This window comes from Rousettus aegyptiacus, unplaced genomic scaffold (genome assembly GCF_014176215.1).
Source record: "Rousettus aegyptiacus isolate mRouAeg1 unplaced genomic scaffold, mRouAeg1.p scaffold_m13_p_1, whole genome shotgun sequence".
Lineage (NCBI taxonomy): Eukaryota > Metazoa > Chordata > Mammalia > Chiroptera > Pteropodidae > Rousettus > Rousettus aegyptiacus.
The window spans coordinates 149,992,436-150,064,524 of record NW_023416284.1 but is presented as its reverse complement, the minus strand read 5'-3'; the positions used below and the strand labels follow the sequence as shown (position 1 = coordinate 150,064,524).

The window sequence follows — 72,089 nt, the reverse complement described above, 5'->3', positions numbered from 1 at the left end:
AGAATATAGCCTTTGAAGTTAAGTGCAGTGCGTATGTGTGTGTGATATTAACCCCTCTAAGACATAGCATTCTCGTTTGGAAAAGGATAGTAGTGCTCACTTTTTAAGACTGTTGAGACAAGTAAATTGAGTAGCATATGTAAAGCACCTCTGCATATAGCATGTGCATATTAAATGAAAGTTCACTGTGAGGGATTACCTCTTGCATTGCAACTCTGGAGATAGACCCAAATAACTGTTGTATGTAAATTAAGAATCTAAATGAATGCTCAGTTTTAGACCAAGGATTGTATTGCCCCTTCTCTAACAGTCCACTCGGTTACATAGGTCACTTCTTTTTCTCAAATAAATAAAGCAGACCTTGTGGGTGGGTGCCAACAGCAACCAATTCACTGTTACCTGCTCACCCAGATTCCATATCCAGGCACCGTCTTAGTAGTGAGGTGGACAGCTAAGGGCACACCAGCCACTAGGTTCGTTTTATTTATTCTGTGATTGGAAAGAAAGCCAGAGTGATGGGAGTGTTGAGGTTGAGGAGGAAGATGGCACATCATGAGGGCAGAGCTACAGGTAAAAGGTCAGGTTTAGGAGCCTTATAGATTAGAGTATGTAGTTTACAATCCTGCCCCCCTGAATCTCATTACAGACTGAGCTGCATCCTGTCCTGTTATCCAGTCAGACTGTGTCTCCAAACACTTCCTGGGGTTGCCACCACTATGATCCCCTAGTCGTGAGTTCCCTAGGTATTGTGATCATTTTGTTCTCATTACAGGTTCCTATAGCCATGAGAGTCAAGGTTCTCCCTGCCAGTCCAAATTTTCTCCAGCATATGAGGTTGAGTCTAGTACCCTGACATCTACCCTCACTGCCTCTGGAGCAGTGGATAGTTCTAGTCCTTGGTCTATGGAAGATGACCCAGCCCTTTATATGCATCTCTGTTTTGAGAGGACACTCAGAAGTCCAGCCCTTAGTGGAAATATAGTAAGAAAATACAGTGTGGAGAAGATTCAAGAATTTTCTCTGGGAGTAGACTAAATAAAAGTATAAAGACTTTTACACTTTTGAAAATCTATAATTTAACACTAATTTACTTTAGCTTTTAAGAAATGAGTGAGATATTCTCATGCGAAGCATATTATAAAACCAATGGTTATGGGTTTTGTTTGTTTTTAACTGCAGCGGTTTCTCAACAGTATCATAATCAGTGTCGGGAATGGGTTTCAGAAATCACAAAACATTTCTCAGAAAAGAAAGCAAAAGAAACTCTTGAAAGGAAGTGCACATTTATACTGTGAATGTGAAAGTTCCTTGCAGTAATTTTCAAGGGAGCTAGTTCTAAAACATTAATTTCTACACCTCTCATGAGAACTCAGAATAATAGTAAGGCCTTGATTGGAATAGGACTGCTAGAAAACCAAAGTGTACACTCTGGCTCCAAGACCCACACATGAGAGTAAAATCAAATTATATATCTTTTAAGTATCTTTATATCTTTAAGTAAGTTCGTATATCTTTTAAGTATCCACCATGCGCAAGGCACAACTTTAGATACTAACATTAACAAGTAAATTTAGAAGGTCTGACATTCTTAAAGAATACCTTTTTTCATGTTATGATTTACAGATATATCATTTATGTTAAGTAATAAATTTGAAAATTTGGAACTTATTGTTATCTTAAGATTTTTGATTGTTTACAAAAGTTCTTCCTATGGAAGTATAAACAGAAAGAAAAATCAGACCTTCTCTTTGACCCAGGAGGAGTGCCATTTACAATGGCATGCCCACAACATTTCAAATGCCAATCTTATGACAACTGCAGCTAAGTCTATCCAGAGAGAAACAGGACAACACCAGGGAGAGGACGGGGGCACGGGCAGGTTTCAGGTACAGCTAAAGGGCCATCTGGACACCTACTGCTACCCACTTTCATCACAGTCACCATGCCACAGTGAGGGATGATGGAACTGCAGGCCTTGGCAAAGCAGGCTCTCCCATGACTTCCTCCCGCCCTCCTTCCTGCCCAGCTCAGCTCATTTCTTCAGCAGACTTGTCTGATATGTAATGTTCATCTTCCCCACTACCTTCTCCAGTTCTCTGCTATCTTCCCATACCCACACATAACTGAATTACTTAAGGGAGGGATTTTCTCTTTGCTTTAGCAGTAGACAGCTACCAAAGGGAAATCATTATTTTCTATATTTTATTATTAGATTTCTTAAAGAGGTTTCACTTTCATTCTTGCAAACAATGACAACTGAATAGGTTTCGTTGACACCCAGATTCAGAGTTTGACTCTCTGTGATTCTTGCTTTGGGATTTGACTTCCTCCAGTTGTGCCAGGCACCTGCAGTACTTACCTTATTAAGTTGATTTAAATTTGGCTATTAATGACAGTCTTCTGGCTCTTCTCCTAACTCTATGACTATTCATCTAAGGCTCCCTTTCAGGTTCCTCCTCTTCCTAACCATTAATATTAGTCATCACTAAAGTTCAATACTTTCCACTACTTCCTAAATAATCTCCTCTTGGTGCCACTGCTGACTAGATGTGTGTGAGTGGGCAAGCTAATTGACTTCTCTGTGCCTCAGTTCTCTCATCTATAAAATGAAAATAGTAATATTTGTTGTGAAGATTAGATGAGTTAATACATGTAACATTCTTAGAATAGTGCCTGGTACATAGTAAATGCTCAAAAAATGTTGTCAATGATCATTATTCTCTTTTCCCATGGCTCTGACAACCAACTGTTTGTTATCATTTCCAAATCTTCATCTCCTAAGTTCTTGAGAGGCATTTCTGATTGCCTAGCCAAGATTTTCACTTGTGTGTCCAGCAGTCACCTGAAACCCAAAATAGAACTCATTTTCCCCTAAAACTTATTTCTCTTTCAGAATTTTTAGGTCAGTGAAGGATATCAGTCTTTCAAGCTAAAAACTCAGGGTAACCTGTGGGTACCACTCCATTTCCTGTGCAGCTCAATTCTGTTCCGAGACTGTCCCTCAGATCAGACATCTCCTCTCCACCCTCAATGAATGTGGGCCAGACCATTAGCACCTTATTCCACTGTGGTTTATGCCATACAGTCCTATCAGAGTTAACTTCCTGAAAAAGGAATTTGAATGTGCTCGAGAAACTGTTAAACACGCACATGTGAACAAGATATATGGTACGCATTTCATAGCAATATACCGTTTGCATTAGGAAAGAACTTGTTTTAAAAAATCAAAGAACAAATATCCAAAAATGGAAGACAAGATAAAGTGTGAAGTAAGCAAACAAGAGAATACTAAACAGCAATGAAAGTAAATATTGCTATAGCAAAATTGGTAACAAAGATGAATTGTAAAAACATAATGTTGAGTAATAGAAATCAAACACAATATATTCAGTATGATTTCATTTAGAAGAAGCTCAGAAACAGCTAAAGTTAAACTTTATTTCCTGAGGATGTAACAAAACTACAAAGAAAACCAAAGTAGTGATTAAGAATCACAAAGACAGTGGGCTTGAATGAGATTATGACTGGGGTAGGGAGGAAGGGAAGGATGTTCACAATGTTATATTTCTATAACAGGATGAGGGTTATACAGAAGTGTTTGCTTTCTAATTATGTTTTGTACAGTATGTTTGTTTTACTAGTTTTCTGGCTATAGGTTATATTTTTTGACTTATAAGGCAGGAAAAGAAAGAAATCCAATTGTATTATTTTCCAGGTAAAAACTTCTAATGCTCCCAACTGTCAGAAGGACAAGTTCCATATTCCCTGTGTTGGCACAGAAGCTTTTCCTAACCTTGCTGCACCCATTGCAGCCCCACTTTAACCCATGCACCCCGATTTGCAACAGCACTGATCCCCACTACAGTACCTTAACTTACATATCATAACCTTCCTCAATTCTGCGCTCTCACTTACTCTTTATTGCTACCTTGAATGACATTTCTCTGTTCTTCATCTGACAAACTATCCTCTTTTAATGCTTAATTCAATGTTATCTCTTCATTGAAGCCATCTTCAAAATCTCCAAGCAGAGTTAGTTGTTCTGTTTTAATGTTCCCACATTAAATAATAATAATAATAATAATAATAATAATAATAATAATAAATAATAATGCTGCAATAGTTCTTAAAGTACCTATTGCAACATTCCTTTCCAGTGTCCCTGCTAATCTGGGAGCTCCCAGAGAGCCAGGACTTCTTTTTATTCATCATTGCACCCCTCACATGTGAAATAGCACTCACCACCTTTTGTATTAGCTTTATCTCCTTACAAAGCTGTCCCAACTGATGTCATTCAATTTTTGTGAGAATTAATGTGAGACTGTGTAAAGAACCCAGCTCAATATTTAGAACATTTTAGTTTCACAGCTACATTTTATAAAATATTTTTTTCACAGGGTGACTAAAAAATATGCTAGAGGGCGCTAATTCACCACCATAATAAGCTACTGTGCTTTATGGGGCATTAACTGTTGACTTGGTCATCTAACCAGGAAACAAAGACTCAGACGTTTAGTAAACAAAATATCAGCCATCTTTGTTCAATGAAATTAATGAATATAGTTTAAACATTTAAGTCTATAACTTACATGAAAATATTTTGGGAAAGAACACTCCAACAGTCAAATCGATGGTACCATAAACTTGTTTTCATCCCTGTTTATTCCCCAACCTAGAGTTATCTAACTAGTAGTGGAAAAGTCAAGCACGGTGTTTCCTTAACTGTAAAGTGGGAGAGTAGACTAGATCATCTTCAAGGTCCCTTTCAGGTCTAACATTCTATAATACACAATTCTAGTTGTAGAAAAGAACAAGCATAATCTCCAAAAATACAAACACTCAATCAAGAAGTGACATAATTCAGTCAAAAGTAAAAAAAAAAAAACGAAGAAGTTTCAAAATCTTCCAAAACAGAGGGGGAAACCCTGCAGTTCTGTTTTTTCCTTTCATATAATGCAGGGGTTTAAAAAGCAATGTGAGTGATAAGTGATTGACTCCCTGAGATGATGCATTGATTATGAAATATTTTCTAGCCTCTTCTATGTCTCCATGCCTGTTAATAATTATTTCAGCCAAATGTTTGTCTTCTTTAGGAGAAAGTGATAAAGTAGGCTTATTTTATATAAATTATTAGCCAGCCAATTGAAAGCATGATAGTTTTACAATTACTTTGTTCATTTTAACCACCTGAAAACCACATTTATGACTATGGGCAAAGTCTGTAGAACAACACTAAATTAAGAGACAGATATGAAGAACTTAGCAAATAATTTTTTTCTGTGTTTATGAAGCTCTTCTAATATTGAGAGAATCAAAGCAACACACAATTTGGGTATAAGATGAGATTAAAAACAGCAAGCAGATATCTGATTTTGCACTGATGATATATCTTATATTCTTTGTAAGCCACACTGCAGGATTCTAAACTATGACAAATAGTTGTAGTAATTTCTAAAGTTTTGGGGTGTCCTTTAATCTAGCATATTTAAAAAACCTACTTTGACAAAAATTTTTTTCTTGTTCCATTTCACAAGTAAAGCATTGGAGTGACTTTAATAGTTTCTATATAATTGTGTTCACCATTCAATTAATAGTTTAGATTATAATGGAGCATTTGAACATTCCAAATAATTGAAAACAAATATTAAAACATATTATTTTTAGCTTCATGCAATAGCCCATAATAAATGCTAGCTGTGTGTTTCTGATCACTTTTCTTAACCTTTCTGTAGCTAGCTTCCTAATTTATGAGAGGGGCTGTAGCTAGTATCATCTTTAAAGAACCGACATGCTGAGGTGTGTTAAGTTCTTGAACTCTATAGGCTTCAGCAAGATAATATTATTATCATTGTTGATCAGCATGCTTTAACACAATAATGGTATAAACATGAACTGAGCACATTTTATAAAATAATCCTAGCAGGTGGGCTCTTTATATCCTATTTTAAAAACAAAACATTTTACAGAATTATCAAATATTTTTTCATTCTCCGCTTCTTCCTCTGGCATCTAAATTGCTTTTTTAGATAAAAAAATGACCTCTCCTCAGCAGCAAATTCACAAAGATTCTCTCATCATAGATGAGGCTCTTAAAACATCCACTAGACAACACAGGAGCTCTATTTAGAACTAGAGAAAAAAATGCAGTAACTTATGTGGAATACCTCCCTTGTCTATGTTTTTTTCAGAAAGTCTGGTGTTCTCTGAGGTACCATGGTGTGACTCTCCGTGTGTGTTGGTGTGCCTACAACGCCAGCTGAATAACCAACCCTCCCAACCATCCACACTGCTCTCCCACATCCTCTGCGCCCACGCCACATTGTCCTATCTTCTCTAGGAAGTCAGCTGTACTGGTGAGGCCTTGCTTGCTGGATTACACAATGCCGTGAACTAAAGAGGCATTCTCATAGGCAATTGTTGAAGCTTAGCAACAGTCTGTTGATGACTGTGGTTTACAACATCCCACACAAATAGTGTGTTATTTTAAGTTGTGCTTTGGCATCTGGGCTTTCTATCCCACTTGGGACCACTGCATGTATAACAGTCATATAATAGCTGCACGTGTACTTATTAACATCTGTGTTTCTGATGTAGCCTGTTGTGGAGATTGAATTTTAGGGTCACCACAGCCCAGAGGTGACAATGTTGAAACAGCTTCAGGATTTAGGTGGGGTGTCTCATAGCTATGTTGGAAGTTAGTGATGTTAGCTCATAAGAGCTGGAACTCTATATATTAAGGACTTTGGAGACCACAGTCTCCTGTACTCCATTCATTCAGTCAATCGTTAAGTATTTTTTGACTACCATGCTTGTGCCAGTCACTGTGTAAGAACCAAGCATACATAATAAGCAAGAGACACACACAATCCCTGCCCTCAATGAGTATAGCTTAGAGGGGGATAAAGACAGAGCAGCAATTTTATGTCACCTAAGTGTGAGCTACCTAAGGGCAGTATTTAGTTAGAGTGATGTTTTAATATATTATTGCAATTTGTATTTCAACTTTGATTATAAAAAGCTCTGTAAATTCATATTTCAGTCCTTTTTGTATCAAGAACAAAGCTTTAAATATATACAGTGCTCCAGGAATTTTTTCTCAGAATTCTAATAAATGACATGGATCCATCTCTTGTCAGTAAAACAAATTTTTTAGAGAGCAGGATAAAAGAGCTAAGAAATCAAGGTTATCTGCGCAGGAAGTCAAATTATTTTATTTTACTGGCTGTCTCTTATTCTAGACAAAATTAAAAAGTGGTAAACTGAAAAGTGGAAAGTAGAGAAAGCTGACAAGATGTTCCCCTCAGAAAAATACCTTCTTATTACTATTTCTTTGAAAGAAAAAGGTACCTAAGCCACTGAAAACTTGTTCAGAAAATAATTCCTAAATATATACTGAAATCATTTTTTTTTTGTTTAATTTGGAAGGTGTTGGGCTGGCTGACTAAAATGCTTTTAGAAGCTGTTGCTTAAAGAAATTCTACTTTAAACCAAAGCCTCAAAGGCCCATCCCAAATCATGAGTGTTTCCTTTGGGACTCACTACTAAAATCATATGATCTTTCCATGACAAAGACTTCCCAAGAGCTAATTTCTAGAGACATGCAGAAAGAGCCTCACTTTTACTTTTCCACTTTAGAAGGTACTCCAACTGCCTCGGTTAATCACAATGCTCACACAATTGGCACTACTTTAAACCATTAAAGGGAGCGGGGACATCCCCTCTGCCTCCCTGTCTACTTTTCCAGTCTTGTTTTCTACCATCCTCCATTACACATCCTGCACTCCGGGTCGCATCCGTCTAGGTGATGTCCCTGAAACAGGCAGGCTGAAAATTGAAGTGGCATGAAGATATGAACAATTTCCTAAGTTTATCAAGGGAAAGACAGGGTAATTGGGGTAGAGACATAGCAGGAAACCATGTTTTTTTATAGTCAATGGGACTCAGAGACACATACGTCCTGAGGGCTCCTTGGGTTATCATTTTTTGACCAATATTCCCACAAAATATGCACTCATTTGGTTGTACATTTCACCTGTGAGCTGGGCCTTAAATATTCCCTCTCTTGACTTAGTTAAGTTGCTGATTATCTCCTACCAGGACTATGGAAATAGCCTCCTGACCTCTTCCTCACTGGGTCCCATCTTCTGTGTGGATGCTAAAGTTGTCCTTCTAAAATGGAAATCTGATTCTGTAAAAATAAAATCCTTCAATGGCTCCTCATTGTTTGCAGTGATTTCCATCTAGAGGGAAACCCTCCTGTAGAGTGAATGTATGGGAAATGAAGGCACATCAGCACAACTTCAAGGATTTTTCAAAACCTCACACACACACACACACACACACACACACACACACACAGAGGTGTGTGACATCATCATCGCCTCCCTCACCCAAGTCCCTTTTGCTTCCCATCTACATATCTCACCACCTGCTTGCTTAGTAATGGGTGTTTGTTGTACACCTCAGTTCTTTCGAGGTATTTAACCTTTAAGAAGATACTGACAGTTATATCTCCTGCTAGAGCCCGCTTCTGAATTCCAGGCTTGCACATCCCCTCTTAGATAGTTTAGAAAGTATACAAGCTCCTGGACTTACCTTCACATACTTGTTCCTCCTGCAGCCCACCACATCTCACTTAATTGAAACTCCATTCATTCAGCTGACTTCCTACCTCAAAATCCAAGTCTTTGCTACAACCTATGAGGGCATGTATTATCAGATCTTGCTTTCCACCATTCTCTTCTCATCCACTCTGCTCCAGCCACACTGGCCTCCTAAAACACGCCAAACACATATTGCCCTCTTGGCTTTGTAACTGCTGCTCTCTCCACCTGGAATTCTCTTCTCATAGATGTCCCGAGGGTTCCTATCATCATTTCTTTTGAGTGCCTGTTCAAATATCATCACATCTGAAAGCACTTTTTACAGAATAGTACCAGCTCACCATCACTTCACATCCCCTCCCCTCGTTTCTTTCCCCATAATACTTATCACTACTAGACATATTGCATTTTTGTTGTTATTTACTTCCCGCTCACACACACTCACATCAGTGCATAAACTACATGGAAACCAGGTTTTGTTATTATTGTTCTCTACCAAATCTCCAGTTCCTAAAACAGTACCTGTTACATAGTACGTGCTCAGTCAACAGGTGTTATTGTCATTCTTTTTTGTCAACTCATCTGAAAAATGATATGGGGATTCCATTTAAACATATTGGATTCAGTATATGAGTTTGCTTCTGTTCCTTCCTATAACCCTACTAAATTGACAGTAAAGGGATTTCAAAAAACAAAAAAAAAAAAAAATGAGAATGGGAGGGCGGATAGTAAAAGTTACCTTGACTACCCTATTTAAAATTAGACCCTCCTTATCCTGCCTTTCCCTTCCTCCCCGTAGCACCTATTATCTTTCAATAGATTATATCATTTACTTATAAATTATGCTAATTTTTCAGACTCATCCCTAGGACTTAAGTGCCAAGAAGGCAGGATCTTAATATTATTCACTAACGTAGTATTCCAAGCACCAGAACAGTGTCTAGTACTTAGTGGGCAATCAAAAAAAAAAAAATTGTATAATAAAGTAATGGAAAATAGAACCAGACCGGGGAAGCTAAAAGAAGATGGTTGTAGGGTAACTAAACAGAAGGCTGAAATCCAAGCCAGCAGGAGAGAATGGGGCTGATGGAGACAGAAACAAGTCAGTCAGCTCAGCAGAACCACGAGGAGGCTTAGGCATTAACAGCAGGTCCCTCTGCAAGTGGAAACACACCTGAGCGGAAAGCGGAACCACAGCAGGCAGAGCGCACTCAGACCCCAGCAGATGAGGCTTTGACTCGCCGGAGACGGAGAAGAGGGATTCTGGATTAAAGACACAACCCAGATAAGTGGAGACGCTGCGCTTAACCAGAAGATGAGTGTCTACTGACCAAACAGAGACCTCTGGCCCCCTTCTCCCTTTGACTTTGAGAATACAAGCAGTTAGTCCTATTAAGCAACTCCCTCCTCCAGCATACCTCCACAAAGCAAACCAGGGAGGAGACTACAGAGTTCCTCTCTGGTTAAAATTGTTCTGTTGGAGAGAAAACTCTGGAACAGACTTCTCAACAGCAGCACCAGGAATTGGAAGATCATGGAGCCTTTCTCGCTACAAACAAATAAATCTGAGAAAAAGTTATTTCCAACCTAGAATTGTTGGCTAATTGAACAATCGAGTGAAGGAGATAATAAAGATATTTACAAAACTGGAAGGTGGCAAAATATTTACTCCCCGTGGAATCTTAGGGAAGATACGTTCCACTGAAATGAGGCATTAATGAAGGAAAAGGAAAGCATGGGATTCAGAAAACAGATTTACACAGAAAAGAGGCATAGAGAACCCTCAGAATGATGTTGAAAGGAGATCTGAGGACAGCCAACATGCAAGGAGGGCTGGCCCTAAGACCAAAAAAAAAAAAAAAAAAAACATCGGATTTCATACATGTGATTACACAGAATGAGGAGATTCAGTTAAATTGGAAAGTTCAGAGGTAAAATGAGATTGCTTGACAACTAAATACATGAAAAAAAGAAATAATCACTCTCTCGGGGGAAGCCAAAGTTATATAGGAAAGGAAGATAGTTCTCTACATGACTGACCTAGGAGTCATATTTACATAGTTGTAACATAAATACTGAATAGTGACTTACCCAAAAATTATGGTGACTCTGTTAGAAGGCTAGGGAGGAATTACACAGGTATGAAGAGAGGGGAAGTGGATAAGAGAACTAAATCATCTCTCCTTCATAGGTAGGAAGTTTCAGACCTTATTATAAACAAGGACATAAAGTATGCAACAGCTAAAATAATCACAATTTGGTTACTTCTGGGAAACTCAAATCAAAGAAGGGAGTGGGCAGATTTTTAAAAATACAAGCCTTCCAGTACTATTTAATTTTTTACTCATATACATCTATAGTTTATACAAAAAAAAAAAAAAGAATGCTACACCGAAACCAAAAAAGAAACCCCAAAAAAGGGAAATTATAGTAAAGAAAAAGAACAGAAGTCATAATACAACTTTGACTTTTATTCTTCACATGGTGACTACATGTCTTGTTTAAAAGTTAGAACCTTCATATTAAAACAGATGACCAAAAAATTTAAATATTTAGACTATGTAGTGGAATGTATGACTTTTCCTTCATTTTTTTCAAAACTGTCAGTACTTCATTGACATTACATAGGATAAAGCAAATGTCTAGCTAAAACATTGCTGGAAAAATATGTCATCTTTGCCAGTAAGCTAACTAAATTGCAGAAACCGACCTCTTCTCAACATGAACATAAAGAGGAGAGAATCAAGCCAATGGGATTCTCCAAAAGCAATAAACTCAGGGCAGAGAGTGGGAGAGGACAGCCCCTTTTGTTCGAGCCTTAGTTTCCTTATCTGCAGATTTTGCAGGCTCGATCAGATGATCTCTTTTTTTCCCTAACTTCAAGTTAGACCTTCACACGCTTCCTTAACCCCTTTTATTTCCTGAATTAATCTCTGACACAGTAACCATATGCCCTAGTTTTCCTAGACCAGTCTTAGTTTATATCTGTTATTCCTCCTTTAACTCTCAAACATGCCCAGTTTGGAAAATAAAATTACATGGCCCTCTTCTCATGACTATATCCATTTTAATCTTGTTTTATATTTCTAAGCAAAAACAGGAACTTACTTTTTAACTTGCAAATGTAACATTTCATAATTTGCTTTTTCTTAAAATTTTAGAGAAATTTTTGATTCCTTTATGGGTGGTTTGTGAATGATTAAAAATTTTTTTAAAAAACAGAGTAAGTGATAATGTGAACTCTCTTTTTAAAATATTTTTCAGTGTGCATAATATTTAAACTTTTCTAGTAATCTTAGAACCTTGGGTATTTCTTTAAAATTATGACTAAAACATTGGAGAATTAATCTAGACAACACAAGAAATTTTAATTATAAAACGGTCCCAGAATAAGGTCTTCTACCTGACTTTATTATCAATTATGACAATAATCTCAAAAGAATGTTCTCTCAGCAGATTATAGGTTTCATCCATCATGATGGCTGTTACCAGCTGGAGAATATGTTCCTTCCACTGCAAAGACAAGCTCTGTATGCTAAATGATTCCCAGATTTTCTTTAAGGCTAGGACTAAAAGTCCTGCCAACCCCCTGAACAACAAACAGTTCACATATTATCCCATGAACTTAAAACACTCCTTTCATAGTGAGCAGCGCTGAAACAGATTCCATAATTGATTACTCAGTTATAAGGGAGATTTCACATTGCTTGGTTTTCTGGAAGAAACAAAGAGCTCCTTAGTTTTAATTAAATATGCACTTCCCCTGATATAAATAAAACATGTCTCTATGAAGAGCAGTGATTTGGTTCAGCTTTTTTTTCCCCCTTAACCACTTAAGTCACTTGCCTGTGGAATTTTCTTTTTTTAAGTAAAATAGATACAAGGTCCACTAGAAAGGGAAAAAAGCCCATTTAATTCATTTTCATGATTACTATATTTTTAAAAATTACTTTTAGAAAAAGGTAATGTATTTGAGTGGATCATGGTATTGTGACTAATTTACATCTGCCCTAACCTAATGAAAACAAAAGGAAAGCTGGACTTGGCACTCCCTTGCACTTTTCATCTCTATTAGAAAGTACGCCTGAGTGTTTGGATCCGAGATCAGGTTTGCTTGGTAGCCTTGAAGGGCAATTTTCCCTTTTTTTTTTCCTTCAAAATTTGCTTTTGATCATTTCAGACAATTCATCTTTCTGAATGAGAAAGAGTAGAAGACAGGAATGTTGAATGAGGTTAAGTAAACGGAGAATCTGTCACATAAAGCAAGTTTAAATCCTAGTAACAGCATCCATGCAGGACAAACGGAAGCATTATTCTTTTGAAAACATTCTTCTTTTAAACAGTGTGTAATGACATCCTCCCTAGAGACTTTTTCCATGAAAGAAAAAAAATACTTCCTCAGAAATCATTTTCTAGATTCTAAGTCTAATGAGTAAAGCACAGTTAAAAGTCAAACTTGTGTTTTCTTTAGGTAAGAAGGTTCAAAATTAGAACTACAAAAAGGTGCTCATAAAGGAATCTGTGTGTCCTGGTTTTCTGTAACATGCTGGCATTTCCACAAACAAAAAGATCACCATTTTGACTTTAGACCTATAAATCAGTGAATGTGTCCCCACCATAAAATTTGAGCCAAACACATTTTCTGTTTTCAAGGGAGAAATATAGAGGACTCAGATATGCTAACTGCATACTTACTTCCTTTTAACTTCCTTTGAAGTATATCACTGTCTTATGCTGAAGTGTGAACTGTGGAATGATTCCAGTACTCTGTGCTGCCCTTCACTCCTGAGGACTCAATTGCAAATAAAGAAGAAAATTTTGTTTTTAAAAGTTTGGTGCTACTCAAATACCAGAAGTTGGCTTTTGTTTTAAATGTTTAAAGTATATCCAAATAACAAAAAGGTAAGTAAGCAGAGAAATTGCTTCTTTCCATTCAAACAATACTTTATAGGTTTAATTAATACATACCCAAATAAACATTTCTCTTCAGAGATTTCAAGTGTTGTATATACATGTTGAATGTAATGAGACAAAGAAGAAAGACACTATAGAAAATCACAATTATGATGTTTATTTAGCAAAATAAATTTAAAGAAAGTTTTCTATTAAAAAACGTAATTCTGGCTTCCCCATCTTCTTTGGTATTAAAATCAATGTGCAGGATATAAAATATTTTATTTTGAAGTTTAGTCATTGGGTCTACAACAGTATTCCATATAAAGAAAATAGAAAGTTAAGTTACCTAAAATTGTTTCATTTGTTGAACAACCAATGGATGCATCAAAAAATCAGTTACATATGTGCAGTCTGACATCATCAAAGAAATATTCATTCATAGATACATGTTTTCTACTGGAAATATATTTTAAGTTTTTAATGATTTTCTGCCACCATTTTACTATGTTATCTGAACAGTAATCCAATATGCAGGTGCTATTATTCACTTAACTACTGAATTACCCTCCAAAGAAGTCGACACCACCATACCAGGACTTAGCAACATTTATTTTCAACATGAATACACTATTTTAAAAAGTCTGTATTTCTCAGAATGTGTGCTTCAGTCTTTTCATAAAATAGTATCTGGAAATTGCTAATAGCATTAAATTAACATGAATAAAATCAATTCTATCTCTTTTTGGTTTCTCTTAAGAAAAAATATTACTTAAAACAAGACTTTTTGTTTCTCCTAAGAGTAGTATTATGTGAACTGCTAAATTAGCCAAGCCACACATTTCCAGAAACACCATGTGACAAATCTTTGATAAAGTCTTTGCCTGTGCCAATGTATGTCCTTGTCTTCTTGTGTGAACGTATCTTTCTCCCCCTTAATTTGTTAAAATAAATCTGAGAAAAAAAAATCCAATGACAAACTAGAGCGATCATTTTTTTGCATAGATTTGTGACCACAAATGATCAAACAATTGATAGCTTCAGTGCTAACACTGTGACTGGGAACAAGAAGAGTACAACCATAATAAAATACAGCTATCGATTAGAAGGACTGCATAAAGACATCTTTGGCCATGTAGGCTCTGGGCCTTCTGGAAATATGTAAGTTGCATTGCCAACATGACAAAGAAAATAGCAATGTTCAGAATCAGGAACAGTCTGGTATATGAAGCAGACAGTGATGAAGCTTTGCTGTGAGTTGTTGTCATCATCCGTTCCTGTCCAAATCGACCTTTTATCAAGCCATTGTTTTTGTGTTTCTCATATGTTACATCTGCAAAATCTAAAAGGTCTTTCATTTCTTCATCTTCATCAATGGGCAGTTCTTTCTGTGCCAAAATCTGAGCTTTCTGCCGAATCTTTTTTTCATTGACTTCAATCTGTGCAAAAATATCAGGGACAGCATCCACAAATTTATAACGTTTGCCTGCCTTTCGGTTTTTCTTTGACTTGCTTTGCTGCTGCTGATGTTGCTGTGATATGGCAAAAATCCTGTCGATGGCCTCCTCAGTCTGTCTCTTATCTGAAAACCTCAGCAGGCGCTCAGCAGTCTTCCTGAAGCTAGCCGTGTTCCGGACCCGGGACAGGATCTGCTTCTCCAGCAGCTGGAACACTGGTTTAAAACGCTGCAAGTTCTGTTCCACGACAGCGGCATAGTCCTTCACCTCAGGGACAATGGTGTTCTTGATGGCTGAGCTCCGGTCAAAGAGAATTTTCTGACGATCTGCAATGACTTGTGCAAAGGCAGACTGTTCTGTGGTCTCACCTGTCCAAAGGTAGATGGCGTAGGCGTGCTTGCTAGTGGCTATGAACACATCCAGTTGTTGAGAGTCTCCGTGGATGCTGAAGCTCTGAACATCTACAGATGGCCCTATGAAGAGGTAAGCTGCCCTGGTGATGGGACTTCGGAGGTGCATTGTGACATTCACATAGTTCGTCCCATTGTAGGGATAGCCCCGAGGGTATGTCACTGAAGCAAAGGTTGCTTTCTTACTGTAGCCTGTATCATCCATCCAGTACATTTTGTAGAGACCATCTCGCTGCCTGATGAAAGCCCCATGGACCCCGTCGACCACTGTCTCCTCGAAAGGAAAATCCACATTGTGGAAGAAGCTTGCTGCTGTCTCCAAGAGACTCTCCTCTCCCAGATGTATTTCATCCACAAGCAGGAGAAGCTGTGGATGCAGGAGGATCAGATTCCTCCGAACATTCTTCAAATTGAGCTGGGGGTTATACGCTCCCACACCTTCTCCTCGGATGAAAACCACCCCATTTTTCTCCACTGCTGCAACCACTCTCCCTTGACAGCTAGCTGCCAGGTCATGCTTATACTTAGACCATTTCGATGAGCAGTCTTCTGTGACCTGACCCTCCCAGGGAGAAAAGCAGCTCTTAGACACGGCTGGGGAAAACATCAAGGCATTGTTGAAGAAGGTGTACTTTGGCCCATAGAGAGCCTCGGTAATGAAAGGCACACCATTGGGAGCAAAAGTAAATGAGTTTTGATCAGGATGTTCATGCCCTGCATTAAAATTTCTCCATCCTTTGATCCAATCTTTGTATTTGTTTCTGTGGACAATGTCATATATTGCACGTCCCCCAAGTTTTCCTGACTTGAAGGAAAGAAAAGATCTATTGATTTCTGCAGGCAGTGCACTTCCATAAGTCACCACACCCCAGTCGTCAAAATAATGCAATGTAGGGGTGCCAAAATCTGGAGGAGGAACAGATTTCAAGCTGGCATCATACCTGAAAGAATTAATTTTAAAAAATTAATTAATTTTCTGAGGAACTGAAATAACACATCAGAACTGTGATGCCACATTTAGTAATGTAGCTGGAGGAAACAATGCCCAAATGCGATTTAGAGCATCAGCTAACTAGACTGTACTAGACAACGTAGACTGTGTTAGAGACATTTCTGAGATGTCTGGATGATCAGCATGTGTAGGGGAACACCTTACGTGAAAGGGAGAGGACACGTGCCTTATAGCATGTGATCCTTCGGTTTGAGTCTGAAATGACTGCTGCTGCTCATCACTACATGAACCTTCCTTGCTTAAGGATGTCAGAGCTGCCATCCAAACGACTGGGGCGCAGAGAATTAAGCACTTCATCTAAATCTGGATGAGGGGCTCCTGTACTAGGGAACCTCGTATTAAGATCTGGACCCTAACAAGCCTTTCGTTGTAATAAAATAATTTTTCTGCAACAAAATGGTATTAGTAAAAGTTTGGGCGAGTACTTTTTACCCTCTAAAAAATGAATTTGAGTTGAACTTCACATATTAGATAAAATTTACTACCGATATTACCTCTAAGAAAATATATGGAGGAAATTCAGAAAACTAACAATGCTGGAGGATTTCGAAATGTGGCTACCACTGCCTAGCCCAGATCCAAAGGTTCTGTTTTAGTCTGCAGATGATGTCACACATTTTGGACAATAAATGGCATCTTATTTTTATAATAAATGTTTTTTATCTAAGTAATACAAAAATTAACAATAAACTTCCACAGTGATTAAGAACACAGATTTTTAATTCAGAAAGGCTACAAAAATAACAATAAACATGATTGTTTGTTTTTGATGATTTGAGATAACAGCCTTGACAGGTTCATAAGATCTCCTGCCCAAGGGAAGAAAAGCAGGTCTGTATTATTAGCTTAGATATTTTTTTCTAATGTAAATAAATCGCCAATGGGAGGGTTAATTTTATTGGTGCTTGAATTTGGCTGTTTTGTCTATTGTTCTAGAGTCTGTTTCAGCATATTAGAAATTGTGTCTCTACTTAGGTCTTGTGTAATAAAGTTGGGTTAATTTTGTGATTTAACGAATCCAGATACAAGCTGAATTTGTCATTCTTCTCTCAGTTTTTGGTTAGTTTAAATATTCCTATAAGGCAAACTTTAAGTCAAGTTAGACTTAGCATTAATCTGACTCCTATAATCAACTTTATAGAACTCTCTTGGTTGCTTATTTATAAGTAAGTGAAAACACTATTACATAACTACGTTATACCCCTAAAAAGAATCAAGAATGGCTGTATATGAATATATTTAGTTCATCTCCAAAGTTTTAAAAAAACACTGGTTAAACTATAGACACCTCTTTTCTATTGTTATTTTCCTCTTAATTGTTTACATTAAAAAAAAATAATAAAGAGAATAAAATGACAGAAGCTTATTTTGGAGTCAAATGTAAATTTTCAAAAACTTGAAAAGACATCAGGGATTAACTAGTTCCCTGTAATTTTTATTTTAATTTATTGGATGCAATATATTTGGCAATATATTTGGCAGTACTTTAAAAAGGAGGCTCTGGCTTCTCTTTCTGGGCTTAAAAGATTAAGGCAAAAAAAATTACACGGTTCTTTTATTATCAAAGTATAACTGTCAAATATTGTCAAACACTTTTAAATAGTTTCAAAAATTTAGTAACAACTTTCCTGTTAGAAGATTATAATGCTCCATTTACTAAAACAAAACAAACCATTTTACTTTTTTTTTTTTTTTTTGGTGTCATTATCAGAATAACCCAGTCTAATTTGTGATTTTCTCTTTATATGATTTCAAAAACGATGTAAATAAAAACACGCATATCTATGATATAGTGTGAGCCTAGGACATCCCTAATAGAAAACCAAAAACTGCAAACAGTAATTAGATCTTAAATGTAAGGAAATGTTTCTAACAGAGTTTCAAATACTGCAATTTGCATTGAAGTTGTTGAAGTTGCAGGTACTTAGCTGGCATAAAGAAAAAGTTTAAAAGTGTTTTAGGATTAGTCTTGTTTTGTTTTGTTTCAAATGCAAAAAAAACTAGCACACTGTATCCCTGGGTACAATTTCTTCTTAAAGCCAGCCCGATGTGTCATACCAGAGAAATTCCGTATGAAGAGTACACCAGCGCTGCCCTTTGGATGGTGTCCCTGGACCTTCCATCACACGGTTCTTTCTGATTTGATCAGCAAGCCAGTTACCGCTGCCATTACGCATGACAAATTTATCCAGGAACACTAATTGGCTTTCTGGACCATAAAACCAGTTGTAATTTGAGTCTGCAATAGCCACAGTCCTTTGAAACCCTGGGGAAAGAAGTTTGACAGAACTAAGATAAGTTTAAAATTGCATTCTCCCTATAAGGTCTAAACAATGATTTTCAATCTTGCCTATAATTAGACTCAATTTTGTTATCTTGGATAAAAGTAACAAACAAAACCTCAAGCCTGTGCTCCACCCAACATCAATTAATCAGAATCCCTCTTGACAGTCTTCCACAAATCTGTGTGTAAGTGTATTTGTTATGTGGCAACTTGTCATTGGTGATGAAAAAGCTGCAACAATTAATGCAAAGATAACTGCCCACCTTTCTCATTTTCCAGTATCCATGCTATATGCAATTATATTGGCACTGATACATACACTATCCTCTTGTGCATGGTGAGTCCCTGAACCTAAAGTGAGCACAAGCTCTCCTACCAACTCATCCCACATCCTACGCCAAGATAATCCAATAAGATGTTTCAATTGGGCCTCCAATAATGTGGAAGTTATAAGGTGTAGGGGAGAAACTGAGTTTCTGTAGGAAGAAAACTTAACAATTCCCACAGAAGATCCTGCCAGTATGGATTGCTGGAAGTTAAAGAAAAGAGAAAATGCAAAGATCATATAGGAACAGGTCAGAAAAATAAAAGCCAGTAACACTGCATATGCTCCAGGCATTCTTTAAAAAGAATGGGGGAAACCTCTGGGTGAGATAATAATCACTACTAGAACAGTCATTGTAGAGAAAAAAAAAAAAAAAGAGAAATGCTGAAAACAGACTGACTTAACACAGAATCCCTTCTAAATGTTCTTAGGGCTCTATTTCTATAATTTACAGCTGAAATTTTTGCTCTTACATGTTTAGTGAATGTTCTTCCAAGTAAATCTTATTATACAATGTGATTTTTTTTTTAATCTTTTACTAATCTGTGAGTTCCTTGAAAACGGATGATGTTTTATTCCTCTTTGAATTTCATGCCTAGTACAGTGACCCACACAGAAATGTTCAATAAAGGTTTGTTGAACAAATCGACATAAATTTTTGAATCCTCCTCTAAGAGGTGTTCATTCTGTCCTTCCTAGCTTAGAAAGTAGCCACTACAGACCCAAGCCCTGCTGTGGTTGGCTGTTAGATCTCAGCTCAAATTACAAAGCACGGCAACCACTTAAAGGTCCCTTGTTCTAGAGGGCCTTTGTTTATCAAGATAAACTACGAAACAGGTCTCTAAGAATGAGGCATGAAACAATAGCGTTCTGAATGTAAGTCTAAACTAAATCTTAATATCGTTCTTTCGCTCTGCAGTATTTTTTGGAAAACTAATCCAATAATGGAGATTCTATCCAATCCATGAGTATACAATGAAGCAAAAAAGATTTAAATACTGAATTCTTTACTGTAAGTCTAGAATTATCATCTTAAAACTGCATTTCACTGGAGTAAAAATACCCACCTTGATGCAAATGTACCTCCTAAACTTTTGCTAACATCTCAGTTCTGTTTAGAAATAAGGTGAATTACAAAAATCTACTAGAAATAAATAAGTTCTTAAATCATATATATCTTTTTCTTTTTTTTTTTTAGAAAGCTAAGGCACACAGCAACAAGAGATTAGTTTTATAACAATTCATTTTTTGGTTAGTTTTCTATATTTAATACTATTTATGTCAATAAGTATATAAAGAAAATAATAAAGCTCCAACTTAAATATGTAGGTTCAATCTTTCATTTCGAATCATGCTCATATAGTTTGGAAGAAAAAATTATTAACTAAAAACCAAAATAGGATTGATAAGAATCACACACAAAGGAAAATTAACATGTAATCATAAATACTTATATTCTGTTTAGACTCATGGAAATGAATTCGTATATGTACCCAAGTTTTACATATACAAAAACAAAAGTCCTGTGGGGACTACAAATTAAATTTGATCCACTATGCTCCAAGTTTTCCCTAAATCACAAATCCTCATGTTAACTCCCGCGATGTTTTGCCTATATAACTCTTGAATTGAATTCTACTTTGCTTTGGGGAAAAAAAAAAAAAAGTCCTTTTAACCACAATTTGACTCAAACCCCACACTTCTCTAGCCCATTTTCATAATCAGGAAAAATTACAGTAGTAAACATTGCTCCCTTGTGATTCCTCACTATACCTGGCAGGATGGTTCTATACATAAATGCAAAGTGTTGTTTAAGCCATGGATGACCAAAGTGGTTGATGTCAAAGTGCCTCTGAACAAGAAACATATACTGGAAGAGTGATCTAGTGGTATAGCTGCCATATGCAACTCCTTCATAGAGGGAGCCATCTGTCACCTCACGGAGCAAGACCAGAGACTTCTCCATGATGGTCAGAACTTGTTTGGTCCATAAGTAGGCTTCCTGAAGATACCCTAAAGGATGAAAACACATGGAAACAATGACTAAGGCTGTAACAAACATAAACAAAACTGTAGCCAAACAAAACCCTCTGAGTTATCTGACTAGTTTTATATTACAAACAGCATTTTGTAAAACTCTCACTAATCTACGTTATAAATAACATCCTGCTAATCCAGGTTTGTGATGGGTCCATGATGTAAATTAAAAGTTCTTGAATGCAAATCATTTATTAACAAAATGAAGATAAACCTTTAAAGGAGTGTCAGTCATTTTCCAATCTTTAATAAACTGAAACCACACATCACGTCTAAGACTGTGAATTGCACATTAGTTTATGTCTACGGAAAAAGATCTATATACTGAGACTTTTAATTCAATTTTTCTAAAAACTACTACTTGAAAATAGTCTTTGAAGTTTATCACCTTATAAAACTTTCAACATTATTTTATAGGATTTATAATTAGCTGCAAATACTAAAAAGGAGAAATGAGCAGTCTGCAACTCGTTCTGTCATTAGAAGACAATTTCTCATTCTTTTTGTGCTTTTAGGTTCCTTAGGATCTGAAAAGGCAGCACAGCAGGGTGAAGAGATCATTGGAGGGGCAATCTAAGGGCAAACAAAATCAACTTGGGGTCCACAACATGCCAAACATAAGCTATGTAATTTTGAGCATTTCTTCAACCTGTCACATTCTTCCATCTTCCCAAATGAAAATTAAAGGTCTAAAAACTTTTTAAAAAATCCTTTCTACTCAGAAATGCTAGCTTTCTACAATATTTTCAATACTATATTTGAGATAACAACTCCTCATATTTCCTTAACATTTGCAGTTTACACAGTACTGAACATAATCTTACTTAATCCTTTTAACAATTCAATTATGCATTATTACTCCAAAATTACAGAGAAGTTGACTTGTTCAAGACCTTTGGTGCATGACTACAAATGAACAGGACTTTGATCTGAACCTAGATTGCAAGATTAAGGTTTTGTTTGCTTGTATTTAAACACACAACCCCGGAGGATAAAATGAAGCTCAGTGCTCTTAATGTGGGTGGAGTCTTATTGCTTCACTCCCACAGACATGTGTGATCTTTGGTGCTGAACAGTCTACCACCGTCTACTAGGTATGGGCACTTCCAGGTACCACAGTTCCCAGCCTAAACCTTAGGTCCCAGGGTAAGTAAGTCCTGGCTCGCATCTCATGTGGGCAACACTGTCCTCGGGTTCAGCTGTGCAGGGAGGTGACTTAATTGTGCCCTGGGTCCACCTTCCATCCAGCTCCACAGCTGACATGCCAGTCTTCTGGATAGTTTTCAATTTCCATTCTCTAATCGTTAGGGTTTAAAATTCCAATCATCTTCACCTTTTTCCACTCTGTGTCTTCCATCTGCAACCAGACACCAATGTGACTGATGCTTAAAATCAGGCCTGTTGCTCCCTGGATATTTTTTCTTACAACAGCCATGTTCAGGAGATATGAGGCAATCTCTGCCAACATACTTTGAAAACTACAAATCTATCAATATGACTTACTGGTGTTGTTATTGATGCCATTTTCCCACTATCCATACAGCTCACCTAGAATGTTCTTCATTATTTTCACTTACCATATCCTATCCAGCCTTCAAATTTCCACGAACCATCTCAAACTCACTTAAAGAACATTGTTCTTTTGAATTCAAACTTAATACGCTCTATCGATATGTAACCATAACTTTGTAATACCTCTTATTTCATTCCCTAGTGCTACTATAACTATTGGGTAATCATTTAAACATTTCATTCACATCTGTCTCCTTTCTAACTGATTCGTAAATTGCTTACATGTGATCCTGTGATCTGTGCACCAAGCCTTAGACGGGGTTAGCAGAACAGACAGAAAATTCTAATTCTCCCACTTTTGAGATTTTATGAGTCCAGTGGGTACTACAGGTATGCTCTATGCTACCTCAGTCAGTATCCATAGTCTGGAGAACATGGAATTAATGAAACAGGCTGGCCAAAGTAGCTCCTAAAGTTAGTTAGAGTGAGTGTGCCAAAAAAGCAGGGACTGTAAGCCTAATTGTGAACTGAGATGTACAGGACCAGAGATTTCACTCCTTTTTCTGCCCAGTCTTTTTATAAATGTGTGCCCTGCTTATGTAGGGGGTCTGAGGAAGTGTATCCCAGAGCCCCCTATAACTTTAATCGGAAAAAAAATGCATCTGAAAACTCCTGTCAGAGGAGAAGTACGAATTTTGATCCACTAGGAACCAGTGTCAGACTTTGGGATTAAATTTTATTTGTTTTTGTGAGAGTAAGGGGCAAAGGGAACTAGGATGAAAATTCACCCTTTTAATTAAGCTTTTCTTAAATTACTATGAATTGAATTTCTATTCTGAGAGAAGCAACAAAATACAGTAGAAAGAGATGGAACTTTTGAATATGGCAGAACTGGGTCCAAATCCCAGCTACCTTATATGGTTGATGTGAGAATTAAATAAAATATGGACAAGGATCAGCATGTGACATATGCTCAATTAATGTTAGTTTCTTTACCTCTAAGGTCTAATTAAAAGTGATGGTTGGTTGACGTAACAAGTGTGAAAGCTAATCTTGAGGAAAATCTGATGCTAGATAATCTACAAAATGCTTTATTCTATGGGGAATATAATCAAGAGTTAAATTCTTTTAGATTTGCCAGCTCCAAGTACCTATTTAATATTCTAATTTTCACTGTGATCTTAGGGGTGCTTTTCTTAAATACAATCTTATTTAGTCACTTATAGACTTCCACAGGAGTTGTAATTAAGTCAGAATTATGAGAGAGAAAATATAATATTAGCAATTACATTATATTTTAAGGTAAAATTGCTATACGATCTACAAAAGTAACTTATAAATTTGACCTAAATGATCTAGATTGGTTGTTTTAATTCTTTAGAGAATAAAAGAGTAGTGGTGTAATGATTACACATCTGCGTGCAAGGAACATTCATTTCAAATAATAAGCCACCTGTTTAGCTTTTAAAAACACCATTTATCTAGGCTGGCTGTCTTTACTGTCAGAATTCTCTGGAAAAAAATGAATATTTGCCACTGATCATGTGCCATAAGAATTTGGCTTGGGACAATCAAAAGACATAATTAAATAACCTGCAGGCATGACACGAGGAAAGAGATGTCTCTCAACTCTCTAAGAGATGACCTTGGTATTACTTATTGCATTGGCTTAGTTAGGATCCAAGTATGAACATGTACTAAGACTGGTTATAAAAACGCTTTGCCAACAACATGGCAATTTTGACTCATGTCAGTTTGGGCATCCCTCAGCTGTGTCCACACGCACCTTGGTTCATCAGAACTAGGCTTCCTGTGAGCAAAGCCATGCAGTTGGTAGGCTGATGATTGTGCAGATATTGAAATCCCCATCCTCTCCTATATGAAGTTTCATACATATATCCAGAGGCATTGGCAATCACTTCAAGAAACCTTTCCTGTTGTGTCTTGCTTAGGTAGCTGTACAAAAAGTCATAGGCAGTGGCGAAACCGACCAGGGAGTGAGCGAGAGGCACTTCATCCCAGGGAGCATCTTTCACCAACCTGTAAAAGAAAGTAAGCCATGCCAATTAGCACAACAAGGCTCACAGCTTTCATCATACTTTTTAAGTGTCTATTGCTCAGAACTAAAGGATACAATCGGAGATATAATCCAAGAGGTTTAGGACACAGAATCGACTTCCTTACTCATTAGACACACACATAAAATTTATCTAATGTGAAAATTAGAGTCAACACTTTTCTCTCTTAGGCTTCTGGTAACATCAAGACGTTGCGAATTTTTATTTTTGATTTTTTTACTCTTGATGACAGTAGCATATATTCAAAAAGATCTAAAGCATATAACATGTAGAAGCAAGGCAAAATTCTCTGGTGTACCCATTTAACTGGTGGTGCTCACTCTCCCCTTTTTACCTACATAAGATATTCTCAGTTCTGTTCTCATGGCTGCCTTGCTAAAAAGATCAAACATGTACATCTCATTTTATTTCCCATAGGCTGGTCAAGGTGAAGGTAGCATGATTGTATAGTTTATGACCTCTCGATTTGGACAGGCCAACTTTGTCGACACCATCATGGGGAAGTTAGCTAAAAAGCTTATATAAGTGAGTGCAATGAGCTGATTCTAACTATTTCTACATCTCATTCTTCTCATAAAATAAACTGCACTGCCGCTAAGGTCCTTTGAGCATCTTTCAGAGAAGTCTAAAACTGGATCTAGATGCATTAAACTGTCATTTTTGAGGAAGCCAAATTTTTGCTTGACTTGCTACATCATTCAGCCAGTATTTTAATAGTGTGTGGTGTCTTAAACAGGAAGCTAAAAAGGATTTTTCATAATCAAAACTCTATAGAATTATCCAGAAAACCCTCCTCATATTTTCAGGATGTATTTGAGCAATCTCTAAGAGAGGGAAACAAATGAAGAGTGTGCTGTTCTGGTCGGAGGTAGAAGAAAGCTCTCAGGGATTAGACTGAAGCTTAACATTTCTACGCCATAAGCCTCTTTTGGCAATCTAGTGAAGTCTTAACCTCTTTCTCAGTATGTTTTAAAAGTCGTAAGATAAAAGATATAGTAATACAAGGAAAGCTATTACTTTGAAATGTAATTATCAATACAGATTATTTTTTTTAATTGTGATATATAGGCTCCTTTATTAAGGTATTAAGTAAGATTTAACAGCATGGATAGTAACGAACATAATTTATAAGGAGTGATGAGAACAAACAATATTTGAAACAATTTTGAAATGTCTACAATAACTGTAATGTGATATGAAAATAACTATGATATCTATCTGTGACGAAGTTACAGGTTCTCCTAATATTACTAAAGTTGATTATCTATATTCGTGATTTGGAAGAAATGGTAAATTTCAGTCAGAGTTAGTTAAAGCAAGATACAGTATTTCCCTCATATGAACCCCACAGACCCCAGGTTAAGAACACTTAAAAATGTTCAGAGAGATTACTTCTTCTAGACTGTGTTCTTCCTTTAGGAGTTAATACTAACGAAGTGATCTTAGTGAGGCCTTCTCTGGTTGCCCTGTTAGAATTGCAACGTCACTCCCCAACCAACAATTTCTCATTTCTTTTCCTTACTTTTTGTCCTCTTAGCATATATGTGTGTACAGTATACTGTATGTATATGTATCCCTTACTGGAATCTAAGTTCTATAAAAGCAGGGTTTTTTTCTTCTATTGTATTCACTATTGGATCCCCAATCCTACAACAGTGTCAGGCACACAGTAGACTCTAAATAAATATTTTTGGAAAGATAGAAAAACATGAAAGAATGTGCTTGTAAAACTAGGCCACACTGTTCACAATGAATATGCAATCATTATGCAGTCAGGAATTTGGAGGACTCTCTTGGTATTTCGTAATGATATGTGTTTGGTAGCTGTTCTAGTGATACAGCCTGGTGCTAAAATGATTATGGTTGATGAGTTTCTTAACCATTTGGTCATAGACAAAGCCGCCTTGCCAGTTGGCTTGCCAGTATGTATTGTTTGTAAACAGAACGTGAAGAGTGTGAATTAATTCCCTACTTCTAGAAAAAAAAAGCAACAACTCATACTGCAAGCTCCTTGTCAGTGAGTGAGGACCAGAGTCTTCACTGACTCATGGCAACTGGTGAGCCAGGCAGAGAAATCAGGTCATCCGTTTCTCGGCTCTGTATCTGCACCATGTCATACTGCATCTATAAATGACAGCATATTCACCTAGTCACAATAAGGTGACGTCAACAACCTGCTTCTACCTACTGAACCCTGACATGTCTGATTAACCAATGAAGTTATTTTTTTAATAGATAAAAGAATATCCTTCAGAAAATATCACTATGCAATTTCTGTGATAATTTCTAAGCTCCCACATAGTTGCTCATTCCGAATAGTTTTTAATTCAACAAAATACTAGCACACTGATAAAAAAAAGTTTATGATACCATCAGGTTCATCACTATATTATGAAATGTGACTTGTAATAGTTATATTTCACAAAGGTTACCTAAATCCTTTACCAACACAATCACACCCAGCCTCAAACACAAAGTGCAATAATGGCAGAGAACATATTTTACTGCCATGAAAAGCAAAGGAAATTGCTTCTAGCTCATGGATGACAGAGAAAATATCTAATATAATATGATTCTGACTAGTGGTTAATCAACTTACTGTAAAGCTGGTTAAGTGGGGAATCGTTAAAAAATATATACAGGTATCCATTTATAAATTTTATTTCAGCTTAAAATAGCCATAGACACACACATTCACTAAACATCTGAAGGTGACCTAAATGCCTTTTCTTTGAATATGGGTCTACAGATTTGAGTTTCATTGTTCCTTCCTGCAGATAACACATCATCACAATTTCTAGTTTCGTTTTCTTTATACTATAGGAAAAAAATTATAGACACCTGTGAAAGACTGGAGAATACTTTCAGATTTTTAAGTTATCCCCTAAAGTTTATAAATCTCACCCACACTAAATTATAACAGAAATATTTTACAATAAGTCGCTCCAAAGCATTAAAGTTGGTTTTAGAAACATCAAATTCTTTTTATTTTTGAACTCACATTTATTCCATTTACATAATAGTATTAAAATTGTATAATTACAGTTATTAGCACAACTGGCATCAACTGGTTTAAGACAAATTCAACTGATATTTGGTAAGCACACAACTCTACTGGTGGGAACAGAAATGAATGAACATGGGAGAGAAAGGCTGACCAGACTTGACATGCCTCCCAGCAGTCTAGGAAAGATGCTGTTTAGTTAACGAGGAGTAGAGGCTAATTTCATTGGCAAGTCAGTTAAGAGGAGGTTAGGAAAACTTTTCCTTTATTCCTGTTTTTATACACTATACTTTCGCCCCTTAGAGAGATGTTCTTAAAGTTAAGGTCCATGAACCCAAGACTTTTTTAGGGGATCCCAAGTAAAAATTATTTTCATAATAATGTAAAGATGCTATATGTTGATATTTGCACTAGTGGTGCAAAAGCACTAACAGCTAAAAATTCTGTCACCTTAGCAAGAATCCAGGCAGGGGAACCAACCTGTGCTAGTAATCCTCGTATGATTCTGTACTGCTGTCATTCACTCTAAGTTACATTTAAAAAGCCAGTTTCACTTAATAATATCCTTTATAAAGCAGTAAAAATGATTAATTTTATAAAATCTCAATCTTTTGTATATATGTCTATTCAATATTCTGTGTGATGACATGGGAAATATGTAAAAAAGCATAATGAATACCAAAGTGCAAAAACAATCACGAGAAAAAGAATTTGTGCATTGAGTGGAGAACTGAGCTGGCTGCTTTTTTTCATGAAACATCATTTTTACATGAGTAAAAGGACCAACCGACAAATTATAGTTATTTAGACTTGGGCATTTAAGTGGAAGTTTTCTTGAAAATGAACAAGGAAACCTGACAGTTCAAGGAAAATGGAAAGTCTTGGTTGCCAATGATAAAATTTGAGCTTTCAAGAAAAAAGAACTTTGGAAAACTTATAACCACTACCATGAGCTTAAGAGCTTTCAAATATATATAGTTATACAAAAACAACACATTTCTATATACCTCATGGGTCAAAGAAAAAATCATAAGCAAAAAGATAAATTATTGCAAATGATAATGGAAATACAATATGTCTGAATTTGTGGGGATACAGCTAATGCAGTCCTTAGAGGAAATTTTATGGCACTTTAAGTTTTATATTAGAAAACAAAAAGGTATAAAATTAATGATCTAAGCTTCCACCTTAAGGAGCTAAAAAAGAGCAAATTAAATCCAATGATAATAGTAAAAAACAAATAATACAGATAAGATAAATATATGAGATATGAAACAGATGAATAATAAGAGAAAATCAACAAAGGCAAAATTGGTTCTCTGAAGATACAAATAATGGTTGAATAGGAATTGAATATGTAAGTAGAAATTAACTACATAATCTTTAACTTCTATGTATCTCTGACATTTTTCAAATTAAAAATTTCAGAAAAAATGATAATTTATAAATGTTATAGTAATTGTGTGTATTTTTACTTGTTTATTTGTTTTCCGAAATTCAATAAATGTTATAACATGAAACGTTAAAAACATGCTATCTATTTCAAACATAACATGATACATTAAAGGTAAGTACTCTATTCTGATATCAAGGGTTTCCCAAGGAAAAGGTTTAGCCAAATTGTTATCAATCTTATAGTGTACTGGACCCCTGCATACTGCCCCCCAAAACACAGAGTGAACAATCAGCTGTTTAGAAGTCATGGTAGGCAAATAACAGTCCCCTCAAATATATCCACATCCTAATTCCTAGAATCTATAAATATATAACTTTTCTTGGCAAAAGGACTTTAAGGATGTGATTAAATTAAGGGCCTTGTGGTATGGGATTATCTTAAATTATCTGGGTGAACTCAATCTTATTTCATGGCTGTGATTAGAGGGAAATGTAACTACAGTGGAAAAATGAGAGAGACGTAATGTTGCTGGCCTTAAAGATAGAAGGAGACAAGAGCAAAGGAATTTATATGGCCTGTAGAAGCTCAAAAAGGTCAAGAAAACAAACTCTCCTCTGGAGCTTCCAGAAAGGAAGGCAGTCCTACTAACAGCCTAATTTTAGTCTAGTAAAACCCACATTGGACTTCTAATGTACGGAAATGTAAAATAAGTCTGCTAAGTCGCTAAGTTTGTGGTAATTTGTTATAGCAACAATAGAAAACTAATATATAAACCCCATTCTTATATATGAGTAAGCAATCAATGACTACCAGAAATTTAAGGAAATCCCATAATAGAAAAAAAGCTGTCCAAATAAACAAAATGATAAATGCAGCAAATTAACTAAATGATCAAACTAAACCATGCAGGTAGAAAAAAATTTCAAAACAAAAAAGAGCTCTTGAAAATGAAAAATGAAATAGCTGAAAGACAAGTTCAATAGGAGGGCTGAAGGAAAGTTGAAGAAATATCAAGAGAGTGGGTAAATGAACCAAAGAAAACAGGGGAAAAAATTAGAGGATTGGTCAAGAAGATAAATATCTGAAAAAGAAGGGGACAAAAAAGAAAACAAAGAAAAACAAAGGCGAAGAAATCAAATATGTCAAGAAAATTTCGCAGAACTACAGAGCATGAGTTTCAAGACTGAAATAGTCCATCAAGTGCATAGGACATAAATGAAAACAGACCCATCCCAAACCAAGGCACATAATCTCACAATTTCATAACACTGGTGCCACAGAAAAGACTCTAAAAGCTACAGGGAGAAAAATCAAGAATCGCAGTGGGATCAGACATTTCAATAGCACATCAGAAGCTAGAAGACAACGCAACGATGCCTCCAAAACTCAAGAGGCAATTTTCAGAGTACATTTCCACATCCAGACAAGCTATCATTTAAGCACCAGGGTAGAATAAACACATGTAGGCATCCAAGGTTGCAAAATTTACTTCTCTTGAATACTGACTGTGGAAACCAGTGGAGAATTTGTCCACCCAAATTAAGATACATGTCAAAAGAAGAAGACATGAGATTTAAAATTATGATATTTCTATGTTAAGAGGATGGGGGGGGGAAGAAGAGAATGCATGTGTTGGTGGTAGAGGGCTTATGTGGGAGACAGATGAGTGATGGTACCCACAAGCCACGGAACACCAGGGGTTGCTACGACCACCAAAGCTAGGATAGCGGCATGGGACAGTTCCTCTTTGCAGCCTCCAGAAAGAATCAATCCCGCTGACACCTTGATTTCAGACTTCTAGTTTCCAGGACTGTGAAAGAATCGATTTGTTTGTTTTAAGCCACCCAGTCTGTGGTGGTTGGTTATCGCGACACTGGCGATGAATACATGAACCTTAAACGTCACCTGCCATCACTGCCGTCTTGCTCCCACTGTGTTCCTGCCTGAATACTCCCATTTATTTTAAAGAGTAATCCTCTAATATTCTGACAACACAACATGAAAAATGACAATTACATGTGATATAAAGTTTAAAAAGGGAGAGACTTTAACGATGGCAAAGCTGTGCTCAAATTGCTAAATCTAGTCACTCTAAAGGTAGAAAAATATCAAAACCAAAATGAGGCAGATCTTAAGGTGCTAAGGTACATGATATAGTATTTTACTTTTTCTTATGCTCTCCTCAGTAAGATTGGTATTTACTCAAGATGCCCACTTTCTAATGCTTTATCAAAATTTTCCTCTTATAATATGCTTTTTAAAGGTTTTGCTGAAGTTGCCTTTTTAAAACAGTGAATGAACTGTGTAGCTGATTTTCTTCTGGGTACCAATAAGAAATAATATTCCATGGAGCCCTGGAAACCTGAAACATAATCTTCAATCACAGACTTGCACTATTTCCTAATGAAAAAAGATGCTTCGTAATATATTTTAGGAACAAGTACTCTGAATACTAGAAATATGAAATAAAAAGCTGACCTCGACGCATGAAGCAGTCCCCTCTCTGGAGATATTCAATAGGGATACTGAGAAGGAATTCTCTGAAAAGGTATCACGTGTTCGTCAGAAGGTTAGGCAGAGTTTTCAAATTATAAAATCACAAGCTATTAATAGGTTGTGGAATGCATATCATAGGTTATGAGCACCATATTTTTAGTGGAATTTAATGGAATGAAATAGAAAACAGTAGACCAGAAAGCATAACATAAATGCAAGAGCTAATTTGTGCAACTTTTACTTATATATTGACATACATAGAGTTAAAGTTATGTGTACATTGGGCCATGACACCAACTCTGTTCTTACTGTGACACGTCACAGTCACAAAAGGTTTGAAAACCACTGGCTTAAAGGAAAAAGGTGACTCCAACCAAGCAGCCCCTCAGGTGCATCCTGCGGGCAGAGATCCCCGGCCCAGGTTCACTGACTGGTTGAGTCCTGCGCTCCCCAGAGCACTTCCCAGCGGCGGGTCCGGAAGCCAGCACTGAGGGAATATCCCATTGTGAGATCATTAGGAAGGAACCCAGGACACCAGAGAAGTCCAGATTGTTCAAAGCAGAGGGCAGGCAGTGCTGCATGGCAGGGGCAGATGTGAAGCACCAAACGGGCCCCAGCAGTCGATTCGGGAACAAAATATTTATCACCGTGCAGGAAAACAATAAAACATCTCTCATCCCTTAAAACAATTCTGTTTGGCTTTAAAGCCATTTACATTCCAGAGAGATAATGAAACCATGTCTATGAACATTAGGTATTATACCAATACCAATACCAATATTGTTTACTTTGGTGGATACCAAAACAATACCAATGTTGTTTATTAAAGGGTATACCCTATGCTAATATTGTTTATTTTATTTCATGCCCCGGGGACACAGTTTCAAGTAGTTCTTAGAAAATAATTTGGCAAGGAAATGGAAAAAGTCAATTTAGGATTTTTCTTTGTGAATCATGAAAAATTTGAAGATGCACTACCTCATTGTGTTGCCACAAAACAGAATTAATGAGTAAAATAAATTTAAATCAAATTCTAAGTCAAACTTGTGAGCCATCTTCAACGTGCCATGGACATTAAACACTTCCCAGAATTTTAGATCTAAAGTTATCTGTCATATTGAAAATAAAAGCTGACTGCACCCCGAAGGCTGAATGTAGTCACATTCTCTCCATCTCTGACCAAATGACAGGACAGAGCAAAAGAGTCAAACTGGCTTCAGGAATACTTAAAATCTTTCCCAAGTCAACAGGTTCTCCAAAGAAGGGAAAACAGTAAACTCCATGTGATTTTTCAAAATGATGGTCAAAAGTTTAGGGCGGGAAGATATTAAAAAGTTTTAGCAGTATGTGTGGATTTATTCTCACGTCTTCCTTCCCTGTTTTTTTTTTTTTTTATCATAGTGAATTCATTGTAAATGAATCACAGAAATGAACTAAAATTTGCTCACTAAATTGTTACAAGCCAAGTCGCTATCCGCGCTTCATCAATAATCTTTTTCCTATTTCTTTTTATAATTTCAGAAGAAACAGCCCAATTCACTCAAGCTGATGCCTCCCTCTTGGAACACTGCCTGCGCAATGTTTCATTTTGGTTTCAGCTCCAGAAAGTGATGTGAAGACACCCATGCGGCTGGAATACTGTTAGCATGCTGCGTTTTCATTTTTCTGACTGTTTATTCATTTATTTATTTATTGTGGTAGGCCCAGGTTAATTAAATTTAACCTTCTGTGAACTTTCCTTTTACATTTTTTTTAAATCACTGACAGAAACTACGTATGTTGTACTTGACAGCATATTTTATATTGAATAAAATATTTTTTTTTTCTGGTGACAACACTTTATTAAGTCACAATACACTGCTGGCAAACAGAAAGTAGCTAAAAATAATGCTTGAGAGATGTGAACTTGACATCTTCTTAGGTCTACAGGCACTTCAAACTCAGTGTATCCTAAACCAAATGCTTTATTATCATTCCCCAGCAGCTCCAAGTTTTACAATCTCACTGAAAGGCCCCACCATCTTCTTAGCATCCCAGGAAAATACTTCTTCATCCTCTTTGTCCTCAAACACAACTGTCAAGTCTTATACATGCTAATTCTGAAACCTTTCTGGAAATTAGCAATTCTTTCCATTCTCAGAGCCCCTATTCCAGGCTCTCATCTAGATTAACACAAAAGGACTAACTTGTCTTCCCGGTTTGACCTCTGCAATCTACTCTTGACATGTGGTCAGAGATTCTTCCCTCGTAAAACACAAATCTGTCACATGGAGAAACCAGCAGCCATTTTAAGTCTCCTGATGAGACCACAGCCACCACCTATGTCAAAGTGATCAACACTGAACTGGATCAAGCCTCAGCATCCAGTGGTCAGTTTGCAGGAAATAGCAAGAGTGGAGGAACTCACAGAGCTACGCCTCCAGCATACAGTGGAAAGTTGTGCAGGTCGAAGGCCCCAGGTTCTTCCATAGATATATTGTAACAAAAATAAAGGAATGGAGGGGCAATTGCATATAAAAAAGACTTTTTTCCCCCCTTTTTCCTCCTTTTTTTTCCCCCTAGATGTTCCCATGCCCTCGGCACAGTTATCCGTGCGAAGAACAACCCTGTTTCCTAAGCTGTGGTTTACTATCAGCTCACCACTGAATTGCACCAGCCAACAGAGAAAAAGACTTGTAAAAGACATTTTTAAAAATGAGCAAAAAGATTAAATCTGTGCCTAGTGATGCACACTTGAATGAACTACAAAGAAACCCAGGGATGTGATGACTGTAGAAGTCAAGGTCATCTCTGTGAGGATGGAGGGAGCTGTGATTGGGGTGGGGCCCACGACAGAGCTTCTCTGGGTGGCTGGCAAAGTTCTGTTTTCTGATCTGAGCTGTGGTTACCAGGACACTTGCTTTAGTTGCTTTAGTAAGCTACGCATTTGTCTGTATAGTGTTCTATTTTATTTTGCAATGAAAAGGTTAAAAAAAAAAAAACTACACACAAATCTGTTAAAACCCTTCAATGGCCTCATAGTGCTTGTTGTAAGGAAAAGTTCAAGCTGTTTCACATGGTGGACAAGGCTTTACAACATCTGCTTTTCTACTCAAAGCCTCAAAGCATGCTGACTATATTAAATTTTCAGTTCCTAAAAAGCACTCTGCTTTATGTCACGGTCTCTATCAGTCACTCCTATGTGGAACAATCAAACTTGCTCTCTTCTCCCTTCACTTGGCTAATTCCTATTTGTCTTTCAGGCCCCATTAGGAAAGCCTTCCTCGATGCTCCAGTGTTGAGTGAAGTCTTCCCATTACAAACTGTACTTTCCCTATCACAACAGGCAGTCTGCATTGATATTGTCTATTAGTTTATATCTTCCAGAGATCAACAACTTAAGGCAAGATGGGTATAACTTGTTCTCAAATTTTTGTATCTCCAATAACTAGCACAATGCCTAGAACAGAATAAACACACAATAAACTTACATAAAATCAATGTGTGCATATATTTATTAAGTGAAAATTGCCTTTGTTGGCATCAGTTTGTAACAGAAAATATTTTTAAAAAGTAATAGCTAAAGCCAACATATTATTACAAGTTCTGCTTTCATTAACTCATTTAATCCTCTTAACAATGCTATGAGGTATTATATTTATCACCAATTTACAGGTGACAAAACTGAGCCATAGAGAAGGCAGGTAACATGCTCTAAATCACACAGGTCATAAACGGGATTAGGATATAGGTGGTCTCGCTCCACAGTCCTCGCCCTTAATTTCAATAAAATGTTACCTCACATCACCTAATGTCACTACCATCCATTTCAAAGAATGAAGGCAGGTGGCTTTAAGGTAAAAAACCCAAAATTTTATTGAGGTTATCCGAAAGGAAACATTCATGAATATTATAGACATGTTTAGATGCTGGATGCCGATGCTTAAGGGATTAGGGAGGAGAGAACACCAGGTGCAGGAGGAGCACTTCAAAGAGCAGGTAATCCGAGTTTCTGGTCAACCAGGCACCAAGATGTCAAATCCTGACGTACCTCCTACTGGCCTCCAAGTGGGCCAAAGGTATAATGCCTCTGATTACAGGCTGACAGCAGGAAGGTATTCAGAATAAAAGTGAGGCCAGACAAATATGAGCACCCACAGGGCACAAGGTGCTAAATCAGATTCAAAGCTGTATATAAAGGCAGGACCTTCTGCTCTTGTTAAGCTTAGACTTTCAATGAAAATTAGATCATTGATCCATTTGTTCAATATAACTGATTAGTGTCTGTGTGGCAGGTATGACATAGTTGGCTCTCAAGACTCAACAGGAAAACATGATGATGGTGCCACCCTCAATAAGCTTATGTGGGTGAGGGAGCCAAACAAATAAACTCAAGAAGCCAGTGGGAAAGGCAAATGAATAAACCAAGAATTATAGTGCAGGTGAAACAGCCTATAAGAGTTTCGCATGGGTTGCTTGGAATATCTGAATGACGTTGGCCAAGGTATGAGTAGGACTCCAGGTGGTTTCTAGAAATAAGTTTCTTTGGGGCTGCATCTCAAAGACATAGTCCTGACCAAAGAACCAGATAAGTAACTCAGTTATTATTGCAAACCAACGAGTCACATGAAAAATGCCTATAGGAATTGAGAGGTGTAAGACGTAGAGAAAACATTATGGAAGAAGGAAAAGTTAAACTGGATGCTGAAGTCGAGGCAGGGTTAGAGGGAAAAGAAGAAGAGATGGAAAAATCTGGGATGCAGGTAGGCAGACAGGCCAGCTCAGGGCTGGTCTGTAAACATCCTGCCACTAGACTCAGGGCAGAGCTGAAAATGCCTCTGCCGTAAAAAAGAATGAAATCTTACCATTTGCAACAACACGGATGGACCTAGAGGGTATTATGCTAAGTGAAATAAGTTGCAGAAAGATAAATACCATATAATTCCATTTATATGTGGAATCTAAACAAAACAAACAAACTCACAGATACAGAGATGGCTGCCAGGTGAGAAGGGGAGACTGGGTGAAAAAGGTAAAGGGATTAAGAAGTACAAATTGGCAGTTATAAAACAGTCACAGAGATGTAAAGTACAGCATAGAGAATAGTCAAAATATTATAATGGCAATGTATGTTGTCAGGTGGGTACTAGACTTATCAGGGGTCACTTTCTAAATCACATAAATGTCTAACCACTATGCTGTATACCTGAAACTAATAAAATACAGAAACTGTAATTAAAAATTTTTTTTAATTGAAACAAAAGAAAATGCCAGTGCACGTGTTCCAAGTAGACCACCAGAGAGATGTACGTCAGTGTCTGCCAATGAAAAGCCTAGACTACTAAAATTACAAAATTCTAGGGAAAAAAGCTCCTAAAAATCTGTAACTTCTGAATGTGGGCATGTTTCATGGTGATGGTGATGACAGGCTAATCCTTTTTTACCGCCTAAAGTTAATTCTTTCCGAAGAGTTCATCCACATTCAATAATGACGTAAACAGCAAGTGCATTCACCAAGTAGCAAGCGTAAAGAATAGAATAACGGGGAGGAGAAAGAAGGGAGAATAAAGCAGACAGACGGTGACATGAAAAGAACGTTTAAAAAGTGAGCTATCTTTCCTTTCCCACAAACCTACTCTCTCCTCTATTCTCTGTCTCATCTGTGGCATCACCGTCAGCCATTCCGCCAAGACAAAAACCAAGCACCATTGTGCACACCTCCCTTCTTTACTATTGAAATCTCAGTGTGCCTCAGAATCACACGAGGGACTTCGTTAAAAGGGCAGGTTCTTTGGCATACTCCACGAGATGGTGATTCACTGACTTATGTGGGATAAGCAATGATCTGGCTCTTGACTGTGTCTCCTCCTGCTGTCCTATGCCAGCATGTTGACACTGGGAAAGAAAGGAAAGATGGATAAGAGTCATAAGCATGGCTAAAACATGTTCCCTTATTGGATATGCCAGAAGGAGATGAAGTAAAAACCATTCTGAAGATAATGAAAGTTAAATGAACTACCTGGCTTTATTAGACTCCGTGGGCATACTCACATCACTATTACTCTCTAGCAGTTATAAATGTCTATCCAGCATTAGTGAGAACTTAATGTATGTAAGACCCTATTCTCAAGTGGTATTAAAACCGAATAATTATTTTACTTCATAGGTAGAGCCAACTTTCAAAAAATGATTATGAAACATTATTGAAATAGAATACAGATATATATGCAGCACTTGCTAGCTAACATTTTCCCTCAAGAGGTGGGGCAAGAAATGCACAAAATTTAAACATCATGCTTGGCAAGATTTTAATATTAGAAAAATTTAAGAGCCAAACTGTAAAGACCATGTGGAACTTTATACATTCATGTCTGTATATACGGGTGAAGGGCACTGCCTTAGAACCTCACCAAAAGGGGGAGGAGGAGTCCTCTGGCCTTAAGCACAGCTCCCTCAGGCAACTCTGAAAGCTCCTGTTGCGACTTAAAAGGCAACAAATGACCCCAAAAGGGCAGGAAGTAGGAGAGAGTGAGTCACTCATGGAGATGAGTTGAAGATCCTACCGATACTGAATCTTAGAGTCAAACAACAAACAGATCCCACAAAGAAAATTAACTTTGGATTTCTTTTCAATTGCGTATTATTACAGCTTTTGTAAAATACCTTCAATTTGTTGTTAGAAAGATTATTAAAACTTTATCCTGACTTGCATTGGAAAAGGATGAAGCAGTTTGCTTAATATGTACTGAACGATCACACTCTGAGTGCTCAGCTAACCCGCACAGCTGACTTAACCTCTCCCTTAGCAACTCTGCCACAGGTCACCTGACCTCGATCGTTGCCCCATGTCTTCATTTGGAATCATGCCGGCCAGCAACCTGCTTATTAAATGGCATTCGAGAAGGGAATCCCCAATGGCTAGATTCCTAAAACACGTGTTTCTGTAAATTTTAAAGAATCTGGTCATCATAAAAAGCTTTGTCGTCATCAGTTTTAGCTTTCCATTCCAAAGGATCTGAAACAGGGAAAAAGGGGATAATTTTCTTTAGATCACAGAATGAAAGGAACAGAGAAAAAGAGAGGAAGAAAGAGAGGGAGGGGGAAAGGCCAAAAGGAAAGAAAAATACAAATAGGAATAAGCTGGGGTGCTAGGTTTTCTGAGAGCCCAGCATTCGTTTCCAAGAGCCCACTAGATTTGTTTCCCTGAAGTCAATGGATTCCAGGTGCATTCTGGAATAAGCCTCCTAGTCTCTGCCACTGTAGGTTACGAGAGGAAACTATGATCTTTTCACTCACAGAGCGGTAGCTCCACACTTTGGGGCCCAGCTACATCCTCCCCTGCTTTGATTCCCAGCCTTAATGCGCAATTCAGAAAAGTAAAAAGCCTGCAAAAGAGCTATAGGGAACTGCGTTTAGAGCTCTACAGACCATGCTGAGAAAGACAGGCACGCTCTTCATTTTGGAATGTGCAAGAATGAAATTGATAGGTTCATTTCAATATGCCAGAGGCTTTGCTTTCTTCCTCTTTTTCTTTTTTTACTATATTTTTTTTATTATATTTTGCAAATACATCCTCAGGTGTCACTCTCCAGAAGTTTGGAATTCACAGGTAAGGATTTAATATTCTGTCTGTTGAGAATAAAAATATAATTACTTCTCTGTCTGAAAGTTCAACTTTCTTTGTTTCCTTCACCAGCTCTGATTTCCTGTAGCTCACTGGCTCCAGTGCAAGAGTGAAGTAATTTCTTTCCTCTCTGATTTATTTTCTGACGATAAGTAAGCAAAAATACCATAAAGAAAGGGGGAAAGAATGATTCACAATGAATACTTCTCAAAAATATAACTCCAGAATGACGGAGTAGGTAAAATGGAGTACTGTGTATCAAGAAATTTAGTAAGAATAAAGCTGCATGTTCATACGTATTGCTGTGTAATAACAGTGAACTTTTTAGTAAAATTATGTGCCAGGCACGTAATGCTAAGAGCTTTACATATGTTATCTTGTTTAATCTTTGGAATAACCTTACATGGAAAGAACCACCCACATTTTATAGATGAAGAAACTGAGGTTTACAGAAGTTAAGGACTTGCTACAGGACGCCTTGCTAATCAAATGGCAGGGTCAAGATGAAGTGCACCTCTTGCCTCCAAAGACCACTATGCTAGATCTGTTGCCCAGGGATTTCAATACCAAAAGCCTGCTGCTTGGAAATGCACATGGGATAACTATACACTACCAATTAGAGCTTGAACAACAAATCCTTCGTTATAACCCTATCTTAAATCTTTTTCAAAATGTATTCATCTCTTCATATTATTAACTAAAATGTGGTCAACTTAACTCTACCTTTCTTAAGTGAGTCAGGATCTGCAGTGTTTTCCAATAATCATTTGAGTGAGTTTTGTTTGTTTTGTTTGTTTTTAGCTGTAGAAGATCACTGTAAGAACTTGCCGAAGAGTGTAATGTCGAGATCACTACAACTCATCTACCAGGAACTAGGCTGAGACACACAGTGTACCCCAGGCTGCCAGATAGATATGCACTCATTTCCTTTTTCTACTCGTGCGAAATTCTACTGAAGGCATAAGCTAGACAAGAAAATAAAAACTGGCCTGGGGCTAAACCATAAGCTCGTCCCCTCCACTTCCACCCTGGTTTTAGGAAACTTTACCTCGGAGAGCCTCCATCCAAGGATACTACAGTATTCATTTACTCGACAGAAATATACATGGCGTGGGGGATAGACACGAGCAAAACAGACATGATCTTGTCCTTAGTCTAGCCTGGTGTAAAAAGAACTGTATCACGCAACTCATCCTATGTTACAAAAATTTCAGGAAAGTGAGTAATATGTGCTGACTCTGAAAACTCATCCTAGAAATCGACTTTATGGAAATCCCTTTTAAATCTCTACTAAGAACTGCTTTTTATTATTTTGCTACCTTAAAAGTTTAAGCTCATCATAGGGAAAAAAAACTGACGAAGGTTTTTAATTATCTGAAGGTCCGATTGTGCTCTTTTTCTTAGCTATGTAAGAATTGAATATACAAAGCCACCATTTATAAATGAGAATGCCCCCATGTGCCAACTGGCACACACAGAACTTGTTCTAGTGACTAGGTGATAGTATATAAAAAACAAATTTACTTTAAGTGCAGAAAATGCATTTTCTATGCTTACCAGCCCTAGATTTATGATTTCAGCTCATTAAGCATTCTTAAAGTTGCTGCATATTAAATTCTAATCAAGCTTTTACATAGCACAGAGCCAACTGCAACCCAAATCTTAGCTCTTATTTGGAAGATGAAATCTATAGGGAAAAGGGCTAATTCAAATGTCAAAGACATTATTTGTTATGCTAAACATTTTATACATGAGGTTAAAATAATACCTTTTAAAAATTATTTTTTAGACCTAAGTTAAGAACAAGCTTAAATTACTCTGCTACTTTTATTGTTATGAAGAATGTATGAACATTTGTAGAAAGAAGAACAAAGGAGAGAGAGCTTCTGAGACAGGATGTGGGCCTCTCTACAGAGACAGATTCTTCACACATAGACATGTCTCATCTTTCATGATGCCAAAAACCATCATAATTATCAATCTATTTGAGAGATTTCCTCTCAACTTTGTAGTACATCATATCAGATGGACACATGACAAGATTAGTACAATTATATATTTTTCATTTAACTTTTCCTTTACAATGGCTCAAGATTCTTAAGTAAGGGAATCTATAGGTGTGAACTTTCAGCTCTTTATTTACAAAATACTCAAATGAACCACATTAATAAATCTGTATTTGTGTATATCGCAGATATACTTCTCTCTAATACCAGACAAAAGACACATCACTGTTACTTCCCCTAAGCCTTCTTTATTGGTGTTACGATCAGATTCTCAGAAGCACAATAAAAGGGCCCAGGGGGAGCATCACTGAAGGTTTTAATGGAACAAATCCAAAAGGAAAATTTTATGAATTAAACAGATGTTCTAGTTTTGGGAGCAATTTGAACAAAAATGAGTAAAATCTCCAAATATATATCAAACAGATACTATTTCCTTAGAGCCTACATACAACAAATTATAAAGCAAATAGGGTCTAAGTGCTAAGTAAATAACAGTAACAATAATTATTATTATTGTCATTATTCTTATTTATTGAAGGCTTGCTATGTGACAGAAACTGTGCTAAGTCGTTTTCATTATTGCCTTTAATCCTAACAATGCTATGAGGTGAACACTGCTGTTATTATCACTTTATACATTGGGATGCGAAAGTTCAGACAAATTAAGTAAATTCGTCCAAAGTTACACAGTTGAAGAGTGGGGAGCTGGAATTCAAATCCAGGCACAGCGACTCTAGAGCTGGCACTTCTCTGCTGTACTAGAGTGAAGCGTGACACAAACCTTCAAGTAAGTCATGAACAAAAACGAATAAAACCCCTTATGAAGTGATCCTTACTTATACTCATTTCTGAGAAGATGATACAGCCCTAGCTTAGGTTTCAAATACCCAATGTTTGTGTCCCTTACCCTAGGCACAAATTATAAAAAATCATTGGGCTACATCTTCATTTTTGAATCTCCATCACCTAGGACAGTGTGTGACATACAACAGATGCTCAATAAATGTTTGTCGATTGAATGAGTCAATGAACACAATTTAAGTCATTGGTTTTCAAAAGAGTAGACATGTTCTTCTAGGAAACTGCAAATGTATTGAGTCTGATGGGACCATTGTGGGAAGCTCTTTTTAAATTCCAAAGTATTAATTATTGATTAATTATCGGCCTTTTTATAAATAAGAGCTAGCTTTTTTATTTTTTTCTCTGAAACCAAATATTGTTTAACTATCCCAAGACCATGACAACACCCACAATCATCTTCTTTGTGCATAGTGGGGACATGATTTAGTTCATTTAAACAGAGATAGGTGAACTATAAAAGCATTTAACAGCGTTCTAAGTTGTCAAAAAATGATTATGCTCAACTACAAACTTAAATGAAAATTTAAGAGTCTAGGGATTAGGTGTGGTAGCTTTTAGAAAGTTAAAATTTCCATAAAATCATTAAAAAGCACAGCCTAGTAATAGTACTTGCCAAGATGAAAGTTTCCAGTAGCTCAAATTTTTGTATCAGGATCACTTCTGGAACTAGAAACTAGATATAAAGGTAAATTCTCAATTTTGGAACTTCAGCTTCTAGGAAGTCAAGTGAAAGAAGTTAACCATTTAGCTCTACTAAGTCAGAGACTGGCTTTTGGATTATTGAAGAATGGCATACCGTTATATCTATTTTTATCAATACTGTCGTGAATAAAGTACTAGTCCACTAGTAAATTTCTACGCATTCACAATAACCAGTAAATCTAAACCTGCAGAAACTAAGTGAAAATTACCATTTTTATTTGAAGTTATTTATTCTCCTTTTATTAATCCTTTCTAATAGCATTCATTCAGTTGATATTTATATGCCTGAATGTTTTATATCATAGTAATAAAACTGTGCTAGTCTTGTGCAAGTATCTTAATGTTATCATATTTGTGCTAAAACAAACAAACAAACAAACAAACAAAAAACCTCCATTAAAAATAGTACTTCACAGTCAGCTACTCTTTTATAAACTCAAATAGATGGCTTTTTACTGTAACTGTCTCTCCCTGGAACATTTTTATCAGTATCTGTCAAATTTCGCTATGTATCTTAAAATGAAAAAAAGGACTTTAAAAGAAAAAGTACCCTTAAAAGAAGGTATTTTCTTTCATACATCTTGTATTGTCAAGAATAGAATAAGATCAGTTAATTAGCATCAAAGTCAGAAACTATTATATATACAGTTCAGCTATGAAACAAAATAAAAAGGTTCTTTTCAACCTAAAATATTGTAAGCTTCAAAATGGCTTTAAATACCTAACTAATCAGCCATAAAGTCAGCTCTGATATGAATTTAATGCCAACTCTTCCATAATCGTTTTCATTGAGAAATTCTAGAAAATCCTTCACACTCTGTAAGCAAACAACAGCCTTTACCATATTGGTAGAAATTTAGAAAGAATTAAATTTCTTTACCATATTGGTAGAATTTAGGAAGCTTGCTAACTATCATTCTTCATCCCTATATGTAAAGTGTAATTAATCACAGCATTAAATTAATTCGCTGATTTTTCTAAGCATTTAAAAATGAGCTCTCTCCAGTCCTATGGAAAGTAGCAGCTTATGTAATTTTAAAAGGGTATTTTATATAGTTTGTAATTTTTTAGTGCAACTGAACCACGAATATATGTATTAAAACAAAGTTTAAGTAAGAATACCCACTAAATCTCTAACTTAATCAATTCATCTATATATTTTTGGAAACACAGGCAGACACATTAATTATAAACAAATAAAATAAAGTTAAACTCTTCAAAAAGAGACAGGAAGTTTGTTCTCTTCTTGAACTCCTGAAAGTAAATTATTACATAATAAGAATTCCTCATATGATTAAACTACACTAGTTTTCCTATAGGTTTAGACAATTTGCTGGTCATTGAATAAGATCTTGTTTATATACTGCAAGTTAATCCCATCACATTTACTCTTAGCTCCTAGACAAAAGGTTTTAACCACATGAAGGCTGACCGGAACCTAAGGCCAGAAGATGGTCATATATATTTGTTAAACAAGGTGGAAGGAATTCTCAACAACCAAAATGGTACTATTTACTCAATTCACAAATTATTTTTCCTTTGGTTAAGTTACATCTAAATATTTTCTTTCTAACTTTAAACATGGGAGTTACTAGATCTTTTCAAACTATGAACCATTCATAAGCTACTGGCAACAGAAATAACAAGTAACCCCTCCCTTTCACACACACTCTCTCTCTCTCTCTCTCATTCTCTCTCTCTCTCTCTCTCTCTCCTCTCTCTCTCTCTCTCTCTCCCCTCTCTCTCTCTCTCTCTCTCTCTCTCTCTCTCTCTCTCTCTCTCTCTCTTTCTCTCTCTCTCACACACACACACACACATACAAAGATAAACAAGTATGCGAAAATCTGGCCTCTGACAGTTCATCTGAATATATGTGTCCTTAAATTGCAGAGTTAATACAGTAAGAAGAAAAAGACAAAAATCTACCAACTAGGCTGAGCTGCCATCCTCTCCATGTAATCTTTGGCCATGTCTCGGGCTTCGATGTTCTCAGGATACAGCACACAGAACATTGCCAAGGCACCCAAATTGTTGCCATAAATTTCATTCCAGCGGGCGCTGTAGTCTTTGGGATCCCAGGGAGGGAGGTACTCCAAGGGGCTGGACAGCATGGTGTGCACAGCCTCGGTCAGCCGGGCGGCAATGTGCTCATGTGAGCTCGCAGCCCTGAGCTGGAGTTCTGTCACCTCAGCCCTGGAGAAGTACAGCATTGGGTGGCTGTCATAGTTGGCATTGGTGAAGGGAATCATGACTTCAGGGCTGTCGTCAGTGATGTAGGCTGACACAAAGCAAAATAAACATATGAAAAACACACTGGGAGCCCCCCGTGTGTGAGTCCTCATCGTGACATCAGATCTCCAAATCTCCAAGGCAGCCAAACCATCTTTGAAAGATCCTATGAGAAGAAAGAAAGAAGAGGATATGTCAGCCACAGGAACATGGCAAAGTAGAAACATATGATAAGGAGTGACCTTGCTTACTAGCAAAAGGTCTACTGAAAAATAAAGCATATCAATTTAGATTTTTTTTAATACAACAAAATTTGAACTAGAAAGAAACTTATTGAAACCTAATACTTTAAAAGTAATTAATTAGTTAATTAAGCATGATATATAAGACATGCATTCATTGTGGAAAACAGATCTTTGGAATTGGGGAAACCCTAATATGTATCTAAGTAGGCAAGACAAACACTTCTTGGCATTCTTGTATTTTACCACACAAAGAAGTTTAGGTTTTATGGTATTTTTTAGATATTAATGTGAAAACTACAGTAACCAACGACTAGTGGTAAAATGTCTGGGAATCTGAATGAACATTAGCAGAAAATTTTTTAAAAAATCCTGCCTTTCTTAAGACAGCCTCCATCACTCTAACTTCTCCCCGCTTCCTAACATTCTACACCGAGAACGAGGGATTAAGATCAATACATCTATAAGAATGTAAACAGACAAAATATTATGAGTAAGGCTAACTATCCTCTTTGTGTCAACAGAAGGTAGGGACCGAGAAGACAAAAGGAGGGTAAACATCTGCCAGGCCCATGCATTCCCTGGACTGACATCATCGAGCATGCAGTGAAAGACCAGACACGGGGCTGCTGGAACTGGAAATTGACACGCCTTCATTCAGAAAATAAAATTCCAGAATCAAAAGGCTAAAATAACACGTGTGCATTTTCCCCTTAATATTTGAAACTTCTGTCTACTTCTTCATTTTGCATATGGGATGTTGGTGTCATTCAGTAAATCAGACATTTAAACCAAGCTCACATATTTTTCTTAACTTTCTTAAAAGCCCTTTTTTTTTTTTTTTTTTTTTTAAGTGGCAGCTTTGCTCACAGGTTAAAAGAACGTCTTTCAAAAGTTGTAACACTAAAAAAAAAAAACAAACAAAAAAACCCTCAGCCTATTCCTAGTCTATGTCTCACATCTGGGATAAAGCAAGCATAAAATCCCCTAGAGGAAAGTCAGGGAATTCTTAAAATTCTTCAGAGGGGAAAGGTTATAGAAAGCAGACCAGAAAAAGACATTTTTATGTAAATAATGAACAGTAGTTTTCAATTATTAAACGGAGAAACTGATGGAGAAAAATCAACCTCCCCAGCTGAACACAAACTACTTTTCCAAGGAAAATCTGCCTCATCATACTCAGAAAAAAGAAAACTAATGATTTAACATATATTAAAGATCAAACCAGATTCTCAACTTGTCCTATCTCCAAGAGAAAGGCAATATGGCATCATTTGTGGATGCTGTCATAAATTCTACTGTTATTTATATTTCTGAATGTGCACTGGACTATATATATATAGCGTATTGAATCAAAGGCAGTGGTTTTGTAAAGCATTTTAGATTTACTTCAAGAGTAGAACCTATAGTGAATGAAAAAATTAGTATAGCCATGCTAAATAAAATATATAAAATAGAAATAACTCTTGAACTCTGTCCATATTATGTCTAGCACCCAAAGCTTCAAGGCGGCTGGCAGGATCCTTCAAGGTCAGAGACATGGCCAAAAGAAATAATATTTTGTGGTTATGTCTGTGGAGGGGTGTGGTCTCTTGCAATACAGAGACGTGGCTGAGTCTGAAGTAATGCTCAGGCCCACTGCCCCTCCCCCCAGGGGTTTGTTTCTTGCTCTTTTCAGAGAACAATTATGGTAACAATTTTTTGTATATATTAAGTCCCCAAAAGTCTAGATAGGATGCATCTATTTATACAATTAACATCATGGAGGTTTTAGGTACCCAGGGTGAGGATGAGTTGGAAGTTTCTCCTTTAACTGACCCTTACACGCATACAACTGAAGATTTCTCCACTAATGACTGGTTCCTGAATACGTAGCTCAAGTCCAAGGGGTGTGTAGGGGGTGGCTTGAGTTATTGGGGGGTGGGTAAGAAGCTATGTGGAGACCAGAAATTCTTTATTTCAAATTCTGTACAAACAAAGGTGTTTAAAGCTGGTGAGTTTATATTCTCTTTCTCCTCCCTTACGCCTACCATCCCCCTACCCAGGTCCAGAGTCACTAAGACAGTTAGGGGTGTTCTAGAGAGTCCTTCACAATTCAAGACTCATACTATGAGCCTAGCCACTTCTGCCACATTGCTTTCCGTTATGTAGAACATGCCTAAGCATATTTAAACAAGAAGAGTTGCTCCTGAAGCACAGAACCTCATTAAGACGTTGTTTTGGGAAAGATGCCATCTCAATATGCCAATTGTTATTGAAAGTTCCCTAGTTATTACTTCAAATTCATGAGAGGGTATCAGGGAAGCAAGGTTGTGAGTTACTGCACATGTAAAACATTAATTCTGATAGGAATATCATGTAGGCCATTGCAGGACCCACAGAAATTCTGTAGAACGATCATCTCCGAAGACTGCCTGGGGAGAAAAAAGCCACAGCATTTATGGTGGCACAAATTATGAGTTGCCTCCCTTATATCATACTCAATATGCCCAGTCGCTACTGCTCTCCCAGCTATTAAGGCCTTTGTTGATCTACCCAAAGAGTTCATTTCTCTTGTATCTGGCACATACCTGTATTATGTCGGACTGTTCAGGCTGTTTACATGCCATGCCTCACAGAAGATGGAACTATAGCTTCCTCTTTGCATCACAGGGCTTAGCACTGGGGCTTACATATAAAGGCAGCTCATGGATGCTGGCTGAACTGAACTAACTCTTGAGCTCAGGAGGTAGTAGATAAAATGAGCAAAGAGAAACCTTATTCTCCCTTACTTGAAGCCAAAGCAATTTTAGAAGTCTTCAGAAAAAAAAAAAAAAATCTGCTAGAAAATGGATGAAGAAAAATGCTCACAAGGCCTAGAAACTCCTATAGCCTCAAAACTATTCAGTAGTTTTTCCCTAAAAGGAAACTTAATTCCCATCTACCATCTTACATCTATCTCGAAAATTCCACTGAAAAGCCCACATTTCTTTGGGATTCCCCTTTAACATCTACCCTTAGCATTCTGTAGACCCACTCTGTAAAGAGAATGGCTAAAATCAGACGAAAGGAACATTTCTCAAGACAATTTTAGGTGGACCACAGATGGACAGATTTTATGCTAATTTTACGTACTTATTTCAATGTACATTAGGAAATACTATAACTAGCACATCAAATCTGAGATTTCGACAGATATATAAAGTACTTATTTAAAGTACATTTCAGTTTGAAAGTTTAACAGAAAAAGTAAATGGATAAGGCAAAATTGGTTGAAGAAGGTGGAACCTGAATAATTAAACTTTGGGAGATGCCGAAAATGCTGAGTGAAACGATGGCCGTTAAAGGCTAATGAGTTTACCAGAATAGCTAACTCTGACACCCCCTACCATGAAACAAATACACACACACCTTGGAAAAATAATTCTGTATTTTCAGACATCTGAGGATAATCTCTCAAGGCATTCTCCCCTCGTTCTTTGTGTTGCAGACAAAGGAGAGAACTGTTGACTCACTTAAATCTTTAAATTGCACTTGTCCCAGTTCAAGAACATGGCATTTTCAATATGGCAAAATCACAGGCTACGCTTAGCAGCTGCCTCTAATAATACAGTAGTTTACCCATAATTCAATTCTCAGGATGTTTCTGAAAGACTCCATTGGGCCTCATTTCCCCAAAGTCTTTCTCTTCTCCTCCACTGTGATACACTAGCTTTCCTAATCCAGTTATCCACCCATTTTTTTTTTTTTTTTGCCTCATTCAACACAGATCAGAGAGCAAAACATTCCCAGATTTTGACCTAATCAATGAATACAGTGCAATCCTTTAAGAATTAAGCTGTCACTACAAGATAATTCAGAGAGCAATTTGATCATCTCTCTGCCAGTATGCCCTAAATATATCTACAACAGCTCTAGTTTGATGTTTTGCTTAGGCGAAGCCAAAGGATATAAAAATTACTTAACAAGATGCCCAAATTCGAATTACCTTAAGTAGGTCCTTACATAGCAACAATAAGCCTAAAATCATTTTGCTATAATTCTGATCCCAACAATCCACTGCAGCTATTATGACTGCTGACACATAGAGAAATTTTGTGTGTAATGCTTTTCACATATTTGTCTTTTATTTACGATAACCTGATGTAGCAAAATAATACTCAAAGTTACTGGTACTCTAACATTTTAACTTCAGGCAGAATTAGAACTCAAATCTCCTAAACCAAAGTTCTTCTTTTTAACCAAATTTTTTTTAACAACATTCAACATTAAGGGTTCCGATTCTGCCATCCTTATACCAAGAAAGCAGAAAAAGAATAATTGTCAATGATAAGAACTGAAAACTAGTACATTGAGTTTACAAAATGAAGTGGGTTTCCAAATGGTCTGAGACTGTTTATAAATGAAACACATGGTAGTACAAAAGTTATTTCAATTCTTCTGGCTTTGGAAAAATAAAGTAGTTTAAAAATAAAAACAAAATAAATATAGAAAGTATAAGGATCGAAGAGAGAAAACACACTGTAGATTGTAAAACATATCCCAAATCAAGATGAACTAAAAACCCTCTTATAATAATGTGTGTAGAGCTGGGAAAAGATGAGTATAATCCCAGCTCCACTGTGTACTAGTTTTGATCAACTGACTTCTGCTCTCAAAACCTCCATTCTCTCATCAGTAAAATGGTCTCAACTTCATGGGACAATTAAATATTATATGATGCATTTAGCATAGAACCTGACATAAAGTAAGAGCTCAATAAGTATTTGTCATTTTTAATAAAAGGAATGAAGTTTCAAACATACAAGATTATATTAACCTATCCAAAAAAATATTTTATTTGAAAGAAACTAAATATTATAAGCAAAAGAATGAGAACCAGAGATATTAACTGACTAGGGCACGGTCGTGCCACCTACAAGGGACTTCTGAAACTTGATCACATGCTCCTATTTAATACATTGTTCATAGTGAGCTCAAGACTCACTAGAAAAGAAAGTATATGACCTTTGAAAATTTGAGTATTTGTTGGGGATTTTGCCCCCAAAGCAAAGAAAAGCAACTAAACAAACCATTATCTGAGTTTGATTGTTTCCTGAGACCAGTAACTCTTGGCGTATAAAAGGTGACTGCCTCTTACTGTATTCTTTCAAAAGAAAGGCCAAGTGATATAATAGGGGCTGGAAAATACTACAATCTCTGGCTGGAGAAGCTGTTTACTAGCAACAGATTTATATTATGGAAAGGGTATAAGAGTACTTGGAGGACATTTCCTGCCACTGCCAGAGTTAGTGAGCTAACCTCACTCCAGCATCTGGTCTTGGCTCAGTCAATGTCATCAGTATTTCAGCTGATCACCCTAGGAGATGCTCTCTGATGTTAATAAAACTAAAACTCTCCTCCTCCAACATATATGAAACCAGAATGTCTGCGTTCCTTTATAAGAAATACAATGATCAAACAGAATGGGAACTATTTCTGGCTTCATCAGAAAACTAGATAGGAAATAAAATTATTAGATAATTGCCTGTCGAACAAGGAATCAGAACCAAGGCTGTGGGAAGGGCCTTGGGCTTGAGGCAACTCAACCAGTCAAGATCACTGCCATAACTGCACTTGAAAGGAGGCTATAATGTCAGTATCTGAGATATCATTAAAAATAAATTTTTAAAAACTGAACTGTAAAGAAATTTAGGAAAGAAGAGCAAATTGTATATCCCTCACACCTCCTGCCACCACCCCCACCAAGCTCGGCCCAAGAATAGCTGTTCCAGTTTGCCCAAACTAATGCATAGTTAGTTGCAGGATTAGGATAGTCAAATACCTCCCACACTAGGACTGGATGTACCCATATCCATAAAGGGCTAAAACAATCTAGCAGAATAGACAACTGAATGCCCCTGACATCAATCATCTCCCCTGGAAAATGTGTAGACTCACAGAAGTTAGCATCTATGACTCTTCCTTATTCATGCAAACATTTAAATCCAAGTTTCCTCCCTCTTTAGGACTCTGATCTGGTTTTAGGCAAACTCTAGCGGCCTGAGAGCACTAATATATCCTAAAAGAGGGGCACATTTTCTTCTCTGATCTATTTTAGGATTTAACTCTCAGAGAAATCTATTTCCAAGTGTTTAAGAAACATCTTGCCGTAGTCTTTATCCTCACTGTTTCCACACATTTTAACTAATGGAATGAACACATTTTTAAAGTTCTTCACCTGGTGCAAAGTTCTTACTTTTCTATTTCAATTTTATTAAATGTATAATTAGGATAATTTTTCAAAAATAATTTTTTTTGAATAGAAAAATGTTCTTGGTAAATTTTTGTAGTGAAATAAATCTAACATTATTCTTAAATATGTCGAATCCTAAGAAAACATATGGTTTGGGTACTATACAATCTTTCTCTAAAATTATATTCCCTGATGTGTAAAATCTGCAGACTCAGCCAAAAAAGAAAAATTTAAAAACCAAGGGCTCTTAATCAAAATGAAAGTTCCTTTCACTGAGGCCTTATTGTTTCTTTATTTAAGGGTGAAATAAAATATATCTCCCTAAGAAGTCATTTTCAAACAAAAATCCACAATATGAAATTATACCATATGGAACCCTCAAGAATTTACACACACTACTGAAGGAGTAATTATAACCCTGAACCCACACAGCAAAACCACACCGTGTATAATAATGGTGTCTACCACCTCCACACTCAACACTGGAGAAACTTTAGGTTAGGTTTGTAAGTTAAGTACAGCTCTGTGCAGTCAAAGAACATCTCTACATTGTCCCCAGGAAAAGTTTTTGTGAAGACACCACATTTTCTCATAATATAATCTGAATCTCACTTCTTCCCTACACCAAACAATGTTAATTCTTATGACTTCCTTAAGTGAGAAGAATAATTAATCTAAATTATGTTCAAAATGGGCATACATATTTTCCGGTGTCAAGTCTGAAGGCTCCATCTCCATTCACTGGAGACTACTTGTATGAGTAATTTAGTGGCTATCCAACCGAAGATATAAATTAGCAGTAGAGTTTTGCCTGGTGAACATTACTACATAACTAAGAACCATTATAATCCTGTTTTTGAGAAACAGACTATCTTACAGATTATACAAAGGAAGTAAAATCTGCATAATTTTCATGGAGGCAAAGAGAAAGCAGGCTGGAGTGGGCATCTACAACGTCACTGATGCAACTACTGAGGTTTCGCTCTACAAAAAGGCTAAAAGAGAAAGTGAAATGATTAGACTTTCTAAGGTAAGTAAAATCTAGTTTACCTAGCAGTCTAATGATTGGACATCTTCTGATTAGCACTTCTTTATTTTAATTTTAATTAGTTTTCTTTTTATTTTCATATTCTTTATATTTATTTTTATAAATAGTTTTAATATTTTTAATTGATTTCCTTAAGGATGGTGTTGGAATACAAAATCTTAAAATATTTTCAGGATTTTTTATTCTGATATTATTTTCACAATAATTTAATGTTGAGTATAATCAAGTGTATTTCTTTTTGGTATTCTGAATCTTTTAAATAGTAATTTATGCATATATATTAAGCTTTCCAGTGCACTGTTTTCTAGAATAGGAATATCAATACCCTATCCCTGTTGGGAGTAAGAATTTCTTGTAAATATTAATTAATTAATTATTAATCTATGTATTAAGCAGATATTAAATTCAGAAACTATGCTAGACATGAGGATATAAAGTAAACAAGAAAAATATGCTCTGCCCTAAATAAATATAGGTTAAAAAAATATATAAGGAACTGGCGTTTCCAAGGATTTTTTTTTTAAATGCAGTGCTTGTATTACTGTCTGACATTAAAGTTAAATAGGAATTTCTCTCTTAGTCCAAAGCAATTTATTTACCTTACTGTAACTGGCCTCAAATGAAAATTAACAATCTTTATTTTCAAAATTTTTCTAAATAGTAAGTAACCAAAGATTTTCTGGAAAGGTCTGAAAAACTACTGATAGCTTTCTCAGCAATCGCTTTAAGCATGAAAATACTCTTTTCTGGCATTACTGGCTAAACAAAATAATAAAGCATAGAAAAGAAGATGAATAGAGATAAGGAAGCCAATAGCTAAATATAACATCATACAGTTTCAAATAACAGTTAAACTAAACTATGAAATGCTCATGAAAACTAAGGTAAAATTTTTCTTCCTGCAATTAATTCACAAGGGCAGACGGCTGAGGTGGTTAAAAGGGCTGGCGCAGGGGGCAGAGTGGCTTTTTTCACCACTGTATGACTCTGGACAAGCTAATTATCGAAACCAAGTCCCTCATTTAAAATGAAGATGAAAATGGTATTTGTCTGAAAGACTGGTTGGAAGATTAGATCACACCTATAAAGCACTTACCACTTTCTGTTAAATTTCTGTTCCCCCCAAAAAACTAATTATCATCATTCACCTCAAAACATGATTAGTGGTTGAGGGCACAAGCGGAAGACAGACTTGTAGGGTTTGAATCCCCAGAGCCACCAACCATGTCATTAGCTATGTCCCTGTTTTGGATACAATAATAATACCTTCCTCGCAAGGTTTCTGTGATCTTAAATGAGCTGATATGCTTGAAGCAATAAAAGGGTGCCTAGGATTTACAAAGTGTCCGATAAATGCTAGCAGTCATCATCATCTTTTCAATGAGAACACTGAGGTTGTTCGAACTGAAAGGAACTATGCCATGACACTAGGAGAAAGTGCTCATAAAAAACAATGTATTGTGTATTCATGATTTTGCAGACTCTTCAAGAGCCTAAAAATAGCAAATATTTTGACAAATATAAAGTATTTGATGCCAAGAGGTTTCTCCTTCTTCCTGCTCAACTGCACAATTTTAACTTTTAGGGTACATATTCCAAGTGACTGAACACATCTAAGGAGAAAAGAAGTGTTCACATCTAATATTACTACTTTATCAACCAAATTTATATAAATAGATAAAGCTTACTGACATACCACACGTGTGTGTGTTTACACAGTAAAACATTCCTCCCTCTCCCCCCCCCCCCCCGCCACCACCTGTTCCCCACCTCCCTCCCCACACTATCGGTCTTCTGCCTTTGGATTGGAACTTACGCCACCAGCTTTCCTGGACTCCAGCTTGCAGACAGCAGATCACGGGACTTCTCAGCCTTCACAGTCACATGAGCCAACTCCTCTGCCTTAGTATCATCTTCCACGCTACCTTTCCTCTTTTTCACTTCCTTCCTGATTCCAATCGCTACCACATATTCCTCCATTAGCCCAGTATCTGCAAACTTTGGTGGGGTGAGTCATAACATTAACTTATTGATTTTTAGGTGAAGTACCACAAAACACATTTTACCACTTGTATGTAATCTACTCTGGTTCGCTAATTTATGAATTTAGCCAAAACAATGTATATTTTGGGTATATCCTTATATCATCTCCTCCAGGATCGGGTCCTGTAAGTTCACCTTAATGATAATGCCTTTAAGAAGCACTAATACCATGTTCCAGGCCCTACCATGCTCTGCAGGAAAAAATTGACTCAGCAGGCCTATTGCTCAAACACTACACATTTCAGAGAAAGGCCTGTCTACAGGACTGGCCCTTGTGTAGCTCAGGGGAGATGAGCTGGGAGCCCTTGTAATATTCTACCTGATTAGAGATTTTGCAAGTCTGAGGCCTTGGGCCATGTGGTACCAGTTTGATTAGGCAGTTTATACTAACAGTGTGATTTGTGATAAACTCCTGTCTTTGCTCTGGGGGGCTAGAGTCTGAATAGCTGAAATCAGTCATGAAGGCGTTGTGTGTCTACATGACTGAAGCCAGTAAAAGCCCTGGACACTAGGCTGGGGTGTGCTTCCCTGGCTGGCAACACTTTGTATGTGTTGTGGCATATTGTTGCTGGGAGTGCGAATCCACTAGGAAAAAGACACCTGGAAGCCTGTGCTCGGTTTCTTCTGAACTTTGCTACGTGCGCCTTTTCCCCTCGCTGATTTTAATAAGTATTCTTTGGCTATATTAAACCATAACCATGATTATAGCAGCTTTTTGTGAGTCCTCGTGACTCACTGAACCCAACAGGGATCTTAGGGACCCCAACATTCATGTTCAGTCTATTTAAATTCCTGTTAGAATTATGAGAGTCTTGCCATAATATTTTGCCCCATTAGAATAGAAAATGTTGTGATACTTTCACCAAATCTTTCTCTTTACTCAACTTTTGTTATTGTTCTCTGACTCATACCCAGAAAAAAGGATTCAGTCTGAGGATGCTACTATGGAAGCTAAGGCCACAGCAGAATATACTGGACTTACAGATTGTTTAACAGCTTTAGATATTGTCTAAAAATGAAGTACACTGATGTTAGGCAAAAGGTTTAAAAGAATTTCATGGGAAAGTAATTTGCTGGCATTAAACCTACATTTCCAGTTCGTCTGATTTAAAATAAAAATTTCATTTATCGGATGAGTGTATATGTGATGCTTTTAGCACTATACAGGAAGCTCTTTTTTATTTTTTCCTTATATTCAAGTATTTTTCCATTTTTTAATCTTCAAATATTCACCAATGATAAATTTACTTTTTTGCTGCTTTTTTTACATTTGCAAACATTTTGTATGTACATTATTTGATCATTTTTGTCTCACAGATCACAGTTCTTTGGCATTAAAATTTCTGAGTAACTTCCAAATGTCCCATTATGAATCATAACGAAAACTTAGAATACCACAGATTTGGTTTGTAAAACAATGAGACACAAATGAATTAACCCAAGGATGCAGGCACTGCCTTTCCATACTTCCCCATTTCGGTTACTGGCAGTCAATCCTGCCAGCAATTCAGACCCAAACTCCCGTCACCCCCCGCCCACCTTCCCTTCCCATCTCTGTCTCCACATGCAAACTATCAGCAAATTCTGTTGACCTCATCCTCAAAATAGGTCCAGAATCCAAACCCTTTTGCCACCCCATAACTGCCTAAGCCACACCACATCTTACCACAAAGGCCTCCAAACCAGCCCCTACTGCTTTTCACTCTTACCCCCCAACGGTCACTCTCAACATTGGAACCAGAGCCATCCTCGTTAAATTGTAATCCAGAATATGTCACCGCCGTGTTGAAAATCCTCCAATGGCTTCCCATTTTATTCAAAGTTCAGAATCAAAGTGCTGACAACAGCTCTCAAGGCACTAAGTATATAGTCTGGCCCTGTTACCTCTCTGCCTTTACATCCTACAGCTCTTGTACCACTTTACCCCTTCTCGTGTTGTGGCCTCCTGGCTATTCTTGTAAATACGGGAGTCTCCCCCCTCAGAGCCTGCGTGCTTGTTCTTCCAGCCTAGAATGCTTCCCCCAGGCATCCACGTGGCTGGCTCCCTCCTTAAATATTTGCTCAGATGTCATTTTCTCAGTGAGGCTGGCCCTGACCATCACCATCTTATTTAAGTTACAACCACCACCATTCCCTAACTCCCTTCAAGGTTTTATTTTTCTTCATTGTACTTACAACCTTCTGATCTACTTGATAATTTACTTATTTCTTTTGTGTGCCTGGCTCCTGTTCAGAATGTAAGTTCCATGAGGGCACTTAGCTTTCTGCTATATCCCTAACACCAAAAAGAGTGCCTATCACTTAAACACCCAGAGATCTTTTATCGAATGAATTAACTAATTTGTGAAGATGTGAACCTTTAAAAACTCAAAAATAACTATACATATATTATATAGCTATATATACAACTACGTAAAAAGAAGCCATAAAAATCTCTGTGTACCAAGACAAACCATTTAGAGGTAAAATGTACTACAATGCTTGAACCTTTCAAGGTTACTCAGGGCAATGATTACAGGGTTTACTGAGAGTTGCCACCATATCCAGAACTCTCCCTACTCTCTCTTAGGCACATAGCTTTCACTATGTCCACCCCAGGTTGCAGCTGGCTTGCTGTACCCCCAAGTCTTGCCACACCCTTGTTAATGTGTATGGCCCACCTCAGATCGCAGTTCTTTGTTGTTTTCCAACATTCCATGGATGGTTTTCATCGGTTTCTTGGGGTCTTTTTCTAAATGCCATCTCCAAACTTTCAGCCCATTTTGCACGGGATTAGACATCCCAGTACTCTCCCATCTATGCAGCCCAGACTAGCCATGCCTCTCTCGCCTGCATGGTTGTTTGGGTGCTTTTATTGAGGTTGTTCTGTTTTGAAATTGAAAGTAATTCCCTCCATGTCCCCTATTTAACCATATTTCTAAGGATTATTATTATTATTTAATGGTTTGGTATAAGGGCTTTAGTAGTGCTATTATTTGCAAATTTAAGAAAAAAGCTTTCTGTATTGCTAACATTTCTTTTATCTAGAATAAGAGTGGTTTCTAATGAATTATTACTTTTATACCAATATCACTGCTATTATTTGTGCTAAAAAAAAAAACTTATCATGCTGAGTTTTTTATATCTATATAGTGTTGCCACTAGTTAGGAAACAACTTCTGAGAAAGTTTTACTGTACTGATGGAGACTACACGCACAGTGCAGAACAAAAGAATAATCTCTGAGTTTCTGACCACAGATCCACAGGCCAAAAAGCATGCTCCTGCCAGAAATATCCCAACTCAGAGCCTGAAATAAGACTGGGTATTTAATGTTTGTATCTGTGCGTATGTTCAAAATCATGTTAATTCAGTGTCTATATCGTTGTCTTGATGAATCAACTGTCTATATTTTGCTGTCTCTTTAACATTGTACTCTGGGAGTATTAGCCCCATGCTTTGCATCTCCTTATCTAGGCATCTTCCTTTCATATCCATCCACCCTGCCCATTTCACCCTATGTCTACTGATAGCCAGATTCCACTTAGCTACTTCTTTAAGCAAACCTGATGAACTTCTCTTAATCTATGGTGGAGAAAATGCCTTCTGTACTAATTTTAAATTTTTAAAACTTTTTTCATGTCTTGTTGTAAATAGATGTGGAGATTATATGGCCATCTGTCAGGTAATTCCTGAGTTAAATGGGGCAGAGGAGGGAATAAGATGCCACTTAAGATATTCCGAATTAAAGATTTCATGAAGTAACTTTGACTCTTTCAGTGACACCTTATCCTCTGCTGTGCTTTCCCACAGGAGCCGACCCTCATTCTCCCCAATCTATAAGAAAGATGGAACCAGCCTCTTCATTCCTGAGGCCACCTTAGTTCTCTTAGTGACTCTCTGGTAGTGACTCTCCTGGCGCTTTCATCACTTAAAATCATCATTTGTCTATGTACTTTTTAAAATCTTCTATTGTTTGGGGATACTTCCAACTTCCTCTGTGATTTAGGAACCTCGATCATATTTTTCCATTCTACCTTAATCCCTACTAAGTACTTGAGAAGCATTAACTTCAATCTTATCTCACAGCTACAGACCCACCCACTTATTCATCTCCAATTGATTCCTCAATAAAATCTTTACCATTGATACTTTAGGTTTGTGACTCTTTCCAAAAGTATTCAATTCTTCCTTTATCACTTATACTCTGAGACACTAATATATCATCAAAATTTACAGAAAAGACTGAAATTATCCAAGGCAAATATAATGACCCTAAACTTATCCTACTATCTTTATAACTCCAATTCCAAAAGGAAAGAAGTTACCTAGATTACCATGCTGGAAAGAAGAAGAAAGGCAAAAGATCCTTTTAGGAGACAGGCAACAACACATCGCTGTCCCAAGGCTCTCAGTCACATGTCCACTGCTGAGGCTGTTTAGGAAATGGTTCAGGTTTAGGCAAATAAAATATGGAAGAGCCAAGGAAAACTCATTCACTGTCTCTCATATAAACCTACACATCCCTCCTCTTTTATACAATTCTTTCGGCACGCCATGGTCATAGTGCGATAGGCTCCAAAGATCTGACCTGGAATCTCTTATGGGTTGAATTGAATCCTGCAAAAATGCAAATGCTGGAGTCCTAATCGGTGATATCTCATCCTGTGACCTTATTTGGAAACAGTGTCATTGAAGATATAGTGAAGATGGGGTCATATTGGAGTAGAATGGGCCTCTGACCCAATATGACCGGCATCTTTATTGGGGAAATTTAGAGACACACACACACACACACACACACACACACACACACACACACACACACAGAAGAAGAATGCCATGTGAAGATAAAGGTAGAGATCAGAGTGAAGGATCTACAAGCCCAAGAACTTCAGGAAAAATTAACAGAAAAAAAAGGGAGAAGAATGGAAAGGATTCTCTTTCATGGCATCAGAAGGAACCAACCCTGCTGACACCTTAATTTTGGATTTCTACCCTCCAGAACTGTGCGGCAATAAATCTGTGGTGTTTAAACCACATAGTTGGAGGTACTTTGTTACAAAAGCCGTAGCAAACAGTAGAATCCTAGCTCTACATTTTTCTCATTTCCAAAGTAGGGACTATAATTCTTATTATATCTACACCAAAAGTTGCTATAAAAAAACCATTCTAAGTACCTCACATGGATTAACTCATCTAATCTTCACCACAGCCCCACAGCTGAGGAAACTGAGGAACAGATAGATTAAGGTAGTTCCCTAAGACCACACAGAGAGCGAAGGAGCCAAGATATACCCAGGTAGTGTGCCAATTCTACTCATGAAATACTAACTTTGTAAACTATAAAGTTTCTCAAAAATTAAATAAATCATCATCATATCACTTTCCTATGCAAGAGCCTCTATTTCCCACAGCAAAAGGAACAACTTTCTCCATCAAGAGCTTCCACAACTAAGCTCTGGCCTACCATTTTAATATTATCACTCATTTCTTCTCTACACGGACTCTCCCTTCACACTTCCCTGCTCATCCTTGCTTGAGCACCACTCACATTTTTGTTCTATATTCCTATTGTTACTCCCTCTACTGCTTCACACTCAACCTCCAACCTTTCTCAGAGAACACAATGTTCTTTATGAAGGCTTCCCTAGCAATTCCATCCATAAGTGCTCTCCACTGAGGCCCCATATACGCATTGTTCAATATTCTTTGGGAATTCAGGGATGAGGCCAGCGAAGAAGGTGCTTATATCATCTTATAAGATGGCAGAAGAAATAATGTTTATACAAACCACTAAAATAAAAGGAGGTATGCATGAGAGTGACAAAGTACTATTGAAATTTAAAGGTGCTAAATTAACACTTCTGGCTGGGGGAAAGGAAGGATGCACTGAGAATGTGGTATCTGAACTAGGCTTTAAAACGGGGTCAATAAGAATATTTATAGCTCTGTCTCCACTAATTTATGCATTTAGTACTAGTTACAGGCATAACAAGCTATTTGAAGATACATATTATCTTCCTTTCTCACACTTATCGTTTCAGTCCTCTCTGAACTCAAAAGGAATTTGAAGGTAGATGTCACCTACTCAGGCATAAGCTGCTAGGAGGCAGGGATCTTACTCTTGTCTTTCCTTTATTATCAAGCACCACTGATTACACACAATACAGGCCTTCAAAAAATGTTTGTGGAAAATGATGAAAGAATACATGAGGAAGGGAAGGAAGAAAAGAAAGAGAATGTCATAAAAGGTGATAATTGAATTTTCATGATTTTCCCAAGAAGTTCTCCTCTACCTGGCAGCCACTCCATTTCGTTGCTCACTCATCTTCCTGTGCTTTCACCCTCCTTGCAATGCTTCTTCCCCTCCCCTTTTAGGCTTAAAATCCTGAGACCCAGTTCATTCTCCCTTCCTGGGTGAGTATTCTCTGCCCATGTAACCCTTACAGATCTCCTCCTTCGTGCAGTCCTATTGCAGGCATTTGTCTCTGTTCAGCATTTAATTGTTCTCACAAAGTTTCATACTCAGTTATCCTTCTCCATCCAGATTTTATAGCACCCCAAGGCTGGAAACTATGTCATATTTATTTTGCATGCCTCCCCTCTTAGCTTCTACCCAGATGTCCCCTCAAACACAGAAGTATCTGGCAAATACTTGCTGAATGACTAAATCCTTTTAGTATGTCTAGTGCTAAAGTATAGCATTCTTTCATCTGACTCTCCAGGTTCAAAAGTACATTGGAAAAAGTTATATATCAAAGCATTCATTCCCAAGTAACATAGACTTATCTTTTCTAAAATTTGCAATCACTCAACCAAACTTCACTGGCTTCATCAAGAAAAAAAGGTATAAGCACACAAAGAAGGATCTGTTATATAACCACCCTAACATTGCTTGCTCAATTCAACTTGTTTAGGCACGGGGCTTATCATTTTATGGCAGTTTAGTAGTATAAATACTGCAATACATTTCTTCCCCAAGAAAAAGATATTGGAAGCGTTCCAACTTAACCTAAAACTTGCAAGATGAAATTTAACGAGTAGAGGCAAAATTGGATTTTTAAAGTTCCCAAGCTCCCACAATAGATATTCAAATACCATTTGTAAATTTGAATTTTATATAGAATTCTATGCAAGTCACATAAAGGGAAAAATCTCATGAACTTTATCATAGCACATGGTAACAGGATAAATCCAAACTGAACAATTTTGGTTTCCTTTAAAAAAAAAAATATGGATCTTAAAATTCCATACCAGTGTTTAGGAAAGGATAAATTGAACTACTGAATAAAAGCAACAGATTCTTAGTTCGCTCTCTACTTCTCCTGGGTTCTCATTAGAACCAATAGGGTCTAATTTATATGTGTGTAGTAAAGACAGAGAAAGAAAAGAAGAAATTAACCTCACAACTCAAGAGGCCAGCAAAAGACACTATTTTTTTTTTCAATTATACTTGACACTTAATATTATTTTACAACAAAAGACATTCTTACCTAAGATAATTGCATGTTTTTCAGTGCTTTGAATCAGTTGCCTTTGAAAAACGCATTTCAAAATTGCTTTAAAACTATGGATTATAAAACTAAATTGAAACACTTAAATCCAACTGCTTAAGACATTGACTTTGCTGGGCTCAACTTTTTGGCTTCTCCCAAACCCACTGACTCAATATTGGCTGAGAGTGCATTTTCCAACACCTTTTGCTGCATCAAAATGAACCTGCTTTTATGATAATTACATCCTAAGTACTATCTAATTTTAATATTGAGAGAAAAAAAAACAGAAACCACTAGTCTGAAACCACAGAATTAATTCTATTAGAGTCATCTTCCTAACAAAAATGAAACAAAGTTCATATTGTTTCTAGGAATACATTATTTTTAACCATAATTACTGTTACAAAAAGTCTAGTATATGAGAGAAGTTTCCAGACTCTTTCTGACATGGGCAACCTCCATATTTTATGGCCACTGTTGCCAGTATAGTTCTATTATAAAAAATGGAGCAGAGAAATATAAAATATATTACTGAAAGTCCAAAAGGAACACAATAGTCTGGTGTCAGGATCTTTTTTCTTTTTTTAAGATTTTTCTAGAATAAAAAAGGAACGTGGAGGAAAGTGACCTGTTTGAGGTGAAAACAGATTAAGTATAGAGAAATTTTCAGATATGGCAATGTGTACCTGAATGGAAAGTTAAAGGACTCTTATGTACAATCAATATTTAACCAGTTAGCAAATAGTTTGTACTAACAAATAAAAATAATAAGTAGAATCTATAAAAGCAACTTATATTTCAGACACTAAAACTGACCATTTCTCCTACATTCACTTACAGTTAACCCTTGAACAACATGGCAGTAGGGGTGCCGACCTCCCATGCAGTAGAAAATATGAGTTTAAGTTTGGACTCTCCAAAAACCTAACAACTAACAGTCGACTGTTGACTGGAAGCCTTACCAATAACACAGTCGATTAACACATATATTGTATATCATATGTATTATACACTGTATTCTTATGATAAAGTAAGCTAGAGAAAAGAAAATGTTATTAAGAAAATCATGAGAAAATATTTACAGTTCTGTACATATTTATTGAAAAAAATCCACATATAAGTGGACCCATGCAATTCAAACTCATGTTGTTCAGGAGTCAACTGCAATTAAAGCATTTTTAGTTTTTCAGATTTTCAAATCCTGATGAGCAGAAATCATAAAATTAGACCCCCAGAAGACAAATGCAAACATTCCCTCAGGACAACCTCACTTAAACCTTTCTAAACAGAGAATAACTCAAAAGCCTCCTTTAGAAATCTATTCTGAAGGTTAAAACTTTCAGAAAAACTTCCCTGTATTTAGCATAAATCCCTCTTGATGCTTGCTGTAAGTCGATTTCCTCTTCTTTTTCTTCAGGGAAGATGGAAAACAGCTGTTCAACATGCCCTTTCAGGTTACTCTTTTTTTCTTGCCAGGCTCATTCTCCCCATGGGAGAAGTATAAACACTACAGGTGATTCCAAAATCCGGCTGGCCCAAACCAGATTATCCAGGGTTGGTGAGCCTGGCCCCACTCATGCCTCTTGGAATGACATCATTAAACTGCCAAGGCCCCGAGGTAAGTTCTTTACCAGAATTTGTGGAATTCTAGAAATCCATGGCTTATAGTCTGTCCTCAGATATATTCAAACAACAAAAATAGCACAGTTTCAAGAAAAGTTTACAGTCAGAACTGTAGAGACGGTAAGAAGTGTTGTCCTACAGCCAGGTCGTGTTGGTCTTTGCTACTACTCTATTTCATATGTTAGGGTGGTTCAGCGCTTCTTGGTATGAAACATGTTTAAACTACTTAGAGCTTCTTATCATGCAATTCTTGAGTTTCTTGTCACTGACGCAACTTTCTGGATGTAAGCTAACTTTAGAAATGCAGTAACTCTTTCAATATTTGCATCAATCTAAAGTACTACTCTAAATGAAAGTGTCAATTTGTAGTCTTATTCCTTCAGGTAAGTAATCTCTACTACTACAATGGTAACATAACCTTCAGATTACTACACTCTACACCTAAATTTATATAACCAATCTAATGTTGTTATCTCTCACTGCAGGAATTGCTAACAAATATCCTCGTTCTTCTTGCAATAGCTATCAGACTCCAAACAAAAGTCTGTATTGCCTGACTACTTCATCAATAAAAATATTATAGACCCACAAGTTTGTTGAGCCCATTTCCCTTTTAAGAGTTATGAAATGCTGATTCAACTTTGTTGTGGTACAACATCTGCATGCACTAAATGCCTATTGCTTAGTAGCTAAGTTTGTTACTCATGAGAAAAATGCAAAAGCCTAGATTTAATCAACAAATATGCATTCACAATGCTATAGTATCTGTGTGTGCAATGAATATTTCAAATGGAAAGGTTTAAATGGCAGCTTTTTAACTGACTGTGAACCTATTCAAATTCTACTAAAAGAGCATGTAAACTAAACATACACAGGGAATTTTACTATGATTGTCCTGCTATTTTTCACATTAATTGGGGAGAAGACAGCTACGATAAATTCTATAAATAATACCAAAAACATTTTTTTTTGGCATGCAGACACGCACACTCACTTGCAAACTCACTCTGACCCTGTCTAGGAAAAGCACATGGACATAAATAACCTACAATGGACATGTCACGTATGCATAATTGGGAGTTAACTGCATCTTTGTCTTTTGTTATATTTTTAAAAACAAGACCACACTTCCCTAATAGTTATAATAACTATTCCCAAATATACAATGTCAAAATAAGTCATGCTTGTTATCACTATGCTTATAGCTTCTACATATTACTGAAGAGGCAAATTCTGTTCTTTCAGGACCTGTTTATTAAAATTTGATGACAATGCTCACCAAGATCACGATTATGAAATATCTCGAGAGTTAAAACAAATACAAAAAAATCCAGCAGTAATTTTTATGCACATTAAAATTCATAGTGTAATTATGAATTAAAGATTGAACAAATTATTGCATTCAAAAAATAAACACATGGCCTCAATAACTTTTTCTTCTCTTTCCAAATTAAAAGCATTCCCTTTTCTTCTTTGTGGTCTCCAACCATCTCTTTGAAGACTCTGCCTCCTGCAGGTTTATATTCTTTTGGGCATTTGAAAGAGGATCTAGAATCCACACCCTCAACAGGCTGGAGCTTGCCTAGATAGGCAGAAATAAGCAACACAACTGGTAAAGCACCCAAAGACCTGAGTGAGACCAGCTAACAAGAACTGATCCAAGGGCTCTGCAGAATCTAGATGTGGCCCCACAGTAGAATCCTTATATTATACGGCATGAGAAGAGATATAGAGGAGTGGAAGAGGAGGGAGCTGTGGGAAGGAGGTCCGCTACGTAGCCAGTTTACAGAAGCCTGTCAATTCTAGGAAGCTGACAGTTCATAGACAATATAGCAAGTAGTAAAAGAGATAATAACTGGATCTGTAAGAAAATGAGTCTTTAATAACATGAATTTGGAGTCATAAAGGAGAAAGGTTGAATTAAATGTGCAATTTAGGTTAATCCTACGTTTGAGAGAGGCCACTGATTACTTGTATGATAAAACAAACTGCTTACCTTCAGAGTATTTTCACTTCCCTGCCCCTAAAAAGACGGGGCAGGGAAGTGAAAATACTCTGCTCTACATCACTCTCCATTTCCACTAGACTAAAATATGAAAATATTAGATTTGAAAAAAATTAAAAAGTACTAGGCAATTTTAAAATGCAAGCATGTGCGCAGCTCTATGGTTTATGAGGGACTTTACCTTTCCTTCAATTGTCTAAACGTATATGAACTTGTAAGGAAGAGTTTATTAATCCTAATGATCCCTCTTTAATAAACCCATCCACAAAACTTTGCATTTCTCTTTCTAGTTTGATTCTTTTCTGTAAAACTTCTCCACCATCAGCTAACAAAACCACTCTTGAATACATAACTAGGAATTGCGAAACACTAAATTTATATAGGTCAGAACCTGGGTCTACATTTATTAACTAACATATAGAGAAAGATTTTCTTTAAAAAAAAAAAACAACAATTATTTCAATTAAAATAGTGTCTACTTAATGCAAAATTTAACTTTTTAAAGGGTATTCCCTACTAGAATTGAGCATTAGAGTTGGCAAGACTTTTTGAAACGCAACCATTTCTAATTATTGCTATCACCAAATGGAAGCATGGATCAGTGCCTCAGGAATCTGCAATGTTAATCTCTACTTCCCTTTCTGCCAGTAATTTACTATATGAATTTCATGGTAAAATAATTTCTCTTTTCAGTACTCTGGGTTTATACACTTGCCTAATTTCCATGTTGGGCACTGACTCTAGGTTTAGAGAATTTTATTGTGTCATTTGCTGGTAATTTGGTGACCTCTCCCCCAAAAGACTTTTATTCTAGAGATCACTACAGGGGAAGACAACGTAATTCCAAGATGAGAAAACCTTAAAGCATGAGTAATAAAAACTGTCATGTCCTCTGCTTGGACACATTCTTTCAGAAGGTTGCTGGTCATCAAATCTCATCATGTCCCTTACTCCCTTTTTCAGAAAAGTAAAGATCCAGCCCTTCTCAGTAAATGGAATGACAATATCCACTACAATGTTGGTGTTCCCTCTATCACAGGTTCTAGATCTCCTCAAAGAACTGCCACATACACATTATGTGATAATAACAGTATTTCTCTTTTTTTATTGGAGTGCTGAAAGATGATAAGAATATTTACTATATTTAGGACTCAAACATGCCAATGGTTAAGTAATATTCAATATATGCTGCAACTATAGAATGCTAGTCTTTCTATTATTAGTTTCTTTATCCCTTTTAAAAACAAAGATCACTGTTTTATTAAAACCCAAATTTAAATATTTTATCTTCCTTCGTACCTCTCCAATTATTTGTTGAAATCATAATTCTGAATGAGAATTATGTAATTTCTTTCATGCAACACAGTGTGATCCAAGGCAAAAGAAATAGATACCAAAAAATCTATTACAAAGAACATTAAGAAATGTATAATTAAATATTTTGTTTAACTGCAGAATGCACTTTCACCTATGATTTTAAAACACTTTTTTGGAGATGAAAAAATCTTTATAATACGGAATCAGAAAAGGCAGGACAGTATCTGTAAAGTTAAGAAATTCACCTTGTGGAAGCCACCAGGTCCTCTCCATGCAGCAATGTTGGATACTGAACTGGAAAGACCCAAATTTCACTGAAAACCCATATTAATTAATATGTTGACTCATTTTACAAGTATTAAAGTAGATGCACATTCAAATGTTAGTCACTATGATGGTCCTGACCTCAAGTGGCCAACCTAGCAGACTTCGTATTGGGTGTTTTCTCACAACCAGGCCCCAACTTCAAAGAGGGGAATTTTAAAAGGCCTCTACCCAGCAGGACTGGGAAGGTCCTAATAATCCCCTCAGTGAAAGGTCTATAGTGTTCTGTTGCAAATTTCTCTTTGTCCAAGTTCTCTTTTTTGTTGAGAATCCCTTCTACTTGGTGACTGTTACTACTGATATTTTTTAACCTGAATGTAAAAATGTATTTAACCAAAACTTAATAAACACTGATACTGACATATACCGATCAATGCAAAAGTGATGCTTCCCAAGCTCAAATTTTCAGATGTTTAGTTTGGTTCCTCCCCCTCTTCCCCCTCCCTGCAATTTCTACATTAGCAGCCCCAGGAGAGCTAGGGCAGTTTCTCATATACTTCTATGTAGCTTCTAAGTGACCAGCACTATCTTGTACTTTTTGCCCAAGCCACACAGATGGTGACTAGATGATGGAGGTATCAAATTCAATCCTTTCTTTATTTTAACTAGAACACATCTTACCTACAGGCTTCATAAAAGGACATATCTGTTTGGTGACCTTAAAAAAAATAGTAACACAAAATAGGCAAATACTCAAATAATCCTATATTTTATTTGTTCCATGTGAACAACATACATTTTGTGATCCGATTTTAGTAGTACTATCTAAATATTCTACAAAAATATTGCACATCACATTTCATTTCAGAGGTCATCTTTTATTGAGAGATCCAAAAAACTGAGGAAAAGGTAATTCACGAAAGATTAATTTCTATAATGTGGAAAATACCGGGAAAAAAACTTTTTTGAAACTATTTCTAAGTGAAAACATCCATTCTCAATTTAATATAACATTAAGTAAACCTCTATTTTGTAATCCATGATAACGGGAAAAAATTTTAAAAGATTTTTATTACATGAAGATCCATAGAAACTAAAAGCTGTCATTTCCTGATCTAAAGGATTCCAGGTAAATGCGGATCACCTCTGCTTTTAAGCAATGGATTTGGTTTCAACCTTCCATGCCAGCCGGCCCAAGCAGAGGCTACAACCTCAATCAAATGAGCGATGAAAATGAGGAAGTTCTCGGGTCACAAACTTAGCTCAGATTCCAGCCACGACAGTTCTTGGGCCCATGTGGCATTGCTTACAGAACTTCCCAGCCAATGAGTTAAGCGTCCCACCAGCACCAGCACCAGCACCAGCACCAGCACCATCAGAGGCTACCTCGGAGGGAGGCTCACCAACAATTTTCCGAGCGTCGGCCGAGCCTAGCGGCGCTGGAATCCAACGACTGATGGAGGCTTGGGACGTGCTTCCTGGGCTTCTGCAGCAGCACGGGCGGGCTGCCAGCGCCAGGATGGGCACACACGACCACCACCAGCCCCATTACCAGGGGGCGCAGGCTAAGGAGGGCGCGAGTCGGTGCCAGCCAACCCGGCAGAAAGAAGCGGAGCTCCGGGGGCCGTCCGGGAAATCGCGGCTGGGCGGGCAGGACCTGACGCCCAGAGAGCGATTCGGGGATTTTACGGTGCGCCGGGCTCGGCGCCGGGCGCGCGGATAGTGGAAAGGGACGAAAGGCTGGCCCCGAGGTTGCCCTGCCGCCGGGGAAGCCGCGGCTCGGGCTTCACGCCTCGCGCGCCCCGAGAAACCGCGCCGAGCCGCGCCCGGGCGCCGGGCGGGGGACGTGGCTCCCCGCCTCCGCTTGCGACCCGCCCGGGACTCCGGAAGAAAGTGGCCCCGCGCCGGGCCCAGAGCGGCGCCCGCCGCGCGCCCCTCCCGCCCCTCGCGCGCCCCTCCCGCCCCTCGCGCGCCCCTCCGCTCACCGCTCCGCGCCGCAGCCTCGTCTTCTCGGGCGTCGCCTCCCCAGCCTGGGCCCAGGCCCCGGGGCCCCTCCGCGGCCCCCCTCACTCCAGGGCGCCCGGCGCCCTCGGGGTCAAGCCCTCAGCGCGCCCGCCGCGCCATCGGTGCCGGTGGGCGCCGCGCCCCGGGACGCGCCGCTGCAGCTTCGGGCGGCGCTACTGCGAGCGGGGCCGGCGCGGGCGGGTGGGGTGTGGGCGAACCGGGGGGAGGGCGGGACGGGACGCGGCGGGCGCCGAGGCTCAGCCGGAGGGAGGAGGAAACCACAACGTCACCAAAGCCCAAGAAGGCGAGGATGGGGAGGAGGAAAAAGGGGACCCCCTCCCTCTACCGGACCCCGATCTCTGGCCCGCCCCGCTTTCCCCACCCCCACCTCCCTCTCCGGGGAATGGCAGCTTGCAAGTTGCGCTTGGCCTTCCCTTCCACCCCGGCCTCGACTCCACGGAACCCAGACCTGCCAGGCCTTTTGGGCTCTGACTTGCTCTAGTAGGTTCTAGTGACCCATGCGTCTCGGGTTCGACTCTAGAATCGCCCCCAACCGAAAGATACTCTTAGAGGCCCATAGGGAGAAGCCTATGCTTCCGTACAGTCTGGGGAAAGAAATCGAGGAAAACGTGGAGAACCTTACAACTGGGGGCTGTTGCCTGCTCCACTCACCTTCTCCAAAATAGTTACTCCTTTTCTCCTGCATTTAGTTTTACTTTCTTCTCAGAAAGAAGGGAGAAAATCACCTATTTAGAAGCAGTTCTCTCCTTAACTGTACTAACAAAATACAGTAAGTCCCAAACCAATGAACCCTGCAGACAGAATAGATTTTAATCATCAAAGGTAAGAGTCAGGAACAGAGCATTCGATGTATGCAGTTCACGAGGATATTCCATTTACCCTATCTCCTAGGCCTGTGTGGGTGGTTGGAGAGGGAGAGGGAAGCCCCTTATCCGTCCGACTTCTGCAGGGGGAGGATTTGCAACCTTAGTAGTCACAGCCCCCTTGGAGAAGTTTCTTTCGTTCTCTTAAAGCAGCCACTGCACCAACCTGGCTTCAGGGGGGTGTCAGATACGAAAGGGACATCACCTCAGGGCTAACTTTGCCTTCCTCACTGTTAGCCTGTGATTAACCTACCAGAGTTAAGAGTACAGAAGTGACCGATGTTTACCCATTCCTTAGAACTGGAGATGTTTTACCTGAGAGCAGTGCTTTTTTCCCATTCGCTTCAAAGTGCTTTGTTTGCGTTCTAAAGGGCCACCTCCATCATTTTCCCTGTTCTCAAGACCTACGGAAGATTTTCTATTAGGCTACATTAGTAAAAAAAAAAAAAAAAAAAAAAAAAAAATGTGGATGTCTACTTTTATGCTTCCCTCTCTCAGAAACTGCATTTGAAGAGATTCCATACAAGTAGGTCAAGGGGAACTGGTTTTGTTAAAATTTTGTTATGTTCACTCAGGTAAACCACTGATTTGCATAAACTTTCCAATGTTTTAGAGATGGCCTGTGGAAACTGAACAAGGTACTATAGAACTTCAGAACTAGTTTTAATCTGGCTTTAAATTCTTATTTTGCAATTTACTACAAGGTATCTTGGAAAAGTAACTTTAGAGCCTGATTCCTCCTCTGTAATGTAGAGCTATAATACTTTCATTGAACAATTATAAAGAGAATACAATACAAATAGCTAATATTTGAGTAATTTCATGCTAGAAACTGTGTTTAGGGACTTATATGTATTAATTATTAGAAATAATTAATCGTGAGAGTGCCTAGCTATAGTACATAACCCATAGTTGTTAATTTCCATTTAGCATCTCACATTTAGAAGAGACCTTTAAAAAAGCATCCGCTTTGATTTATTTAGCCTCTCAACAGGTAACCTTCTAGCTCAGTGATTCTCCAACCTAGAACATCAAACCCTCAGGAGAGCCTTGATAAAATGCTTTTTGATAAGGGCCCCACACCAGACCAATAAATTGGAATCCTAGAGCTAGAGTTTTAGCATCAGCAATTTAAACTATCTTTCCAGGTGATCATAATATGCAACACGCACTGAGAACTCTTCAAAGGAGGCAGTACCCACTGCATAGCTCCCCTTCACCCCATTTTGCCTTCAGTGGACCTGGAAATCTGCTGCTGAATAACATCACCTCTTGCAAAGGATCCCCTAAACAATAAGCCTCAAAGGTCTGCAATTCTGCCCTCTGGAGTCTTTCGGAGTGCATCTAGTCTAGTTCCACAGGAGAATGTATCAGCTTTTCTTCATCCTTTCTGAAAGCCTTTGGAAGGTGGTTTATTTTGCCATCATCCCTCTCAAAATTTGATTCTAAGAAATGAATTCAAGGTTTCATCCAAATAACACACAGTAAAAATGTAATTTATGGCTTTGTTCCGATTACTGTATTTCTGCAAGTAAATCCTGGGAGCTATTATGGAAGCAATATTACCCTATTGACTCCTATATTACAATTTACTAAAACTCTCAAGTAGTAAAGTCTTTTTCACAACTGCTACAAAACACACCTCCTCAACCTACACTCATAACAATTTGTGTTTAGCACTTAACATGCTAGTCTATTACATTCTAGTGTGCTAACTCAGGTCTCATCTTTTAGCTTGCTGATATGTTGAATATTGTTGATGTAACTGAGTAGTTCTACCTCTCAATTTCACATCTTCTGTGAATTTGGTCTGTATACCATGTCACCATTCAAGTTCTCATTCTCGGAAACTTTCCTTGCCAACTGACACTGAATTAGCATGCTGTCGATTAATGATCTCATCAATCGAGCACCCATGTGTTACTGAGTCATATTTTCATTCCTTGCCCCAGGGTACATGGCATCTTTACAGAAATTAGAAGAGAGTGTACTACCCTTACCTAGGCTGAGGGATTAGGAAAAAGCAATCTCTTTCAGAAAGATCGCTAAACAGCAGATGT

General features: G+C 37.4%; 1 protein-coding gene across 5 annotated transcripts; it reads right to left on the bottom strand.

The window, feature by feature from the left end:
- Positions 1–13,653: 13,653 nt before the first annotated feature.
- On the bottom strand, positions 13,654–69,907 carry DSE (dermatan sulfate epimerase). Of its 5 annotated transcripts, none has more exons than XM_036221130.1 (6): positions 69,818–69,907; positions 44,606–45,074; positions 24,320–24,573; positions 20,758–20,997; positions 18,434–18,641; positions 13,654–16,304 (listed from the first exon to the last, which is right to left on the bottom strand). In XM_036221130.1, exons 1-6 carry the CDS (start codon positions 69,849–69,851, stop codon positions 14,543–14,545), a joined length of 2,967 nt encoding a protein of 988 aa, XP_036077023.1. In that variant the 5' UTR covers positions 69,852–69,907; the 3' UTR covers positions 13,654–14,542. The 5 variants fall into 5 exon arrangements, with proteins under 5 accessions (XP_036077023.1, XP_016019129.2, XP_036077037.1 ...); XM_016163642.2 differs by lacking the exon at positions 69,818–69,907 and adding an exon at positions 69,127–69,326 and having other exon boundaries at positions 13,659–16,304; XM_036221138.1 differs by lacking the exon at positions 69,818–69,907 and adding an exon at positions 54,229–54,697 and having other exon boundaries at positions 13,659–16,304.
- Positions 69,908–72,089: the final 2,182 nt, after the last annotated feature.

Bases quoted from the DNA above. Each gene is read 5' to 3' on its own strand.
- DSE (XM_036221130.1), bottom strand. From the start codon at position 69,851: ATGCAGGAGAAAAGGAGTAACTATTTTGGAGAAG. The intron at 24,574-44,605 runs GTAGATTTTTGT...TTTCTTTTACAG, and splicing joins ATGGCAGCTCAGCCTAGTTG to GTTGGTGAAAGATGCTCCCT. The intron at 16,305-18,433 runs GTATGACACATC...TAATTCTTTCAG, and splicing joins CTTCATACGGAATTTCTCTG to GTATGATGCCAGCTTGAAAT.